The sequence below is a fragment of the Sus scrofa genome, chromosome 13, assembly GCF_000003025.6.
Source record: "Sus scrofa isolate TJ Tabasco breed Duroc chromosome 13, Sscrofa11.1, whole genome shotgun sequence".
Lineage (NCBI taxonomy): Eukaryota > Metazoa > Chordata > Mammalia > Artiodactyla > Suidae > Sus > Sus scrofa.
In genome coordinates this window covers 146938226-147010314 of record NC_010455.5, presented here as the reverse complement: position 1 = coordinate 147010314, position 72089 = coordinate 146938226, and the positions used below count along the sequence as shown (strand labels likewise).

At 36.5% G+C, this 72089-nt stretch overlaps 1 protein-coding gene across 1 annotated transcript; it reads right to left on the bottom strand.

The window, feature by feature from the left end:
- On the bottom strand, positions 15990–57180 carry CD200R1 (CD200 receptor 1). The gene is given in 8 exon segments (NM_001243546.1): positions 15990–17018; positions 18043–18088; positions 18634–18742; positions 27328–27579; positions 27701–28018; positions 30980–31039; positions 32059–32142; positions 56880–57180. Coding segments are annotated over 8 exon segments (1089 nt in total). The 5' UTR covers positions 56947–57180; the 3' UTR covers positions 15990–16865.

Genomic DNA, 72089 nt, shown 5'->3' with positions numbered 1-72089 from the left:
TTTCTAAAGTATGTTTTTAACACTGAAATAGTTACTCACATGAATTTCCTGTTCAGGTTGATCTTTATCATAGACATTACCACCACTAATAACAACATTTTATCAATAGCATTGAACTCATGCATGCAAATATATCATTACACACAAACCAAGGATTAGGTTTTCACAGTGTGGTCAGTTGTGGTCATCACAAACATTGTGGCTTAAAAGAAGCTGTTCTTTGCTTATTTCTCATCTGAACCACAGTCAAGGTGGTTGGTTATATTGAATGCTACAGCTTCTGCTCTATTTTAGCAATGTATTATTTAATCGGTAGTCTCCAAATGGTTGAGATAATGAATAAGACTTTACTTTGTTTTACTTTGTTCCTGAGAGGGTTTTTTTCTACCTTCTTCCCCCACTCAAGATGAAAACTAGCCCTGCTAATAACTCCATGACTACACTGTCAGATAATAGGTCCTACCACACATTCAATGAGTGGCATGACATAGAGTGAGTTACAATGGGCTTTATTTCATCTTACCTGCAAATCTGAACCAAAGAGGACAGGGTGAATTTGAAAACAGATACAAGCCCTCATTCTTTTAATCTCTCCTCTTCCTCTTAGACTTCCCTAGTTATAAAACACACAACAGGAGCGCTAGTGCTATCTCACCAAACAAGATAGAAATGGAAATTTTAAGTCATGAGTGGTGAGAAAAAGTAAATTCATTTCAATGTATAATTAGGACTAAATACTTGAGAACACTATGTATAAAGAATGTAAATATTTTAATTTGTGCATTTCATGTATGTAATATGTATGTATACATTTGTACCTGTAATTTGTACATTTTAAAATGTAACAATAATATATAACCAACAAGTCAGAAAGTGGAAGGAAAGGCAATTAGAATAACTGCAAAGCTGTTCTTTAGCTTTAATGGCAGGGATTCAACAGACACTGTGTGACAATGAAAACATAGTTTTAAAAATGTACAGTTATATTATCCTCTCAATGTTGTTCACAATCTTTTATTAACTTAGAGAACTCCTTCAGAAATTGTACCTCATCTGGTAAAGACTTTTTTTCAATACATAGGGGGCAATAGTCCAAACTCATTGGAATAGTCATGTAAGCAGATCTTCATTCTCTACTTGGCATGCTGCGCTTTTGTTTGTTTTTCAGTTTATTGATTGCTTTTTACATCACTATGATACACTAAAATTACTGCCTCTAAAAAGCACTCACTTTTTTTAATATACAAACTTTATTTTTAAGAGCACTTTGAGATCCACAGCAAAATTGAAAAGTACAGAGTTCCTATAAATTCCTTGTCCTCACATATGCACAGGCTCCCCCATTATCAGCAAGATGTACCACCAGAGTATAATCAGTGATGCTCCATTATCACTCAAAGTCTTTAGTTTACATTAATGTTCACTTTTGCATGTGGTAGAGATATTTTCATCTCACATTTAATAATTGCTTCTGTTTCTCTAGCTTAAAATAAAGTAACAATAAGTATAATATTTATTATTTAAAGTAACATGTTTATATAAAACATTTTTGTGAAATAATTTCTATTTTTTCCTTTGTTTTACTTATATTCATAGAAAAGCATTCAGTTAGTGTTAACAGTGGTTATTTTGAGTGGTGGAATTTGAAGCAATTACACTTTTCTATATTGCCTCAATGTCTTATAATAAGCATGTTTCATTTTCATCAAAATAAAGTCCTATTGTTTGAAAAAAAAAAGGAAAGAGAAAAATACATACTCAAGGGACCATTCATAAATATTCACACAGTAAATGTTAACAATAATTTATAACATATTCAGCAAAATTGTCTAAGAATAGTATCTTGAAAAACCAGAGGAGACTCAGAAAAAATCCAGAGAATAGAGTAGTAAACATTTCAATTTGGGAACATAAGAACAATAAGTGGGATAGGTGGAATAGTTCAAATATTTATTTAGTCTAAAAATGGAGTGTATGTGCATCAAACATGACTCATACTTAAGGCAGGTTAGACCAAATCCCCTGTCGTACTAGTCTGCAAGAGCGGCTATAATAAAATACCGCAGACTGACTAGCTAACTTAACCACACAGTGTTTGACCAAAAGGCAGGTTTTTAAGGTTGAAGGGTATACATGCTATAATCAAGAAAAACCAAAGTCCTACTTGTGTTAATTTTAAATAAAATGGCCAGCAAAATATAAATATTTATTTATAAAACAAGACAAAAACAGAGAAAGAGAGAGGAAACTTAGCAACTAAGAAAAAATTCTGAGTCTTAACCTCCAGGAATCACATAAACCTTGTTATAACTCAAAAAAATAAAAAGACCCACAGCCAGGGACTCAGTAATTTACAACTGATACAGGTAAGCCAAATGATATAATTTATGAATTTTCACTATTTTTTCACATTTGGCAATATTTTATCACTTTATATAGTTTTTAAAGTGGTATCTCCCAAACTTAAAACTAATTCAATCTTAAGTAGTCCTAATGTATATTTATGATCAGCTAAAACAGCAATTTTCAGACTTTTTTTTGGTCTCAGGAACCCATTATACCCTTAAAAATCATTGAGGATTCCAAAAACTTTCCTTGGAAATACTTAGACACAAATACACAAATACTCCATAAGGCATCAAAATAATAGTATCAACATATGCCATGTAGCATATAGAAAGCTGGTGTGCACTCATGAGAGAATTTAAGTGCAAAAAGCAAATAAACTATTAGTATTATTATGAAAATAGAAACAAACTTGAGGTCCTTCTGCAAGTGTTCCTTGGACCGCATTTCTACTAAAGCTAAGTTAATACAAGCTTGAAAGCTCAAATATTCTTCTTTTATCCTCTGTGGGTCAAAAATAGTAGGGAGAGAAAATATAGAAAAAAGAAAAATGCAATCTAATTTAGTACTTGTTATTCTTCATTTAACAATTCTAGTTAGCAAAGAAATTATGAATAAAAATCTATTTACATTTTTAAAAAGAAATTTGTTTTTATTATGTCTTGATATATCTAGAAATATATGGATTTGAGACATAAAAGTTTTTCACATAAATCATCAGTTACCCCCAACATTTATTTATTGCTTATTAATAAGAAAAAAAATAGTTTAAGTGATATGTGAGCCATATGGTATAGTGCCTGACAGAGTAGTAAACTTTCAAAAAATAACAGCTTTTTCTATTTGTTGTTTGTTGATGCTATTGTTACTGTTTTAAGTAGTAGTTGTTTCTATCAATCTTCTGTAAGAATTGAATATTAAGACATTAGAGAGAGCCAGCAGGATCATAAATTTTGTTACCTATGAATTTTCCATTTCTTTGAATATACTTTGAATGCACAGTCCATTTTAATTAACTGATCTTTAACTGCATCCAGTGAACTTCCAAAAAGCAACGGATCCCACAACAGTCAGAATGCCCAGAAGGAAAGAGAGACACACACAGAATCCAAGGGGTGAAATAAACTGGAGGCTTAAGATCTTTAAGCACAACCACAAGTAATGCCTTTATACATTCCTTATGACGAGTCAGGTTAATCTACTGATGTTAATAATACTTTCTGCTCAAAGTAGCAAAGAGATCTGAAGAAAGTCAGGTGTTTTTCTTTTCTCAAAAAAGTTAGAAATTTCAAAAAATGTTTGAACAATGTGCTACTTAGAATTTAATTTAGAGGGTTTTATTCTTAGAAAGTGAATATAATAATATTATACAAAAAAGAACCTCCAGAAGGTATTTTGGGATATTTTCTGATATGATTCATAATAATTTTTAAAGAAATAATCAAAAGCTATCTGAAGAGGTAGCCCTCCCTATTCCTACCTGTTGCCTCTCCTCTGTCCATCACCCCCTGAAATTGCTTTTAAGGCACTTATCAATGATCCACTGATTGTTGATTCAAAGGATTTTAACTTCTACCTGACGTCTTTAAGGAACTTGAAACTGTTGCTTCTTTCTCCCTCAAACTCTTCTGTTGGTTTCCATTGATTTTCTTTCACCATTGACTGCATTCCGTCTCTTTTATTAGGTTCTCTCCTTTGGCCCACTCCTAAAAATGTGTTCCTCAGACTCCATCTGGGTTCTTGCTTCTCTATCCAACTCATCATCCTTCCTTGAAAAATTTGATTCACTCCTATTGATTTATCCATTGCTTACGGGAAGATAACTCCCAAATATGAATCCTATTCTAACTTTCTATGTTTTAAATCTGTATTTCCGGGGGACAAAAAATGGTGGTGGAGGAGTAAGACATGAGGCTCACCTACTCCTACAAATACATTGAAAATACATCTATATGTGGAACTATTTGCACAGAAAATTTGCTGAAAGCTGACAAAAGACCCCAGAACTCTGATAGAGCAAGAAAAACCACAAAACTGGGTAGGACAAAAAAAGGAAGGAAAAACAAGGATAGAAAAGGAGAAATGAAGTGGGTCAGGACCTGCCTGCCTAGGAGGGAGCTGGAAAGAGGAAAAACTCCCACACACTGGGGAGTTCCCCCAGTGAGACCAGCCAGGACAGATGAAGACTTTTGGAATATTGGAGGCTACATGGGAGAAACTAGAATTGGTAGCACATAGACAGCCTGGAGGGACTAGAATCTGGAGTGACCACATTTGAGGCTGTAAGCTGAGGAAAACCTTGTTGGGCTTGGAGGATAGGAACCATTGTTAGGGGGTGCTGGGGGAAATGGGTGGGATCCATCACTATTATCTCCTGTTAGCGCTCTCAGGCTGCAAGACATCAATGGCTCCAACTCCAGGATCAACCCTCAAGTAGAGACTATTTAGCATGCTGGGGAGCAGCCCACCACCCTTAAGGCTACAGAGAAAGTGGAGCAAGTGAAGGGAACCCTTGGAAGAGGCAGAGGGAATTCAGGAATAGCACAGGCCCCATGACCCCAGTCAACAGCCAGGTTGGGGGATATGCTAAAGCTATTGCTGAAACAGTATAAATGATCCTGGGAGTTGCAAGGTGTCTTCTGGGTAGGCAGAGAGCTGTGAAAAGCCCATTTAGTTGGCAAAATTATTTCTGAAACAGCATAAAAAGTGCCAGGAGTTGCAAAAGGCCTGGTGGGTGGGCGGAGAGCTGTAATCTGCCTAGGGGGTGGAAAGTGAATTTGGAAATAGCACAAAGGACCCTGGGAGTTGCAAAAGGCCTGGTGGGCAGGTGGAAAGCCGCAAAAGGCCCAGTAAAGGGGAACGATGAATTTGGAAACAGCATACACTGCCTGGGTGCCACAAAAAGCACAGAGGGTCAGTGGAGTGATCTCAGGAACAGCACAAACTCAGGATCCCTGCCAACCACCAAGCAACAGAGTCTGTGTACACTGCACAGCTAGCCAAAGAAGCTGAGAGGGGTCCACTGATGCACGTGGTACTTCACAGCAACTACAGGGAGCACTCTGCAATCAGCATGGAAGGGGGAGGGACCACAAGAATGGTGCAGAGAGAAACTTTCAGCAACAGATAGGGAGCAGCACCCCAACCCTTGGGGCTACAGGGAACATTCCCTAGACTAGCCAAACAAAGGGAGTGACTACAGAAAGGCACCTGCCCCTGCAGCTACAGAGAGCAGTCCTGAGAGCTTCTCTGACAAAGGGAGGGATGCAGGAACACCTGCTGACACTGCCAACAATGGAAAATTATCCTGAGAGCTACCTAGAAGCAGGAGGGGTCGCAGGAGCCATTGCTGCCTCCCTGCCACAAAAGCAATCCCAGGAACCATGAACCACTGTCAACTCTCTCACGGACCCCATTCCTAGCAACCACCCTGCTCCAGGGAAGGTAGCATAATATCACTGCTCCCATCACATGCTCTGAGTACATGCGAGGCACTACCACCCCTGAGAACTCCAAGACTAGGCACCAGCTGCTGCACCTACATACCTGCTGTCAAGGGTGCAATAAACATAAAAAGTTAGACATCATGAGATGACAAAGAAATAGTTTTCAGGCAAAGGAACAAGACAGTAACACATGAAAACAACTAAATGAGATATGTGATCTACCTGAAAAAGAATTCAGAGTGATGATAGTAAAGATGATCCAAGATCTTGGAGGCACAGACAGAGAAGTTACAAGAAATGTTTTACAAAGAGCTAGAAGACCTAAATAACAAGCAAACTCAGATGTGTAATTTAATATCTGAAATGAAAAACACACTAGAAGGAATCAACAAGATAACAGAGGCAGAAAAATGAATAAGTGAGGTGGAAGACAGAGTGGTGGAAATCACAGACACAAGAAAAAAAAATAAAGGAAAAAAGAATGAAAAGAACTGAGGAGAGTCTAAGAGATCTCTGGGACAACATTAAACATACCAACGTTCAAATCATAGGGGTTCCAGAAGGATAAAAGAGAGAGAAAGGGCCAGAGAAAATGATTGGAAAGATTATAGCTGAAACTTCCCTAATATGGAAAAGGAAACAGTCTCCTAGGACCCAGAGAATGGCAGAAAAGATTGCAGAATTGATCTGGAGGAGCAAATGGAGGATATTCCAACTCAAGATGCATCTTACAACAGAGAACATATCATGAGTAACTGGCAGAACTTCTTGTTTCTTACTGTTACATAATTAATATGTTACAAATTTGTATCATTCTTTTGTTTGATACAGCACAGGAACCTGTTCAAGGTTACACAATTATGAAACAGCTGTGGCAGAATTTGGACCCAGATAATCTGATTCTAGAGCCCCTGCCTTTAACCAACAAATTCTATAAACAGATCCTTAATAAATATTCACAGATGAAACTTTTTTTAAAAAAATGTTAAACTTGAACTGATTTTTCTGTTCTCATTTACAGCATCCCCAGGGTTGACACTTCTGGGGAAGAATAGAACTTCAGTGGGCAAAACTGTTGCAGGGAAGCCAGCTGCACAGATTTTTTGAGCTCCAAAAGGAGATTGCATCATTGAGAATGAATCTCAGGTTAACAGGACAGTGACTGTCCAAAGCACGTGCCACTGGATGGGCAACAATATATCATATGTGGCCTGCTTTGCCTTATATTTGTAGGGGACCAGCAGTCTAACCATAAGTAGGCAGACTTGCAGTAACTGATCTGATTATCAAAATTTCTTCCCAAACAAGAGCCATCATCTATTTATATACTCAGTTATCTCCTCAGGAAATTCTGATTGACTCAAGTTCCTCCGTGTGCTGTTTGTTTATTGCTGGGGCTCTGACTGATGTACATACACCATTTTGGAGATGATTAAATGTGAAAAATTATCTGCAGCTGAGAAATAGTGAAACATGTCACTTAGCCTCTCTGTGGCTCAGTTTCATTTCTTGTAAATATGAATAATATTCCTCTTAGAATTATTATGATTAAATAATTGAATGCATGGTGAATACTTAGAAAAGCATCTCAGATGTAGTAAGTGCTCAGTAAATATCCTCATTAGTATATTTGAAGCATTGTGATAGGTGCCATGAATAGCACAAAGGTGGATAAAAGACAAAGCACACTTCCAGGCATCTTGGTAATCTTAGTCACAGCTTTAAGTCTAAAGTCAGATATTTTAACCTAAAGCCCAGTATTCTTCTATCAAAACTTCCTTGATAATCCAAAATATCTGAAAAGAAGACCACTGTACCTTACTGCAAAAGCACTCTTAAAACACTTTTTGAAAATAAATGAAATATTATTAGTTTTAATTTTTACAGTAATGCAAACTAATAATTAAAATGCATTGTCAAAATGTACTAAGAATTAATAAAAGATAAAAATTAAAGTTGTCTTCAATGTAAAAATGGTAGTTATTCAGAAACAGATCATGGGCATGGAGGGAAGACTTGAGTTTGCCAGGGGGAGGGGGGAGAGAGGGGGGATGACAGGGAGTTGGGGGTTGGTAGGTACAGACCATTGTATTTAGAATGGATGATTGATGGGATCCTGCTGTACAGCCCAGGGAACTGTGTCTGGTCTCTTGGGTTAGGAAAAAAAAAAAAGAATGGGCGTGTATGGGTGGCTGGGTAACCTTGCTATACAGCAGAAATTGAAGGAACATTGTAAATCAACTATAATTTTAAAAAAGTTTTAAAATGGTAGTTATTTATAAATAAATAGATTCTTCAAAATATAAGATAGGGAAGAGATTAGAGAACTAATATTTATTGAACATCCACTTGGTGAGATGCTAGATCGAGTACTCACAAACTCTTATCAGGGAGAAATGACTACACTCACTGTACAGATGAGGAATCTACCTCTGAAGGGACAGAGCAGAGATTTAAACCCAAAGATGCTATAGTTAACAGAGGGAGCACAGAGAACTATGCCTTTTCTATATCATGCTGCCTCCAGAATACTTTTTTTTAAAATCCCCTAACATGGCTTAAATAGCACATACCCACTTATCAGGAAATTTACATTTATGTGTGAATTTGTTCTTAGACTCTTTTTTTTTTTTTTCTTTTGCAAATGGTGCAAGAATGCAGTCTAAAAATTATCACAGGTGTCGTTTTCAAAAAACAAGACTTCTTTAAAGACTTGCTACTCAAAGCATGATCACAGACGAGCAGCAACAGTATCACCTGGAAGCTTGATAGAGATACGTAACATGAAAGGACTATTCTAAAATTGTTAGCTAAGGAAACTAGAAAAAAAATAATAAAATTGAGCACTTTAAAAGACACAGAAAATTATGGTGGAAAGCAATCTAAAATACCCTTCTCATCATGGTTTCCTCTACTTTAGCCCAGTAGTTTTCATGCTTCCCTCCACCACTCCCAACAGACTTGCCAGCTATGAAAGGGAGAAAAATTGTGAACAGTATTCCACCAGCTGAAGACATATTCTGAAGGGAATCCTCTTTTGTTTTTTTTTTTTTTTTCCTGTCCTTACCTCTGTGTTTTTCTTCTACCATACCATATACCTAGCTCTGGTCTTTCCTTCCACTCTCTCCCATAAGCACTGTTGAGAAATCCCCTGCTTCTGTACTCTACTGTTTTTCTCATGCATGAGGAATTAAAGAAAGATTTCCTGTTTGGAGAGTTGAGGTGATAATGACTGATAATGACTTCCTGGTTTGTGCTTTTATACATTTATTCCTCTCCTGAGAAGCATATACATTTGGCCCACTATTCAGATCAGGTCTATTGAGAGTTATATTCCGAATAAGGTTAAAAATGATTCTTCTAAGGCACATAGCATTGTATTCATTTTTATAAATAAGGAAGTAGAGAGTCAGAGAAGTTAAGTAACTTATTCTAACTTGGTTAATGACAGAGCTGTAGGACTAGGATAGAAATCAAGATCTTTTCATGGGTAGTTTTCCTTCCCCCCGCCCCCATAAATTTTTTTAAAACTTTTATTGTGTTTGTATTTTGTTTTTTGGCTGCCCTATAGCATATGGAGCTCCCAGGCCAGGAATTGGATCTGAGCCACAGCCTCGAACTAAGTCACAACTGTGGTAATGCCAGATATTTAACCCATTGTGCCAGGCCAGGGATCAAGCACATGTCCCAGTGCTCCCAAGATGATGCCAATCCCTTTGGGCCACAGCAGGAGCTAGTGTAAATTTTTAAAAATGTTTTTATTATAGTTGATTTACAATGTTCTATCAATTTCTGCTTTACAGCAAACTCGTTATATATATATATTACATATATACACACTCACATTCAGTTTTATACATATACATACATATGCATACATATACATACATATGCACATACATTCTTTTTTTCACATTATCCTCCATCATGTTCCATCACAAGTGATCAGATATAGTTCCTTGGGCTATACAGCAGGACCTCATTTTTTAACCACTCCAAGTACAATAGTTTGCATCTGCTAACTCCAGGCTCCCAGTCTATCCTACTCCCTCCCCTTCCTCCTTGGCAACCACAAGTATGTTCTCTATGTCCATGAGTTTGCTTCTGTTCTGTAGATAGATTAATCCGTGCCATATTTTAGATTCCACATATAAGTGATATCATATGGTATTTGTGTTTCTCTTTCTGGCTTACTTCATTTAGTATGAGAGTCTCTAGTTTGATCCACGTTGCTTCAAGTGGTACCAGTTTGTTCTTTTTATGGCTGAGTAGTATTCTGTTGTATATACGTACCACATCTTCTTAACCCATTCATCTTAGATTGTTTCCATGTCTTAGCTATTATGAGTAGTGCTGCAATGAACACAGGGGTGTATGTAACTTTTTCAATGAAAGTTTTGTCTGGATATATGCCCAGGAATGGGATTGCTGAATCATATGTTAGTTCAATATGTAGTTTTCTGAGGTATTCCCATACTGTTTTCCATAGTGGTTTTATCAATTTACATTCCCACCAACAGTGTAAGAGGGTTCCCTTTTCTCCACACTGTCCAGCATTTATTATTGGTAGACTTATTAATGATAACCATTCTGACCAGTGTGAAGTGGTACCTCATTATAGTTTTCATTTGAATTTCTCTAATAATTAGTGATACTGAGCATTTTTTTCATGTGCCTGTTGGCCAACTATATGTCTTCTTTGGTGAAACGTCTATTAAGATATTTTGACCATTTTTCAATTGGGTTTTTTGGGGGTTTTTGCTGTTGTATGAGTTTTTTGTATATTTTAGAGATTAAGCCCTCATCAGTTCCATCATTTGCAACTATTTCCTCCCATTCCATAGGTTGTCTTTTTTTTTAATGGTTTCTTTTGCTGCAAAAAATCTTGTAAATTTGATGAAGTCCTTCCTCTCTCTCTCTCCCCTTCCCTTGCATTGTATTGTGTGTGTGTGCATGTGTGTATCTATTTGGTTACTTGTGTGGCTTATGAGAGAAATCAAACATTATCTCTACCTCTAGAAGTGTGCACATTAATTCAGAAAATACTGAGACAGAAAGTAATTAAAAGTAAACTATTGCCTTTGGAATGGATAAGCAATGAGATCTTGCTATGTAGCACTAGGAACTGTATCTAGTCCCTTATGATGGAGCATGATAATGTGAGAAAAAAGAATCTATACATGTATGTGTAACTGGGTCACCATGTTGTACAGTAGAAAATTGACAGAACACTGTAAACCAGCTATGATAAAAATAAAAATCATTATTAAAAAAAGCGAAACATCCAAAAAGACTATAATACAAAATGGTTCTACTCATACAATTCCCTTCCAAGTATGAGGTTTGTACTGGGGCTAGAGGTCAGTCTGCAACCAGGAATTAAAGCCCAGTTGGGGGGATTTTACTTTGATCTCTGGTGCACACCCAACGTACAAGCCCTGTACCTCTGTCTTCCTCCATAGATGGAAGGGGACCGGGGACCAGTTACCAAGATAATGCTGGCTGTTTCTTATCTAAATTTCACCTGACATTTCTCAGGCACCTTCAACCAGCTCCAGCACCACTGCCCCCTTGGTCTTTCTGAATATGGCCCTAGTGGAATATCATCCCTGCCACAGTCTAACAGTGGATGCTACTGCCCATTGCACAAGCCCAGATATTTTCTGGGTCATGCCAGGTCCTCCCTGCTTCCATCACATATGCTTACACACTCACTCTAACACTTTTATACCCTGATGATGATGTTACTCTCTTCTACTTCATAATGTGTACTTAATTTCTTTTTCCTCTTTATTGTTTGTTTCTGGCTAAGGCATTTTAGGATATGCTGTTTCTGCCACAAAATAGAGGGTAAAGGAGGGAGTAAGCAATCTGCATATTTGATACAGAGTTAACATGTATATTCTGTGTGGATGAGGACAGTGAAGGCTGATGAAGTGGATTGGTGGGCAGAAGATTCTGCTTATAAATTCTCCTTACATCTTCTTGGGCAGACAATAATTCTTCCCTTTGAGTTTGTTCTATTAACAAGTGATTAACATTAATTTCAATTTGGTTATGCAAAAGGATGATTAATGAAAATTTCTTATGAAGAAAACATCAGGATCAGATTCTTGTCACCAGACGGGTTATTTCTCAACACATTTGAAGGTGAAAGTTAGATTTTTTTAATTGGTGAATTTTATTACCATCATATCCTGGTTGTGATATTATACTAATTTAGCATAATGTTATCATAGGGGTAAACTGGGAATTGTGCATAAGGATCTCTGTGTTATTTTGTACACTTGTATGTGAATCTATAATTATTTAAATAAAAGTTTCAATTAAAAAATTGAAAGTCAGGTCTATATCCTGAATCTTGAAGATGATAAATTTAGGATGATGAAAAGAAAGTTGGTTGCCAACTTACAAAACTTACTAGACTGATTTCAGAAGCTTAAACACATGGATAGAATAAAATAATCTGAGATATTATTATATACATGATCTGTCTATTAGAAATACCTCTAAATAATTAGGATATTATGTATTTCATCACTACAACTAAATTTTAGGGGAATTCACACCCTTTCAAAAATGTTCTTTAGTGCCTCTTACAGAGATTTAACATTGTATTGGGAAATTAGTGATTGTCATTTCTGATATCAGTCACTGGAAAAAATTTTTAACAAATCCATCACCTCACATGGTAACTGGTTTAAATTAGTGAACTTCAAGTATACAATACAGTATTAATTAACTATAATCATCGTGCTGTACATTAGATCATTAGATCCTCAGAACCCCAGAACCTACTCATAACTGAAGGCATGTGCCCTTTGACTAGAATCTCCCCGTTTTCCCCACATTTAAATCCCTGATAATCACCGTTCTATTCTCTGTTTCTATAATTTTGACTTTTTTTCCCTTATATTCCACATATAACTGATACTGTGCAACATTCGCTTTTCTCTCTCTGTTCTATTTCATGTAGCATAATACCTTCCAGGTTCATCCCTATTGTCACAAGTGACAGTTATGTCCCCTCTTTTTAAGGCTGATTAATGTTACATTGCATGTATATATCATGTTTTCTTGATCCATTCATCCATTGACACACTCTTAGTTTTTTTCCATAGCTTGGCTATTGTGAATAATGCTTGTGAACATGAAAATACAGGTATCTCTTCAAGATAATAGTTTCATTTCCTTTGGATATATACTTAGAAGTAGGATTACTGATTCATGTGGTAGTTCTAGTTTTAATTTCTTGAGGAATCTTCATACTGTTTTCCATAATGGTTTTACTAGTTTACATTCCCACCAACAGTGTACAAAGCTTTCCTTTTCCCCATATCCTTGCCAGCATTCATTACCTCCTTTCTTTGATAATAGCCATCCTAATAGGTATGAGGTAATATTGTATCATGATTTTGACTTGCATATCCTTGATGATTACTAATGTTGAGCACTTTTTACTTTTTATGTACTTGTTGGCCGTTTGGACTTCTTTGGAAAGTTATCTATCATGTCCTTTGCCTATTTTTAAACTGGAGCATTTGGTTTGGGGTTTGGGGGTATTTTTATTTGTTTGTTTGTGTGTGTGTGTGTGTGTGTGTGTGTATATATATATATATATATTTGCTCTTGGGTTGTATGAGTTCCTTATATATTTTGAGTATTGAACTCTCTTAGATATGGTTTGGAAATATTTCCTTCCATTTCATAGGTTGCTTTTTCATCTTTTCATTGAGGTATAATTAACACATATAACATTTATTAGTTTCATGTTACGACATAATGATATGTTATTTGTCTATATTATAAAATGATCATCACAACAAATTTAGTTAACACTCATCACCACACATGGTTACAAAATATTTTTCTTGTGATGAGAACTTTTAAGATTTACTCACTTAGTCACATTCAAATGTGCAATACTAGATTACTAACTATAGTCACTGTGCTCTACATTATATCCCCATGACTTATTTATTTTATAATTGTTAGTTTGTACCTTTGGACTCCCATCACCCATTTTATCCACCTCTTACCCTCTGACCACCTCTGGCAACCACTGATGTATTCTCTGTATCTGTGAGGTTGGTTTGGGTTTTGTTTTTGTTTTGTTTAGATTCTACATAAGTCAGTTCATATGGTATTTGTCTTTCTTTTGCTTTCCACTCAGCATAATGCCCCCAAAGCCCATTCATGGTGGTGTCACACATGGAAAGATTTCATGCTTTTCATGGCTAAATTATGTTCCATAGTATGTATTTACACTTTCTTTATCCATGCACCCATCAATGGGCACTTAGATGGTTTCCATGTTTTGGCTACTGTAAATAACCAATCCAGTAAAGCAGAGTAAAGAAAAAATAAAACAGAGTTGAGGGAGAGAACATAGTAAATGAAACACATAAAGTAAAATTGTAGAAATATGACCAAATACGTAAGTAATCACAACAAATGTGAATGGTTTAAATTCTCTTATTAAAAGTTAGAATTCTCAAATGAGCTAATAAAAACCAGCTGTATCTTCTTTCTTAAAAATCTATGTTTTTGTTTTCATAAAAGGTATGCCTAAAGTAAGGTGTCACAGAAAAGTTAAAAATAGAAGACAATGACACACCAGGCAAATACTAACCAGGGAAGGATGGACTAGACAGCTGAGGAGGGAGCTGTTTGGATTTCCCATCAAAAGACAACTGCCATTCAGCTCCAAGGAGTGCAACTAGCTGATGGGCTCCAGTTGTAACACCCTCAGGCTTCATTTCAGCTTTCTAGCTGAGGCCAGACTCTTCCCAGCCTGAAGCATGAAGGTGTATCAGGCTTTGACCATCCTTGCTCTTTAAAAAACTCTTTTTAGAAGTAATCCTTCCTCCAGGGCTTCTCGTTGGTTTGGCCATAACTTTGACAGTCTATGTCATGATGTGGGGATCCCCCCCTTCTGTGCTACTTCCTCCCCTCTTTCCTTTCACAAATTTCATTCATCTCAGCATCATGTTCTAAAGACTTGCCCTCTATCCTGTTTCCAACCGCTTTAATCTTTCAAAGGTGTAATCTTTCTCCCTCAATTAACCTTTATCTTGACTAACTCCATCTCACCCTCTGCTTCCTAGAGTACCTAATGCATCTGGTCCAATCTCTAGATTTTTCAATTCAGCAGTTCTAAAGTGGATTTGAATAACCTTGGATAATTTTTTTTTCATTTCTCAATTCTAATATTCAACTATGTCTTAGAAGTGGAATATTTTAATAATTTTAATACACTAATTCACTGTATATGTCAATTTACAGTGTAATTTAACATTTAAAAATATCTTGAAGTCTTTACTATGGTGTCATTTGGCATGGTTTTTTTGACATTATCAAGTTAAGATGTAAAATACTTAAACAGGTATTCTGGAATCTAACTAAGAGTGAGCCTCATCCCAATGAGGGGACAGATGAAGAATTTAGAAAATGTCAAGGTCAGGTTTATGATACCTTGTGCACATTGCTTTGTAAAATTTATATGCAAAAATTTAATGGACTGTTTCCTTGGCCAAGTCAAAATGCTTTGATCAAAATATCATGTGCCAAGTGTCATTATATTAGTTTTATATACAAAATATACTGAAAATTCTTTTAAGGACAAAGGCTAGAGTAAGTAAATGTCTTCAGGGAGACAAACATTAATAAAATATCTGTCTTACATGTTTCAAACAGAACAATTAAAGAATGAATGGATTTTGTTTTAATTTCTACCACGTTGAAAATTTTTAATTTGCAGTATCATTTTTCCTACTGGAGTAAACAGACTTATTTTTCATAATTTTTCATAATTAAAAGTATTTTTCATAATATTAAAAATGATTAACATATACATTCCCAATATTTTATTCCATAGAAAAATAGAGGAAAGGACATGTCATCCCATGGCTATTCTCTTAGCACATAAACCATATTTTGTAGATATCCCAAGTCCTCAATAATGCATATTTAGCTGGCTACATAGCCAATAAACACTTGTTATTTGATAAATACATCACAATAAAATATACAGCATAAAAATACACACCTCCAGTTTATCATATCTGTAAAACTATTAGGCACCAGACATCAATACTTCTATAGAGATACAACAAGTTCAGAACAAGTTTATGTCCTCACATTTGTGTCCTCCCTCTCTCTCTCACACACACACATATACACATACACATATAAACATGAAAGAAAAATATAAATTCAGTTTTATTAAATAGTTAAATTCTTATTATAATCTTATATTAGCTAACATGAGGTTGGCATCCTACAGATATTAAAATAAAAGGAAAAGCACTTCAAAGAGGGTTGGAGGGAACATAAATGATACAATTTGATATATAAATCAATAATAAAAATGCACAAACCCTTTGACCTGGCAATTTCTCTCAAGGAAATTATCTTACAAATATATCCAAGCACATACGAAGAGATATATCCACAAGAAACATTCTATGTAGTATTGTTTATAACAGCAAAATAAACGAAACTTAAACCAAATGTCCACCACTAGGGTTTTGGTTAATTAAGTTAAATTCCATTACACACAATGGAATTTTATGTAACCATTAAGAAAAATGAGGTAGCTCTGCTTGTATTCATATAAAAGATCTCCAAGATATATTAGCTTTCTGTAAGTACAGAATTACAGTATGTTCCTATTTGTGTCTTGACAAGGATATGTGTATGAATGTATACATATACTATGCACATACAGATATGACATAGGCACATAAGAATTTTCTAGAAAATTATAAAAAAAAGTGTTGGTAATTGTTCCTTCTGCAGAGTTATTTGAAGTAACTCCGTTTTCATCATCTACTGTACTGAACAATTTGAATATTTCATCATGAGTATGTGCTATCTTTGTAATAATATCCATTTTTCACAGGACTGGGTAGTAACAGCTAAAATTCTAAAATTTCAATCGTATAAGGAAATGAATGAAAATCCTCTAGAATGTCTCTGTCTTCTAAGAATCTTTGAAAAACTTGTTTCCAAATAGACCTTCCATTCTAGAACTCTAAGAAAATCAAAACAGGATCCATACTGTATCTTGATTCATTTGTCCTCGTGAGAGATGCCAAAAACATATATAGTATGGAGATTTATCCCATCAACTTCATTTAACACCTGAGATGTCTTCACTCTGTTTGTGGTATCGTAAAGTGGATTATTCTTCTCCGTGTAGCTGGCATAGGGCTGCATTTCATCCTAAGAAAGACCCCAAAGTTAAAATCCATTTTAAAAAGCCAGAAGTCATTAGTTACCTATGTTTTTCTAACAAGTGCCCACAGTTCAGTGTTTACCAATAGCGGTCTCTGGGCTTACGTGAACATAAGAGCAAAACTCTCTAATATTTTGTCAAAAGTTATTGATTATTTAAGTTCAGTGTAAGATAATGTAGGTTTTCTGAAAGTAGGGGTGGAGAAGAATGAAGCAACATGAAGTGTTTCAGAGGAGAGAGTCAAAGATTCAGTAAACTACTGTTTATAAGAAATTATAGCGCTGGGTTACTTAAGAGGTAAGAGGGAAATGATAATGGTATTGAAAAAGGGGAGTCAAGACTTAGAGATGGTTTAATGGGAGAGGAAATACTAATTCAATTTCTCTAAAGATTACAGTCCAGGAATTCCCATTGTGGCTCAGCGGTAACAAACCCCACTAGCTGGTATCCATGAGGACATGAGTTCCATCCCTGGCCTCTCTCAGTGGGTTAAGGATCCGGCATTGCCATGAGCTATGATGTAGGTCTCAGATACAGCTCCGATCTGGTGTTGCTGTGGCTCTGGTGTAGGCTGTCAGCTACAGCTCCAATTTAATCACTAGCCTGGGAACCTCTATATGCCGTGAGTGCAGCCCTAAAAAGATAGATAGATAGATAGATAGATAGATAGATAGATAGATAGATAGAATTGATGATTAACAAGAAGCTACTATTTCTGTTTTTTAAATAAGTTCATTTGTATCATTTTTTAGATTCCACATATAACTGATATCATATGATATGTCTTTCTCTGCCTGACTTAGTAACACAACATTGTAAGTCAACTACACTCAATATAAAATAAAATTAATAAAATAAAATATGTAATATAAATAAAATACAAAATAAATTTTAGATTTTAAATTAAAAATAAAAAATATTAATATTGATGCAAATTACAAATTACATGATTAGATTTTTCAGACTACATAGCTTAGAAGTTTGCAAATATTCTTTTTAATCTTATCTCACCTCCTCGACAACTGGAGTAGGTTCTGTTTTTTTCAATTTACATTTTCTGCAAAAATAAAAATAAAGTGAAGTGAATGTCAAAATGTTATTATTTAGATTGAAAATGGAAAAACAAAACAGTATACTATTGATAATTGTGGTTCATTATGACAGAAGTTATAATAAATCAGAAATGAACTGCCAGAAATGAGTGAAGAATGCTGCTTGTTGTTAATACATCCAAATAAGATAATTCTGGATTCTAGAAAGGGAAGTGAAATTATTCAAAGAAGTTTGATGTAATAGAGTACATGTGACACCTCATCTTTGGTACATGAAATGAATTACCGTAATTCTTTTCCCAAATAGAAAATATCAGACATTGTCTCTCCCAAGATCCTGACCTAACTAGCTTAACTCACATGCTTGCATGTCTAAATAACCTAGAAAAATCCCCCTCATCATCAGAGTGGTCCAAGTCTATTAATTTCAGGACATGCTTGTGATTATAGGAGAATTGATGTTAATATCTTAATTTTGTGTAGCCAATTCCATATTTCTAACTCCTTTCTAACCCAATAAAGCTGGAGAACAGAAAATATCAGTCAGTACCTGCAGCCAAGGATTTTCAAAAGCCAAATGGATCCCACGATGACCAAGATAATAAAAATAGGAGGGATGATATATAGAATTCTTAAGTACATTCTTTTGTAATTATCAACTGTAAATATAGACACAAAAATATATGATTTAATATAATTCATTACTAAAAAGAAATGAGCTATCAAGCCATGAAATTATGGGGGAAACTTAAAAGTATATTACTATGTGAAAAAAAAGCCAATTTTAAAAGGCTAAATATTGTATGATTCCAAATATATGATATTCCAGAAAAAAAATAAGCCTATGGAGTAAAAAATTCAGGGGTTCTTATAGGTTAGGGTGGGAGAAGGGATGAATAGGTGGCCTGTAGAGAATTTTTACAGCAGTGAATCTACTCTATATGACACAATAATGGTTAAGTACATGTCACTTATATATTTGTCAAAACTCAAAAAATGTGCACATGATATAAACTCTAATGTAAACTATGGACTTTGAGTGATAATGATGTGTTTAAGTAGGGTCATTGATTATAATGTACCACTGTGGTGTGGAGGATGTAAATAGGCCGTGCAAGTGTAGGGCAAGAGTTATATGGTCTGTACTTTCCACTCAGTATTGCTGTCATCCTAAACTAAGCTAAAAATAAAGTCTATTTTAAAATTATATGTTCATATGTATTTATATGGCTCAAGAATGTCTCAAACTATATAAATTCATTTCTGTGATTTTATTTAAAAATTTTTTGACCCGTTAATAGTTCAAATAGGGAGCTTCTGTCATGGCTCAGAGGTAACAAACCCAAGTAGTATCCACACGGACGCGAGTTCAATCCCTGGCCTCGCTCAGTGGGTTAAGGATACAGCATCGCTGTGAGCTATGGTGTAGGTCGAAGATACTGTTTGGATCCCATGTTGCTGTGGCTGTAGCGTAGGCTGGAAGCCACAGCTCTGATGCCAGCAGCTGCAGCTCCAATTCAACCCTCAGCCTGGGAACTTCCATATGCCACAGCCCAAAAAAGACCAAAACAAAATGAAAAAAAGTGCAAATAATTGATCTAATAAAATTGCTTTTTCGTTTCAGACTCTTAGGTTTTCAACTAGACATGATCTTGTATCAGCATTTTGTTGCTTTAAAGATTCGTGTGGTGAATTCTTATAGGATGGAGGTGAAATTTTAGATCTCTCTGTTACAGTAATAGAGTGTTTTTCATCTCCAATATTCAGAAATAAACAGGGAGTTGTAGGGAAGGTAGTTGGAAAAATCGCCCTAATTCTAAAGTCATTTTTTTCAGGGCATTGAAACTGAAATGAATGCGTGGCAGTAACTTTAAATTACTTATTAACTGCTGGCAGCAATATAAAGCTCAATCTGACAAGAGGACAAGTCAACAACAGATTTGCCAACTCTGAGAGGTTTTCAGACTGTGCTCCTGGTGTTTCATGAATGTGGCTGGGGCAGCAGAGGGAGGCTGCCTCCAGTCCCCCACCTTCTTTTAATACTTTGTTTTTTAACACTGAATGTTTATTTGAAAAAGAAAAGTTTGGTTTTACAGTTAAAAACTACAACAGTGTTTTGAAACCCTCTCTTGCATTTGAAGTGCACTAACAGAGGTGAAGATCCACCCTGTGAGAAAGACATACCTACACTGGCTGGGAGAGGACTAGACAGTGCCTTCAATTCTGAGATTCTATAAATATGATGTCATACTTAATACTGGGTGGTCGGATTTCGTACATAGCCAGCAGAAATACTCTTAGTAAATACTGCTACTATTTGCTATTTACTTTAGGAATGGATCTTAGAAAATGGTAGTTTAAACATATGGGGTTTTCTCTTCTCCTTTCTTAACCCTTACTAAGAACCAGTAGAGAAATTTTGTAAAGACTTGCAAAGACAAAGAGAACATGGATGAAGACAAGGAGCAGAAATATTTCAACTTGTTTTTAGGTGAAAAATGAACAGAAGAATGGTAAATAATTCATAATGAAATAAATATAAACTTCAGTGAACTCCAGGAAAATTCTCGAGTAGGAAGGACCAAATATAGAGAAAGGGGGATGTGGGGAGTGAAATGTGGGGCTTAAAGTTGGAAGCTTCCTTGAAAGTCTGTATTAAGAACAAATAGGCTCCCACCCTGTGAAGCCAGGTCACCACATCTCTGACCAGCAGAAAACAGGAAGTGTGGCCCGAAGGAAATGAACTGGACAAACTCCAGAGTCAAGGATACAGATATAATGGAGGTTGGAGACAAAGTGTCAGACCAAAAAGAAGTGTTAAAGGAAAGTCTGACTTGTGGTTACCAAGGGGTGGGAGTCGGGTAGTGGGATGGACTGGGATTTTAGGGTGAGTCGATGAAAACCATTACATTTAGGATATAACAAGGTCCAACTGTATAGCAAAGGGATCTATATGCAATCTCTTGGACAGACCATAATGGAAAAGAATATAAAAAAGAACATTTATGTATATACACATATATATACATATGTAATATATATAAGTGAATGACTGTGCTATACAGCAGGAACTGGCACAACAATGTAAATCAACTATACTTTAGCAAAAAAAATAGTAAATTTTAAAAAGGAAAGTCTGAGTTCTGAATATTCTTTCTCACACATAGCCCCATCCCCTTTCCTCCCTGATCCCAGAACACTGACAGTCAGGATTATCTCGCCAAGACAAGAAACTGGAGAGTTATTTTCTGCAGAACCTAAAAAACCTCAGAGTCAATTCCTTCAAATACATAGAGAAATAAGAAATTTCCAATTAAAAAAAATTCATCCAGGAGTTCCTGCAGTGGCACAGTGGTTAACGAATCCAACTAGGAACCATGAGGTTGAGGGTTTGGTCCCTGCCCTTCCTCGGTGGGTTAACGATCCGGCATTGCGGTGAGCTGTGGTGTAGGTTGCAGATGCGGCTCGGATCCCGCGTTGCTGTGGCTCTGGCGTAGGCCAGTGGCTACAGCTCCGATTCTACCCCTAGCCTGGGAACCTCCATATGCTGCGGGAGCGGCCCAAAGAAATAACAAAAAGACAAAAAAAAAAAAAAAAAAAATCATCTGTTTTCACCCTAAGGAACCCAACTAGCTGTCAAGCCCAGTCACAGATAACATAGCTTGGAATCAGCTCCTTAGTGCTCGCTTTTAAGTGAATGAAGAGCCAAAGAGTTAAGGAAAGCCTTGTATGTGGAAGAAAGATTAAAACAAACAAATGTTGGGAAGGCGGAAGGAACTCAGATTAGACAAACATGGCATCAAGCAGAGGATGGAGGGAAAGAAGACATCCGGGACAATAGCTGTACACAGTAGATCTCATGATCAACCAACCAGGCCAGATTAGAACAAGAGCATGAAGAAACTCAAGGAAGACTGTCTTCAAGAAAAAAATGGAACTGACAGATTACTTAACACATTTGACCATGTGGAAGTCAGTATTAAGAGACATTTTCTTTTTTTTTTTTTTGGTGTGTTCGAGACAATTAAAAATAAGTACACATATTATTAAGGAAACAGAAAAGGAAAGCAATTAAAGCCAATAAAAACAAAATTTATTCAAAAATGAAAGTATGAGTTTATTTCTTGATTCGGCACTTAAAACATACATGTTCAAAATCAGGTAAATAGTGGCCATTTAATTTAACCAAAATTTGCTATCTTATTGCATGTGAAGGATAAGGAAAGGTAAGAAGGTAAAGTAAAATCTTCATCTACTGTAAGAAGTGGTTACACTATGTCTACATTTTCTATATTAAGAAATGGCAGCATAACCATGTTGTTTATAAAAATTGAGTCAATTCCCAGAGGAAACACTTGAAGATTTGAAAGCACTTACCTCTGAAGGGTTGTGTGAGAATGGAGAGGTGGGGGTGGAGAGACAGAGAAAGGGCTGATGTTTTCATTATAAAACATGTGGCTCAGCGGTTAGCAAACCTGATTAGCATCCATGAGGACTCGGGTTTGATCCCTGACCTTGCTCAGTGGGTTAAGGATCCGGCATTGTGGTGAGCTGTGGTGTAGGTCGCAGATGCAGCTTGGATCCAGCGTTGCTGTGGCTCTGGTGTAGGCCAGCAGCTACAGTTCCGATTGGACCCCTAGCCTGGGAACCTCCATATGCTGTGGGTGTGGCCCTAAAAGACAAAAAAAAGACCAAAATAATAATAAGAAGAAGAACATTATAAAACAACATAGAGGTTGGCCAACATATGGAGACTGGGGGAGGGTGAACACTTGAGCCACTTGAATTTCCCCATTCCTCTCCCTACACATCTCTTCTGTCTGGCAGTTCCTGAGTTATATCCTTTTGTAATAAACCAGTGATCTAGAAAGTAGAAAATTAACTGAACTGGAAGAAGGGGGTCATGGGAATCTACCATCTATAGCAGGTGGATCAGAGGCACAGGTAATGACCTGGGTTTGCAACTGGTATATGAAGGGGAGGGGACACTTATAGGACTGAGTCCTCAACCTGTGGAATTTGATGCCATTTCCAGATAGATAGTGTCAGAATGAAGTTGAATCATAGGGCAAACAGCTGGTGTCTGAGAATTGTTTGGTGTAGGGAAGCATTGCCCACCCCCATGTTGCTATTGGTCTAGGAACTTAATTTACCTATAAAAATGATGAGGTTAGGTCTTTACCACAGAAATAACTTCTTTTGCTTATGAGTTATATAGATTCCTTTTACATATTCTGAAAGGCCAATTTTAATTATTGATTAAATTGTAATATTTTATTAATTATATAGGCCAAGGTAGTTAAGGCATCAAGATAAAAAGTTGGCTAAAATAACCACTGGTATTATGTAGATATACTATCTGCTGCCTGATTGTAAACTTGTGGATAGCAGTAGGATCCTGTTGATTCAAGTTCATCAAAGCTGACAGGCACATGTGGGAGCACAGTAAGTATGTATGCTGGAAAACGATAAAATCTAGGACAAAAAAAAGTCAAATGGCTGGAAACCCTTTAGGGGCTGAGGTAGCAGAGTCTGAGCCATAGTCAGAGGCCAAGGCCAGAATTTTCCTCCACAAGTTTTTCTTTTTTTTAATTTTTTAATTTTATTTTACTTTATTGTTTGTCTTTTTAAGGCCACACCTTTGTCAAATGGAAGTTCCCAGGCTAGGGGTCTAATCAGAGCTGTAGCTGCTGGGCTATACTACAGTCACAGCAATGCAGGATCCAAGCCACATCTACAACCTACACCACAGCTCATGGCAATGCCAGATTCTTAACCCACTGAGTGAGGCCAGGAATCAAACATGCATCCTCATGGATATTACTTGGGTTCATTACCACTGAGCCAGGATGGGGACTCCCCTCCACAAGGTTTTATTGGAAATAAATCTGTACAATGTACTAATCAACCAGCACAAAAGAGGCTATTAATCTTGAAAGGCATTGCCCTATCCTAGAGTTGATTTTCCAGAAATTGAGAAATTATGCCTTAAAGAAGATGGAGTTTTCTGCTGACCATCTCATAGAAATGAAATGTATTTGAAAAAAAATCCCTTATATATGGTAAATAATATTTTATGTTCTGTTTTAAAATTTAAATGAGCTATCTCATGCAATTCCTCAACCAAAGGATCTAAAACAAATTAAACTCATTTCTAATGTTGTCATTACGTCAGTGATCCTCAAGAGAAAACAACATCTATATCTGCTTGTTAGAATAATTAAAATCACCTAAAAAGATAATGCCTATCAAAAAAAATTCTGATAAATTAACAGGAAATTGTCCTTTTAAAAATGATGAATATGGAGTTCCTGTTGTGACCCAGCGGTAATGAGCTCGACTAGTATCCATGAGGATGTGGTTTCAATCCCTAGCCTTGCTCAGTGGGTTAAGGAACCAGCGTTGCCATGAACTGCCGTAGAAGTCACAGACATGGCTTGGATATGGCATTGCTGTGGCTGTGATGTAGGCTGGCAGCTACAGCTCTGATTTGACTCCTAGCCTGGGAACTTCCATATGCCAAAGGTGTAGCCCTAAAAAAAGTAAAATACAATGATAAATATATATTATTTCCAGCCAGTAAATTTTATAATAATGAATAACATATATTAAACTCATAAATGAAAAATAATAATAAAATCTATTATTTCCCATGGGTCTAAGATACTTCTTGCATAGAACATAAGATGATAAATAGGGTATATTTTCCATTTCTCGGCTTAATGAAAATATTTTATATAGTAAAAGCATTATAAATAATGTTTAATATGTCTTACCCAATATAGTTCAGCCTAGGAAAAATAATATTATTATTATCAATAATGCACATATTTTTAGAACCTAAAATTTGTCTGATATAGATATTCAGTTTTTATACTAATTCATTTAACCAGAACCTTTTTAAAAATGTTGCTGGATTGATCCAAAAATGTATTAAGGTCTAATCTGGTTGGCTCCCTGATATACAATTGAAAATTCCTCAGGCTATAACAATTTTATTTCTTCCTTCTTTTATTATTTTAACTTCAAATAAATGGTTAAAAATATAAGGTTTAGGAGTTCCCGTCGTGGCACAGTGGTTAACGAATCAATGCGGGTTCGATCCCTGCCCTTGCTCAGTGGGTTAATGATCCGGCATTGCCACGAGCTGTGGTGTAGGTCACAGACGCTGCTCGGATCCCGCGTTGCTGTGGTTCTGGTGTAGGCGGGCAGCTACAGCTCTGATTAGACCCCTAGCCTGGGAACCTCCCATATGCCGTGGGAGCGGCCCAAGAAATGGCAAAAAGACAAATATTTGTATGTATATATATGGTTTATTTCTAGAAGAGATCATAGGCAAAACATTCTCTGACATCAACTGTGCAAACGTTTTCTTAGGTCATTCTCCCAAGGCAACAGAAATAAAAGCAAAAATAAACCAATGGGACCTAATCAAACTGACAAGCTTTTGCACAGCAAAGGAAACCATTAAAAAAAAAAAAAAAAGACAACCTAGAGAATGGGAGAAAGTAGTTTCAAACAATGCAACTGATAAGGGCTTAATCTCTAAGATATGCAAACAACTTATACAACTCAACAGCAAAAAAAACCAACAACCCAATTGAAAAATCGGCAAAAAACCTGAATACACATTTTTCCAAAGAATATATACAGATGGCCAACAAGCACATGAAAAAAATGCTCAACATCACTAATTATTAGAGAAATGCAAATCAAAACTGCTATGAGGTAACACCTCACACCTTTCAGAATGGTCATCATTAACAAGTCAACAAATAACAAATGCTGGACAAGGTGTGGAGAAAAGGGTACCCTCCTTCACTGTTGGTGGGAATGTAAATTGATAAAACCGCTATGGAAAACAGTGTGGAGGTACCTCAGAAAACTAAATATAAAACTACCATATGACCCAACAATCCCACTCGTAGGCATATATCTGGACAAAACTTTCATTGAAAAAGATACATGCACCTGAATGTTCATCGCAGCACTATTCACAATAGCCAAAACGCGGAAACAACCTAAATGTCCATCGACAGGTGAATGGATTAAGAAGATGTAGTATGTATACACAGTGTAATACTACTGAGCCATTAATAAGAACAAAATAATGCCATTTGCAGCAACATGTATGGTAGAGACTCTCATACTAAGTGAAGTAAGTCAGAAAGAGAAAGACAAATACCATATGATATCGCCTATGTCTAGAATCTAGTATATGGCACAAATGACCCTTTCCACAGAAAAGAAACTTGTGGACTTGAAGAAAAGACCTGTGGTTGCCAAGGAGGAGGGTGAGGAATGGGATAGACTGAGAGTCTAGGGTTAATAGATGCAAACTTATTGCATTTGGAGTGGGTAAGCAACGAGATCCTGCTGTACAGCACAGGGAACTATATCCAGTCATTTGTGATGGAACATGATGGAAGATAATGTGAGAAAAAGAATATAAATATGTATGTATGTATGACTGGGTCACTTTACTATACAGTGGAAATTGACAGAACACTGAAAATCAACCACAATGGAAAAAATAAAAATCATCTATTAAAAAATAAGAGGTTTATCAACCACAACCGAGAAGAATATGAGAAAGTATGCATATATGTGTATAACTGAGTCACTTCTGCTGAAATTAACACAACATTGTACATCAAGTATATTTCAATACAAAATAAATTAAGTAAAACAACATAGATTTCAAACTGTATGACTCATGTTGATTAAAATAATATTTTTAATAATAGGAAGTAAGAGTAGAATGGCAGCAGAGAGTAGAGAAAACAAGTCATAATGAATTGAATCATAGATGTTATGAATAGGCATTTAAGAAATGTCACTGGAAGAGCCTGGAAGAGAAAATTCTACCACCCTAAAAATTCATAAAGGTAATTAGGAGTGACTTAATTCTTCTAATAAAAATCATAATTATTTGTTTAAAATTATACTTTATCCTCAATTAAAACCATAGTATTTATTTAAAAGTATACTACATAAGCCAATTTAGTAATTTAGAAGAAAACATAAAAAGTAGAATAAGCTGCATTCCATAATATGGATTTTTACAACAAATTTCTGTCTTCTTCTTCTAGACAAATCTCTATTTTGAGAAGGAAAAGGAGATAAAGTATAGGGTAGAAAGGACACCTTTGAATGAAAGTTCTCTGCACACTCTTTTTTCCTTTTTAAAGTAACTCCTCTGAAAGAATGAAAATTCAAACACAAAACTAGAAAAATTACTAACCTTGATTCAGCTCTAAGAAGAGACTCTTGTTGCCAGTCACGTGGGAGACAGTGCAGGACACATTAGGTACATGACGGGCCTTCCAGTAGCACATACTCCAGACAGTCACTGTGCCATTGCCCCCGTGAGGGTTTTGCTCAGTGACACAGTCCCCCTCAGGGGTCCAGGAAATCTGAGCAGCCGGCTTCCCTGCGACCGCCTTGCACACCACAGTTCCATTCTCGCTTTGAACCAGGGTCACCTCAGGGGGTACTGCAGAAATGTAGGCATAATGCTTCAGTCTTAACACATACATGGGACAAGGAATTAGAGAGAGATTTGTTTCACTGCTAAATCTGGTTATCTGCAGTGCCACAGACATGATGTTCCTTACCTAATACTTGGAGGTGATAGCCACGATGGAAATTCCCATTTGGTGCTACCTTTTGACACCTGTAATACCCATCATGAGTGATGGCCACTGGACCAATCTGAAGGGCAGGATTCTGGTCAAGTCTGGAGGACCAGATTATTCTCTCATCAGTACAGTTTCCTGATGTGGTCTCATTTGTATCAGCCCTGTAGGCTCTGAAGCAGGGGGCCTTGTCTCTGAGGACTATTTCCCATGTTGCTACCACCACAGTTGTCCACAGCACAGGAGGGCAATAGAGCTCAGCCGTTGTATCCACCAGTACAGGTAGTGAAATATTAACTGGACACACACACACACACACACACACAGAAGATAACCAAAGAAAAGCTTGGTAAGGGATTTCATATGTTAAATTTTATCCACAGTATATTACATGAAGTTGTGCTAAAACATTAACTTTGCTGGTGATCTTATTCCAGAAACATAAGTCTTACATAAGAAATTAACATTCATGAAATACATGTAATAAATTAAATCCATCCAAATGTTAACCAATTTTCCCCTGTATTATGTATCATTAGGAAAAGGCATGCATTGTATGTATGACAAACTTTTTAAAGTATTTTAAAATTAACTCAGGAGATTTAATATGAATAAAAAATAAATGAGTTCCTATCGTGGCTCAGCAGGTTAAGGACCCGATGTTGTCTTGTGAGGATGCAGGTTCAATTCCTGGCCTCACTCAGTGGGTTAAAGATCTGGTATTGCCACAAGCTATGGAGTATGTGGCAGATGCAGCTCTGACCCCATGTTGCTGTGGCTGTGGACATAGGCCACAGCTGCAGCTCCAATTTGACCCCTGACCCAGGAACTTCCATGTGCCACAACTGCAAACTTAAAAAGTAAAAAAAAAAAAAATTTAAAATAAAAAAAGACAAAAACAGTGTTCTAAATCTAATCTTTTGGTTATAGAAAATATGAGGGTTATAAAATTCATGCTCCTCAGGAAAGAATATGGACTTATTAGCAATGTAGTTTTCTCCTAAGTTTTAATGAAAGTCAAAAAATCAGTGACATGAGAAGTAAATGTTTATCCCTAAGGATGGCACTTCAGACAAATATAAATTGGAAAGTATAAGTACTTTTATTTAAAATAACTAAGATATCTCTCAGGTTAAACAAGTTGGAAATTCTGAGTTTAATTTTTATGCAGAGAATTACAGATCAGGGAAAACAATAGATACTTTTAAAAAGCTATGATATCTTTAGTTGAATCATCCCACAAAAATTGAAAATGGTAATGACAAGAATTGAAAATGGGGACACATATACTGACATGTGTCCCCGATTAACAGGGGTTTGCTGAGAGGTGATTAGGTTTATCTATTATAGTTCACCTTTAACAGAGGAGAGTGTGAGTGATTTCATCACTTTAACATGAACAGAACCAGTGGTGGGGGCGGAATTTTTATGTGGCTGAAGCTTATTTTTTCTAAACGCTGCATTTAATATCTCTCCTCTCCTCTTGATGTCACATGCCTCTTCCATGATGTCCTCAAGCCTTTGCATTTCATGGCCAAATATTTTTGTTCGCATAACTAGATAAAGAGGGAGGATTTTAAAAGCAAATCAGAGAGAACAGTTGAATTCATGCTCTTGCCACCATGCCAGGTGGCATCTTACAAAGGGAATCTCCAACTTGGACAAGGCTTAGAGACAAGCAAGAATGTGGCATGTTAGAGAATTACTAGAGGTTGGGTGTGAGAAGCATATATGTGCACAAGGGAAAGATGCTCAAGATAAATCCAGGAAGATAAGAGACTGGTGAGGGAGCAAGTTGTGAATGTTCTGCTGTTCTTGGGAATTTGAACTTTAGCTTGTTAGCAGTGAAGACTTAAAGATTTTGCCTAATATCTATTCTTAAGATCTGACTATCTTTTAAAAGAAAGTAGCAGCTATTCAAATAAATATGCAATTGAACAGGGGCAGAGTATCCAAAGAAATCCAATGATGAGGATTCCAAGCACTGTTCTATGTCACCCTCCTCTATTCTATGACCTTCAGTCAATCACCCATCACCTAGAATGATAGTTCTTATGTTACTGCTATTATTTCACCCTTCCTTCATCCTCTTCTTTCTTTTTTTCATATCTGTTGTGATAATCTACCAATGGCCAGTATCTCCTTACTGCTCAGTGGGTTTGGCACTTGTCTACAGAATATTCTCTATACACGTCTGTGATTAGCAAGGGGATTTCAACTCCTATTTCACTGAGGAAATAGAGGGTAGATTCTCATCTTTTCTCCCAAACCAGCAATGATATCCCATCTTTTCTGCATCTTTGGCTATAAATCCCTTTTGGTGCCATCCAACCTTAGGCGCACAGACAAATTTGAATTGGCTTTGGGGAATTTCCTTTTTTTTTTTTTTTCCTCATACCCTAGTTTAAGTTCTCATCATCATGTACCTAGATTGCTGCAAAATCCTCCTAACTTCTAGCTCTACCTCAAAACTCTTCTCCCTTCAGTTCATACCTTATAATTTTGCAGTGAGTACTTCATTCTATAACACGAATGTGATTCCCTCAACTCCAGAACCCTTCAGACATCTCTCATTGCCTGAAGAATAAATTTAAATGTCTTTGCATTGGCTTTGAAAGTCTTTTTCATATTGGCTCACTTTGCAATTGGGGAGAGAGGCTTTATTTCTTTTTTAAAATTTTATTGAAGTTTAGTTGATTTACAATGTTTTGTTCACTTTTGCAGCTTTACCACCCACTATATTGCCCCCACACTCCAGAAGAAAAAAAATCAAGCACAAATCCATTTTCTTGTCTTTTCTCACATTGTTTTCATGATCTGAGGTGCTCTATACAACATCTTTTTCTATTAAAATACACTTTTTTTAAGACCCAGTTCACATGCTGCATCCTCTGTGAAGCATATTCTAAGCCTTGGTGCTTAACTACTTCCTCTCTACACTCTTGGTTCTCTTGATGTGAGTGCTTATCTCCTCTGTTATGTGATAGCTGTGATCCTGTCTGGATCCCCCCACAAAACTGAGCTCCCTGGGCCTCTCTGACAATCTTGCTCATCTTTATGTTCCCCACAAGGCCTAGGACAGTGCTTCATGGAGAAAGCTCCATAATCTTTCAGTGGAATTAAACTGCTTGGGTTCCTTCAGGTCCCCGATCCTATAGCATTCAGATCACCATATTCTTCACCTGGGCACAAGGCTGGCACTTGGTCCAAACCATTAACTATGTTTCTTCAGTACTAGCTTCAAAAAAAGCATATTACCTTCCGCAAGAGGTGTTACAGTGCTCTGTTTTCTGTATGTAGATGAAGTAATTGTTGAAGCTAGAAAATATTCAAAGAAAAGTAAATGAAACCAATTTAGGTAATTAAATAAAATGGAAGCTGTTATTTCCCTACAAAAAGTTACATACAACATGATAATCAATTAATCATAATTAAAATTACACAAAATTCCTTGCAAAACATAAATTGGAAGTTGTTCCATCATGACATAGGAAAACATGCTCACATTTGAAAATACATTTATCAGTTATTAATGAATGATTTTCCATTTGTGAAACATGCTATCTTGTACTTAATACTTATTTTGTACAAAGTAACCCCTGCCTTCATCAATTCCCTGGCCACAATGGATTTGTCCATCACGGGCACCTCACATGAGCTGGTCTGATTATAGAGTCCTCTTTCCATACACCACCCCTGATTAAAAAATTTTGGACCAGTGGTAAGCACCTCACCCAAATGGACAAATAAGAGTATTTCTCAAGAATTTTGGAACTGCAGCTGAGAGGGATAGCTCATCACTTTTTCTTCCTTATTTTTCCTACTGTGATGGTGAATTTTATGTGACAACTTGTTGAGGCTGCGGTACCCAGATAGTTGGTCAAACATTATTCTAGATTTTTTTGTGAAGGTATTTTTTATCAGTAGACTTTGAGTAGAGTAAGTTATCCTCTGTAATGTAGGTAGGTCTCATCCCATCAGTTGAAGGCTTTAATAGAAAAAGGCTGGCCTTTCAGGAAAGGGAATTCTGCCAGAAGACTGACTTCAAACTCAAACTGCAACTCTTCCCTGAGTCTCTTGCCTGCTGACCTACCCTGCAGGTTTTGGACTTGCCAAGCTTCTACGACCATGTGAACCAATTCCTTAAAGTAAATCAATTTATCTATCTACCTAATCTATCGTTATCTCTCTCTACAGGATGTATGCCAAATACACACATACATCTTTATTCTATTTCTCTGAGGAACCCTAATACACTTACCTTGGAGAAAAAATGTAAAACTGTACATGCATCAAGTACTTTTCTACTAAAATTATCACTAAAAGATGAGCATTACCCAAACTGTATTTGTCCTGGTGAATCTGTGGCATTATTGAGTTGTTTGATGTAAAAGGACCTTCCGTTCCTGCACTTGAACGTCCTGAAAAGACATATGGAGTAAAAAGAGGAATATGCATTAGTATTTCTGACTCCTAACTAAAATCACATTTTTTCACTTTTTTTTCAGGCTGTTTTGGGGGTGCAGTTGCCAATGAAAACGTAAATCATGCCAGCAAGCAAAAGTCTCAGAAAATGTGTCCCACTATAAACTTTGATTGATCTTCCTACCTGTTTGCCATGTCCTTACTTCAGGCCCAGAGTCCCTCACTACCCTCCTATATTTATATTCAAGTCAGAGTATCACTTCTCCCAGGCTTATATACATTGAGTCTATCTCCAAATGTGAAAAAGGTACCAGTGAAGAGGTAGAAGTTTAGTATTGATGTGTTGATTGCATGATGGTATAGAATAAAAGAAGTTTCCTAAACATGTTGAAATCACATTACATAGACAACTATCTTTTTTTTTTTTTTTTTTTTTCTGGTCTTTTTGCCATTTCTTGGGCCACTCTCGCAGCATATGGAGGTTCCCAGGCTAGGGGTAGAATCGGAGCTGTAGCCACTGGCCTACGCCAGAGCCACAGCAACGCGGGATCCGAGCCGCATCTGCAACCTACACCACAGCTCACGGCAATGCCGGATCCTTAACCCACTGAGCAAGGGCAGGGATCGAACCCGCAACCTCATGGTTCCTAGTCGGATTCATTAACCACTGCGCCATGATGGGAACTCCGACAACTATCTTATTAGGTTCAAATTTTATAAGGCTGGAATCCCCACTGTGATGCAGTGGGTTAAGAATCTGACTCTAGCAGCTCAGGTTACTGTGGAAGTGTAGGTTGGCTTCCTGGCCTGGTGCAATAGATTAAAGGATCCAGCATTATTGTAGCTGCAGTGTGGGATGCACTTGTGGCTCAGCTTCATTCCCTGACCCAGGAACTTCCATATGCTGTGGGTGCAGCCATTTAAAAAAATATATATATAAGGCAAGCTCTGAGATTAAGCAGTTTTTGAGTATCAACTCCTAACAAAGGAGTAGGGAGGCATAGAGACATAATAAACCATACACTCTTCTCTTTACAAGCCTAAGATCCAGGTGAGAAATTAGCTATGTAAAGAGATTACAATGTAAAGTTTTTAGTGTAATGATAGAAGTATACATAATGTCTAGAAGTTAAAAACAAACAAAAAAAAAAGACATGTTTAATTCTAAGAGAGCAGTAGTAAGAGATTAGGAAAGGCTCCCTGCAATAGATGATATTTGAGCTGGATCACAGAAGATAAGGAGTCTTCCAGGAAGATAGAAGGAAAAAGAAAATCGTACAACAAATGGCATTTAGAAGAAGGCATGACACCATATGGGATTTTCACAGAAATACACGTGGTCATTATGTGAGAAAAATGATCTGCGATTAGAATTGAGGCTGGATATTGGCAGGCTTTAACTGTGGAAAGCACAAAACTCCTAAAATCGTTCACAAGGAAATGATATACTTCTTTTGCATCTACATTGGGTGTATCTAGCCAGCAGGGAGAAACATTTTAGTTTATTTTTGTGCATGGTGTAAGAGAATGCTGTAGTTTCATTCTTCTATATGTAGCTGTCCAGTTTTCACAGCAGCACTTATTGAAGAGGCTGTCTTTTCTCCATTGTATATTCTTGCACTCTTTGACATAAATTGCAGCAATATTTTTTTTTTGATCTGCCTCCTAGAGTAATAAAAATAAAACCAAAAATAAACGTGTTGTGGCTCAGCAGGTTAAAAACTGGGCATAGGGTCTGTGAGACTGCAGGTTCAATCCTTGGCCTCGTTCAGTGGGATAAGTATCTGGAATTACTGCCAACTGTGGAGTAGGTTGCAGATGCAGCTCAGATCCAGTGTTGCTATGGCTGTGGCATGGGCCAGCAGCTGCAGTTCTGATTCAACCCCTAGCCCAGGAACTTCCATGTGCTGCAGGTACAACTGTGAAAAGAAGAGGGGGGAAAAGGGACCCAATTAAACTTTAAAGCTTTTTCACAGCAAAGGAAGTCATTGAAAAATGAAATGACAACCCACAGAATAGGAGAAAATTTTTGCAGATGAAGATACTGACAAGGCATTAATCGCCAAAATATACAAAATACACAAAAATCTCATACAACTTTATATCAAAAAACCAAACAATTCACAATCAAAAATCTGCAGAAGATCTAAATAGACATGTCTCCAAATAAAACAGATCAGATGGCCAAAAGCACATGAAAAAATGCTCAACATCACTAATTATTAGAGAATGCAAAACTACAATGGGATATCACCTCTGGCAATCAGAATAGCCATCATTAAAAAGTCTACACCACAGTCTAAAAAGGCTGTGGTGTAGACCGGCAGCTGTAGCTCCAATTTGAGCCCTAGTGTGAGAACTTCCACATGCTACATTGCAGCCTTAAAAAGCAAAAAAAAAAAAAAAAAAAAAAAAGTCTACAAATGGGAGTTCCTGTTGTAGCTCAGTGGTAACAAACCCAGCTAGTATCCATGAGGACATGGGTTCGATCCCTGGCCTTGCTCAGTGGGTTTAAGTATCTGGCATTGCCACAGGCAGCAATGTGGGTTGCAGACACAGCTTGGATCCTGTGTTAATGTGGCTATAGCATAGGCTGGCAACTGTAACTCTGATATGACCCCTAGCCTGGGAGCTTCCATATGCTGCACATGAGGCCCTAAATGCAAAAAAAAAAAAAAGGAAAAAAAGAGTCTACAAACAATAAATGCTGGAGAAGGTGTAGAGAAAAGGAACCCTCCTATACGGTTGGTGAGAATGTAAGCTGGTACAACCACTGTGAAAAACAATGTAGAGCTTCCTTAAGACTAAATATAGAATTACCATGTGATCCGGCAATCCCACTCTTGGGCATATACCCAAAGAAAACCATAATTCGACAAGGTATGTCCACCCCAATGTTTGTTGCAGCACTATTTACAATAGCCAAGACAAAGAAGCAGTATAAATGCCCATTGACAGAGGACTGGGTAAAGAAGATGTAATATATATTGAATATACATTGAAATAATATGGAGCATTACTTGGCCATAAAAAGAACAAAATAATGCCATTTTCAGCAACATTTCTGGACCTAGAGATTGTCATAGGCAGTGAAGTAAGTCAGACAAGACAAATATCATATGTGATCACTAGTATGTGGAATTTAATAAAAATGATACAAAAGAGCATATTCACAATGCAGAAAAAGATTCAAAGATTTCAAAACTAAACGTATGGTTACCAAAGGGGAAATGTTGAAGGGAGGGATAAATTGGGAGGTTGGGATTGACATATACACACCACCATATACAAAATCAATATGTAACAAAGGCCTGCTGTAAACACAGGGAAATCTACTCAATATTCTACAATGGTATATATGGGAAAAGAATCTGAAAGAGAATAGACATGTATATGTATAACTTATTCACTTTGCTGTACACTTGAAGCTACCACAACATTGTAAGTCAACTATACTCCAATAATTCTTTTTAAAAAAAGAGAAACATTTTAGGATAAAATTCAATGCAAAGTTTTTCTGGAGAAATTTTGGATACACTACCCCTCTTATCTACCATTTTCTTTAATAAAATATTGTTTTAAAATAATTTTTGAACACTTACACTAGGAACAGATTTTTGGTAGTTTGCATGCTATTCATTTCAGTGTCTCCATATTGACAGGTATTATCATCCTCATTTTATAGTTAAAAAAATTTAGACTCAGTAATAAAGCAGTTTGGCCAAGCCCACCCAGCTTGTAAGTTTCTCCTATTGCCCAATTTTTCTTGTGCAAGTAGTCCTCACTGCAGTGAGTAAAAACCAAGGGTTGGAGCCTAAGAAATATACTAGGATAAATACATTACCCAAATTAACCCAAGTCAAGAGACTTGGGGAAGCAAGTCTAAGCCATGTTTCTGTAGAAACACTAAGAGACAAAAGTCTGAAAGAGCATATCAAAAGGCAAGTCCAAAGAATCATGATTATAATGGCGTATGGACACAAGCATTATGAATTCTGAAGCTGAATGGGAATAGCTGAGCTAAAGATGAAGATTTGAAACAATTGCCAAAATTCATGTGCCAAACCCATTACTTCCTTACTAGACTGTAAGCTCCAGGGGGGGCAGAGATTTTTAACTACAGTGTTCATTCTGCATCCTTAGAATGCAGAAGAGTGGCTGCACAGCTTTCTGGCTTATGGCTGGCTCAAGCTAGGTTAGAAGTACATAGCTCTCTTAGTCATTTAGAAAGAAGCTTAACATCATTCATGGTAAAAGAAATACAAATCAAAACTATGTAGAAATGCTGTTGCTCACTTATAGCATTGTCAAAATCCAAAAATTTGACAACATATTCTCTTTACAAAGCTGTGAAAAGACAGGAATGCCAATATATGGCCGGCATGTTAAATGTTATAGCTTCAATAATGGAAAATTTGGAGTTCCCATCGTGGCTCAACAGAAACGAATCTAACTAGTATCCATGAGGTGTGTATTCGATCCCTGGCCTCACTCAGCAGGTTAAGGATCCAGAGTTGCTGTGTCTGCGGTGTAGGCTGGCAGCTGTAGCTCTGATTAGACCCCTAGCCTGGGAACTTGTATATGCCATGGGTGTGGCCCTAAATAGCACACACAAAAAAAAAAAAAAAAAAAAGGAAGATTTGACAGTAAATAGCAAAGTTACATATGCATTTTCCTTTTGATCCAACAATATCACTTCTCAGAATCTATCCCAAAGATATGCAGGCAATAAGGCAATAGTGAGAAATATATATACACTAGGCTGATCATTATAATATTGTAATAGTAAGATTTTTAGAAATAACCCAAATAGCCACCCATAGGGAGCTAGTTTTCTAAATTATGGTACATCCACAAAGTGAAGTACAATGAAACTCTTGAAAAGGATGAAGTATTATGGAATGATCTCCAGGACATATTGTTAAGTGAAAGAAGTAAGATAGATAAAAGTGTATATAATATCAAGTTTTGTGACATGCAGCTATAGCAATGCTTACAGAAAAAAATATAGTTTTAAATACTAATTACAAAACAAAACAAAAAAATTAAGATCCACCTAAACAGCTAAAAACAAAAGGAAGAAAATAATAAAAGAGCAGAAATCAACAAAATAGAAAATGAGCAAGATAAAAATTAGCAAAATCAAAAGCTGGTTCTTGGAAAAGTTGTTCGATATTTATAAACCAATAGCCCAGATTTATCAAGAAAAAAGCAGAACATAGGAGTTCCCGTCGTGGCCCAGTGATTAACGAATCTGACTAGGAACCATGAGGTTGCAGGTTCAGTTCCTGGCCTTGCTCAGTGGGTTAAGGATCCGGTGTTGCCTTGAGCTGTGGTGTAGGTTGCAGACGTGGCTCGGATCCCGTGTTGCTGTGTCTCTGGCATAGGCCGGTGGCTACAGCTCCAATTCGCCCCCTAGCCTGGGAACCTCCATATGCCAAGGGAGCGGCCCTAGAAAAGGCAAAAAGACAAAAAAGAAAAAAACATAAACATCTAATATCAGGAAAGAAGGAACATTAACATAGATACTATATTTATGAAAATAGTAAGCAAGTATTAACTACTTTATGCTAACCAAAATTAAATAACAGATAAAATGGAGAAATTCACTGGAGGTAAAGATTTCAAACTTTGTTTGGAATTAAACTGATAATCTGAAAAACCTAATGTTTATTAAAGAAATTAAATTTGTTGATAAAAATCTTCCCACTGGAGTTTCTATCGTGGCTCAGTGGTAACGAACCTGACTAGTATCCATGAGGATGCAGGTTCAATCCCTGGCCTCACTCAGTGGGTTAAGGATCCAGCGTTGCCATGAGCTGTGGCGTAGTTTACAGACATAGCTTGGATCCTGTGTTGTTGCTGTGGTTGTGACCTAGACTGATAACTGCAGCTCCAATTCAACTCTAGCCTGGGAACTTCCATATGCTGTGGGTGTGGCCCTTAAAAAAAAAAAAAGAAAGAAAGAAAAATCTTCCCACCAAGTTGGCAACACTGTCAAATATTTCCCCCCTAGGGCTGCAGGCGTGGCATATGGAAGTTCCCAGGCTAGGGGTTGAATCAGAGCTACAGCTGCCAGCCTATGTCACACCCACAGCAATGCCAGATCTGAGCTGCATCTGTGTTGCATTTGTGACCTATACCACAGCTCGTGGCAATGCCACATCCTCAACCCACTGAATGAGGCCAGGGATCAAACCTGCATCCCCATGGGTACTAATCAGATTCATTTCTGCTGTGCCACAAGGCGAACTCCCTACAGTGTCAAATTTAATCAAGCATTTCATAAAGTAATATCAGATCTACACAAACATTCCTTCAGAAAATAGACAAGGAGGAAACATTTCTGTACTCATTTTACAAGGGTAGAATTAACTATACCCAAACCAGGTGAGCGCATTACAAATAAGAACAAGACCAGCAGACTTATTTAACATAAAAATTTTCAAAAAATATTAGCAAATCAAATCTAGCGTTTTTAATACAACATGATCATGTAGGGTTTTTCTCAGGAATGCAGTTTGAATACTCAAAAATCAATGAAATTGACCACATTAATAGAATAAGGGGGAAAACATGATTATTTTAGCAGATTTAGAAAAAGCATTTGACAAAACTCAGCACTCATTCATTATTTTTAAAACTCTAGGAATAGAAGTTAATCTCTTCAAACCCTTAAAGAGCATTGAAGAAAATATGACAGCTAACATCATACTTAATGAAATATTTCCCCTCTAAAATTAAGAACGGAGCAAGAATTTCTGCTCTTAGTACTTCTTTTCAATTTGTAATCCAGGTTCTAGTGATTGCAGTAAGGCAAGGGGAAAAGAGACGTACAGATCAGAAACAAAAACATAAAACTGTCTTTAATTGCAGAAGGCATGATGGTTAGAGATCTACAAAACCACTCCTAGAATTAATTGAATTTAGCAAGGTCATGGTATAAAAACACTAATTATATTTTTAAATAATTGTATTTTATATATAGCAGTGCATAATTAAAAAATAAAAATTTTTAATTAATTCTATTTATAATAATGCAAAAAACTATTGAATAAATTTAACAAAAGATGCACAAGTCTTGTACACTGAAAACCACAAGATATCACTGAGATAAATTAAAGAATACCTGTATAGATGAAGATAAGTATCTTGTTCTTGGATGGAAATATTCAATTGTTAAGAGGTCAGTTCTCCTCAAATTGGTCCACAGTTTCTACATGGTCTTAATTAAAAGCTTGTAGTATTTTCTGTGAAAACTGAGAAGCTAGTTCTGAAATTTATATAGAAATAAAGAACCTAGACTAGTCAAAGCAATGTTTAATAATGAGTAAGACTGGAAGATTTATACCATCTAATTTTAAACTTCATTCTGAAGCTACAGTAATCAAGGCAGTCTGGCATTGGCTAAAGAATAGGCACACCTTTGTTGATTATCAATAAACTATAAATGTGTGAGTCCATTTCTAGACCCTATTCTGCTCTATTGAAGTATGTCCCTAATGATGAAATAAAATTTGATAAAGTGGACATTATCAAAATTTTAAAATTTTGCTCTTTGAAAAATATCACTAATAAAATGAAAGGTAAACCACAGATTAGAATAAAATATTTGCAATATGTGTATTTAACAAAAAATTGCTATGTAGACTATGTGAAGAACTTTTACAATTCAGTAATTTTAAAAATCAATTTTAAAAACAGGCACATGACTAGAACAGACACTTCACCAAAAAAAGAAAATTCAAACTTCTAATAAATACACAAAAATTTGTTCCACATTAGTAATCATAGAGGAACTACTGATTTAAATCACTGAAAGATAATGATTACACACCTATAAGTATGGCCAAAGTTAAAAAGATTGATAATGTGTAATTGGCAAGAGTGTGAAGCCATTGGAACTCTCATACATTACCAATGGGAATGTAAAAGAGCATAACTACACTAGAAAATTCCTGCATTTTTTTTTCAAAAGTCAAACACATGCCCACATATAACCTCACCATTCCAATCCTAGGTATTGACCCAAGAGAAATAAAAACCTATGTCCACACAAAGATTTGAGCATGAATGTTCGTAGCAGGTTTATTCACAATGATCAAAGACTAGAAACAACCCAAATGCCAATCAACAGATAGACAAGTTATCCCTATGATGGAAAAGTATTCATCAATGAAAAGGAACACACACAACATGGATGAATCTCAAAATCATTCCCTTGAGTGAAATAAGGCAGACAAAAAAGAGTACATAGTACACACTACACAAAGTACTACTACTAATATAAAATGCTGACTCATCTATGGTAACAAATAGCAGACCAGTGGTTGCTTACAGATGATGGGAATGAAGGCAAGAATAGACTACAAATATACATGGAGGAATATTTGAAGAATAGTGGAAATGTTTTGTATCTTGTTTGTGACGATAATCACAGGTACATAATACAACTGTCAAACCTCATCAAATTGTACCTTTTAAATGGACACAGTTAACTGTACATAAATTATTCCTCGATTTAATTAAAAATACCAGAAACATCAGGTTTCAGCATACATAATATTAAAACATGCATCTACACAAATAAACACAAGATAAAACACAAATGAAAAGCCCTTGACGCTGAAGATAATTTTTTAAAAAACCTTTTCCATGTAAGTCAAAATCATCAGTAGGAGTAAGATTGTCTTGTGATTTGACTACAAATGAAACCTCTTAGTCACTTTGAACACTCGCTTTGAGTTTCCCTTCCCAAGTTGTCATTGTCATATGCCTGAGCAAGTATATACCACCCACACAGTGGACACTGTACAGACATGACTGTGCAAACCTATACTCAAAGGCTTCCTCCAGTGAGTGAAAAAAGGCTCTCAGAAACAGCACATGGTTTTCTGCTGCTGTTAAAACAGTTTTTATGTATTGTAAAATCCTGAGCTCTACTGACTAAAAATGTTAGAGGTAAGCATTTCTGATATTTAACCATTCCCAGGATAAAAAAAGAAAAAACCCGATTCAGTAACTATTATTAACCAAAATAGAACATGGATTACACCATTACTTAAATAGTTAATGTAGTTGCTTAGATAATTATTTCTAATGTATGAAGATGGGAAACAAAAAGTTAAAGATTTCCCGCTCTTTCATTTATCTACATGGTTTTGGGAGAATACAAACAAAGCAGTAAGGTATTTCATAAAATGAATTTTAAGCTAAAAGAATCCTAAAATTGAAGCAAAACCGTAGACTAAAATATTTGGCTATGTTCCAAAAAGATGACTATACAGTTGTAAAAGAGAACAATGCAGAATAGTTTTATTTTTACATTTCTTTTGATATTTTTCTCTAGGACTTGAGGCTTCTATGCTAGTATTGAACTAATTAGAAGTTATTCTTATTGCTTATTATGGACTTTACATCTTTACTTTTCATCTTCATAGTTTTTAACATTTAATGAACTTCCTACTTTAACATAAACACAACACAGTATACATTGAAATACATTGAATATGTTTTAACACATTGAAATCTGCGAGAATATTCTGATATTTTACATAAAGAAAACCAAATAATATAATTATTTCATTCTTCATTTGGTGTTTCAAGCTTTCAAACGTCAAAACCCTGCAAGTTATTATGAGTACGGATCTAAACCATTTTGGATTAGGCAATGAAGCAATAAAATAACTCTGTGCCATTGTGTTTATTTTAAATGGAAACTTTAATCTTTAAGAGAGATATGCTGCTTCATTTTTACTGGGTTTAAAACCTCAGCGTGTAATGTTCTTAGGATACCATTCACGAGTTATCCCTTACTTATTAAATGAATCTTTCCACAGAAAAGAAAATCATGGACTTGGAGAATAGACTTGTGGTTGCCAAGGGGTCGGGGGGTAGAGTGGGATGGCTGGGGTGCTTGGGGTTAATAGATGTAGGCTATTGCCTTTGGAATGAGTTAGCAATGAGATCCTGCTGTGTAGCTCTGGGAACTATGTCTGGTCACTTATGATGGAGCATGATAATGTGTGAAGAAAGAATGTACACATGTATGTGTAACTGGGTCACCATGCAGTACAGTAGAAAATCAACAGAACACTATAAACCAGCTATAATGGAGAAAAAAATCATTATGTAAAAAAATTTAAAAAAAATAAATGCAACTCTGAGACTGACATCTTAATCACACAAAGACCCAGAAATTCAAATTAAATTGCCAAGAACAAACTTATTTAGCTACACTAAGTATAAAATTTTTTCTAAACACCAGTATGGCAAAGTCCATACAGTATAGAAATCTTTACTATAACTTTCTGGCTCTGGAAAATTTAAAATATCAACCTTAACATTTTAGTTAGTATGTGTGTTTTATAAAAATGCACATTGTGGATATAAATTAGACATAAAACTATTATTTCCCAACAGTCTTTAGATTATGAATGAATTCAAGCAAGAACAGACATTAAATTGCCTCCTTCTATAGAGGTCCTAAAAATAAGATGAACTGTCATCCAAAGAGTCTAATTACATTTCAACCTCTAAGGCAGTGATTTTCACATTGGGAACTAATGAAAGTCCACGATAGCCAGAAAATCCATAAACTTTGTAACTTTGTGGGAAGGAAGCCTGATTTACAATTTTATTTCTGATATATAATTTAAAAGTACTACCATCCTGTAGAAATAATTGAAAGCATTACCCATTTTCTCACAAATTTTGTTATTTTCTGAATAGCAAACAGGATGTTTGGAATAAGAGACTCCTGAAATATTTTTCTCTACTAAAGCTACTTTAAAAACAATGTAGTAATTTTATGAGAAATTTAGGAAGTAAAGGAAAGGGGATTTTTTTCTGTCTTCTAAGATAATGACCAGTCTTTCACTAGTTGTTTTCATTGAGATAGTATCTGAGTGATCACCTATCACACTTATTAGAGCTTATGGACTGGTGGAGGGAAGATGGAAGCCACATTAATAATATTTATTTATCCAATTATATTAGCTAGACACTCAATGCCTATTTATAATGGAGTTTTCACTCTAATGAGGACAATATGCATTAACCAAATAATCAAATAATTATGTGGAATTGCAATAGCAATAAATAAAAAGTATATAAAATGTATCTTAAGTAACTTTTCCTGGTGTTGAGGTAGTAGGCAGCCTCTAAGATGATTCCTACTGTTCCTCCTTCCTGATATTCATGTCTTTGTAAAATCCCCTCCTCTTGAGAGTGGGCTGGATTTACTAACAAATAGAATACAGCAGAAGTGATGGAATGTCACCATCAAGATCAAGTTATAAAAAGACTATGCCTTCTGTCCTGGCGTGCTCTCTCACTCAATCTTGTGTCGCTGTGAGAAAATAAATATTTGTTTGGGGGAGATTTATTATGCAGCAATAAGTAATTAACACAGGACCCAATGAACAAGAAGCTGATAATAGAGTGAAAGCGAGAACATTCCAAATAAAAGTACTTTTATATATAGAGAACATGTGTCTGGAGGGACTATAGGGAAAATACTAGGATCTGAAGAAAGACCAAGGGTAAAAAAAGATAGTTTCAGCTTTTGCTATTAATCTAGTCTCCCATAAGGATTTCAGAATTTTTTCCCCTGAGACAAATATATTTTCCTATGGAAGAACAGAAAAGAAAAATAAATGTTTGCCATTTGGGGAATATAAAATATTAACACGTTTTTAAATAGTAAAACTATCTTATTCTTATGTCTCAGCTTAATATTTCAGTTATCATGATCCCTACTTCCAAAAAAGAAAGAAACTGAAGTGAAAAATAAAAGATTTCTTATTTTAAATTATGTTTGTTAATTCTGCACCAGAATTTTTCCAGGGCGAACAAAACCATTTTGCAAACATCTGAAATTTAGGGTAAAAATAATTTATATTAAGGAACTACAATTACAGATGTAAATACAGATTCACCTCAACCATAATATTGAATAAATAAAGGCAGTTATAAAATAATATGCATAGTATGATTCCATTTATGCGCAATACCAAAAAAAAGACAAAATAAATTTTGTTGTTAGGAACTGCAGACACACATGGTAAAATATAAAGAAAAGCAAAGAATGATTATCCCGCAAAGAGTCCGATTATCCAAAAAGATAATGGCTACCTTTAAAGCAATGCTCAGGGGCTATAACTGGGAAAGGAAGAACTAGCAATAGTCTAGGTATTAACTTACATAGATATTCACTCTATAAATGTTCTTTAAAATGTACAACAAGCACATGAAAAAATGCTCAACATCACTGATTATTAGAGAAATGCAAATCGAAACTACCACGAGATACCATCTCACACCAGTGAGAATGGCCATCATTAGTAAGTCCACAAATAACAAATGCTGGAGGGGGTGTGGAGAAAAGGGAACCCTTCTGCACTCTTGGGAATGTAAGCTGGTACAACCACTATGGAGAACGGTATGGAGGTACCTTAGAGATCTATACATAGAATTGCCATATGACCCCGCAATCCCACTCTTGGGCATATAAAAAAGACACATGCACCTGCATGTTCATTGCAGCACTATTCACAATAGCCAAGACATGGAAACAACCCAAATGTCCACTGACAGATGATTGGATTAGGAAGGTGTGGTGTATATATACACAATGTAATACTACTCAGCCATAAAAAAAGAATGAAATAATGCCATTTGCAGCAACATGGATGCAACTAGAGACTCTCATCCTGAGTGAAGTAAGTCAGAAAGAGAAAGACAAATACCATATGATGTCACTTATATCTGGAATCTAATATAGGGCACAAATGAACCTTTCCACAGAAAAGAAAATCATGGACTTGGAGAATAGACTTGTGGTTGCCAAGAGGGAGGAGGAGGGAGCGGGATGGATTGGGAACTTGGGGTTAATAGATGCAGATTATTGCCTTTGGAATGAATTAGCAATGAAATCCTGCTGTGTAGCACTGGGAACTACGTCTAGTCACTTATGGTGGAGCATGATAATGTGTGAAAAAAGAATGTGTGTGAAAAAATATATGTGTGTGTAACTGGGTCACCATGCTGTACAGTAGAAAAAAAATGGATTGGGGAAATAACAATTTTAAAAATTTTTAATAAAAAAATTAAAAAATTAAAATGTACACATATCAGACAACCTGCAATATATATTATATGTCACTATACAAGAAAATTAAAATAAGTACAAAGAAACACAAGAATGCTTACTTTAAAAAATAATTATATTAACTATTGATCCTGGTATCACAACATATATTTTGTGTATTTATACTTTACATTTTTAAACACATTAATTTAGTAGCAGACAACAAAACACCTAATCATGCATTCTATAAACAAAATATTGGGTGGAAACCCAAAGTTTTAGCAGAGAGAAAAATAGAATAAAACACAAAGAGTAAGAAAAATCAACTAACAATTAGGGTCTTTCATTTAGTGCCTCTGTAATCTTGCACAGATTACCCTCTGAACCTCAGCTGCTTTATCTACACCTATGGGAGTTTAGGATCTGATAACAGTGGACATTGAAATCTGTTAAGGGGAAGGATGATTATTTATATCATTGATAAATGATACTAAGAGAACTAATTAGCAACTTGGGGGAAAATAACAGATTTCTATCTCAATTCTAACACAAAAAATGAAAGTCTAAATATTAATTAATTAAAGTACTGGAAGAAAATAGTACTGATTTTTTTTTCCCATAAACAGAAGATAGGGTAACTAACATCTCAGTTTGTCAGGAACTGAGGAGTTTCTTGGTACACAGGCCAAATAAAACCAGAAAAGTCCCAGGTAAACTGGGACAGTCGTTAGCTTCAGTGAAGAAATCTTTCTAATTCTAATACAAAACATAGAACCCATAAGGAAAAATTTGAGAAATTGAACTGTAGAAAGAATGGCAAAAAAATTGCATAAAATAATATTGACAAGCACAAACTGCGATATATTCACCATAGTTATGATTAAACAAAGGCCAATTTCCTCCAAAAAATATATAGAAAACATACAAACCTATTTAAAAAAAAGAAATGAAAAACTGAATTTTTTAAAATGGGCAAAAGATATGCATAGGCTAACAAAAGATTAAATTAAGCAATATGTTGAAGGGTGACTTAGCTTGTAATTATAATTATACTTTTCAAATACAACATTGTCATAAAAAACCAAACACCCAGATGGTTTATAAAAAGGAAAAATAATAAATGTTTAAGAAAAATAAAAAGCTCCAAAATACAAGTTCAATAATGAATTCAGTGAATCAATCAAATGTAGAAAGCAAAATTATGGTAAATAACAGACTTGATCCTAATTTCCAAAGTAATATAATCACAAAGTCTATATCAGTTTATTAAGACAGCACCAATAAAAGCCATATTGTTGGGCTAATTTTTTTTTTTTGAGTCAGTTACCGTCAAGTAGTCCAAAACTAATTAATGAAGATAGATTTGTCCCCTAGCTTATGGCAGATGTTGTACAGATGTGTATCAGTGATCACAAAGGTCAGTATGTTCAGTGGATGATAGTGAATATAAATGCATATCAAATGTAGAAAGATACAGGCATATGTCCTTTTATTAAGGTTCATTTTACTGAGTTTTTTTTTTTTTAATAAATTGATGGTTTGTGGCAACCCTGTGTTTTCAGATAATGGTTAGCATTTTTTTAGTAATAAAGTATTTTGAATTAAGGTATGTACATTTTTTAGACATAATGCCACTTAATAGACTACAGTATAGTGCATAACTTTTTTTTTTTTCCTTTTTAGGGTCACACCTGCAGTATATGGAAGTTCCCAGGCTAGAGGTTGAATCAGAGCTACAGCTGCCATCTACACCACAGTCACAGCAATGCCAGATCCAAGCCACATCTGTGATCTATACCACAGTTCACAGCAACGCTAGATCCTTAACCGTTACACTGAGGGAGACCAGGGATCAAACCCAAATCCTCATGGATGCTAGTCAAATTCATAATCCTCTGAGCCACAGTAGGAACTCAGTGATAACTTTTACATGCACTGGGAAACAAAAAAGTTTGTATGACTCATTTTATTGTGTTATTTACTCTATTGTGACGGTCTGGAACTGAACACACAGTATCTCCAAGGTATGCCTTATGTACTGCTATATTAATTCCAGCATTGTTTTTAATTCCAAGAAGAAAAAAAAACTAGAAACAACTGAAAAGTTGATCTATAGGGGCTAATTAAGTTATGAAATAATATCTATGAAAGAGTTTTGGGAACTGAGTGAAGATAATTGATACCATTTTTTGAATTTAAAATTCAGACACAATTTTAAATGGTTTATATACATATCATTTAACTTAATCCTCAGAGCAACCCTAGATACTACGTCAAGGGTTTTGGGTAGAAGCTCCAATTTAAAAATATTGGCAACTAATTCAAATTTTTTAAAATATTACATAAGCCAATTAGAAGTGTCTGCAAGCCAGATCCAGCCCATAGGCTGCCAAATTGCTGTCTCTGATGTGGAAATTAGAGACAAGGCCAAAACCAAAGTCTTGAAAACATTTAAAATTAGGAATCTGTTAGAGGAAGTGGAGTTAGCAAAAATGATGAAGAAAATTTTAAAGTAAATGCAGTGTCTTGAAGTCAGAAAGATTTCAAGACAGAAATAATCAAGATCAAATTATGTGTGAAAAGTGAAAAGTCTAAAAGTAAGGACTAAGAGGCTCTATAATTTGCTAACAAAAAGGTCGTCAGAGACCTTTAGGAGCTGTAAGAGAGTAGTGTTAGTACAGAGAGGAGCAGATTGGATTGCAAGGGCCAAGCAGAAGCAATTGTCAACAAATGTAGACATTCTCTTTCAGGAATTTTGACCCCGAAAGTATGGGATAATGAGACAGGCTTTGTCCTTTCATGTCAAACCTGAAAGAGATGGGGCAACATCTGTAATTAAGGACCGAGGGAGTATTTACAAAGAGAGGAGAGTACAGATAGAAAGAGGGACCCCTGGAAGTTACAAGAATGAAGGAGGCTAACTGGTAAAGGAGGATCCTGGAGGTGGTGGGAGGAGATGAGTCAAAAGCAAAGTGGAGGTTTGCTTCTGAAAAGACTGACACTTGGTTTCTGAGAGAGAAATAGAAAGGGCAAGAGTGGTGACAGATGCAAAAGACATTTTGAAGAAGTTTATGTTGAGGAACATTTTATGAGGATATCTATTCTGCATCAGGTAGCTGTGCAGAACTCTGGGGATGGTAGCATGAATAAGGCAAGGTCTTGGGCCTCAGAAACCTTACCATTTGGGGAAATTGAGGTTCACACTGGAAGAGGGGGTAAATCAAGATGAGCAGCCGACTGCTGGTCTACAGCAGCCTCTACAGGCTGGGTAAACAGGCAATGCAGAAAGACCTAGGACAGTGTTCTTTATCCTGGCTATCCATATCACTTGCAAAGATATGTAACAGTCCAGATGCCCAAACTCTGTGCCCTGAAAGGTCTGATTAAGCAGGCTTGAGATAGTGCCACTGTATCTTTAATATTTTAGACACTTAGGGTTACTCTATCTGGCATCTAGCTTAAAATTACCAGCTTAGAACAACCTCTGGGGGAACATCTAGGAGATATTCAATGAAGAGCAGATGGAATGACTTTTAGGGGAACAAAAACAACTAGATTTAAGTATTTTGAAGTTACCACTATTTACTATTTACTACGTGAACATTTTTTTCTAAAACTGTCAATACCACAAAAATAAATCATCTAATCAGATATTCCCATGTTATATAATAGATAAACCTTGGGAAAAGATGACATAGTATTTTGTGGTAAAGTGAAAAAAATGGTTAGGACAAAGAAAAGAAATCACTAAATAATTTATTTTTTATTTATTTATTTTTTTGCCATTTCTTGAGCCACTTTCCCGCAGCATATGGGGGTTCCCAGGCTAGGGGTTGAATCGGAGCTGTAGCCACCGGCCTACGCCATAGCCACAGCAACGTGGGATCCGAGCCGTGTCTGCAACCTACACCACAGCTCACGGCAACGCCGGATCCTTAACCCACTGAGCAAGGCCAGGGATCGAACCTGCAACCTCATGGTTCCTAGTCAGATTCCCACGATGGGAACTCCCGAAATCACTAAATAATTTAAACTACATATGTAGACACCCTGTTTGGAAAAATATCTTTACTGACTCACTGAACATTCTCAAATGGCATCCTTTGAACACACTCAGGCTTCCCTTATGTTGATAGAAAAACAATTAGATGCTGCTTTCTCCTATCTATGATCCTTTCTCCTGTCTTTGCTACCATACTTCTCCAATGAGTGGTCTGAACCCACAGCCCACTCCCTCCCAGCCCACTCTCTCTCCTTGATGTGAGCAATCTTGCGACTCCTACAACCTCCCATTCAAACCACAATTTTGCAGATCACCAACCCCTTTAAAGTCAAACTTTTGGCTTTTTTTCAATGCTTATACTCCTGGTTGCTTGACACATTTTGATGCTTTGACCACTCTCCTCTCCATCTAAAATCTCTTCCTTCGCCTCTACCATCGTCCCACACTTCTCCCTGTCTGTCTCCTCTGCCTTCTGCACAAGCCTGCCCATCTCCTCAGGCACCTTAATGAAAGTATCCCTCAAAGACCTGCCTGTTCCTCTTTCTCTTTACACTTTCTCTCACCATTTTCTCCCACCCCTAGAACTTCAACTGGGCCTCAGCACAATTGGTTTCTCCTTGTTTTACCACTCAGTCCCAGTTTAGCTACCTCTGTCCCTCATACATGTTGTTTGACTCTCTGGAGTGTTTGTTCATCCCCTCGACTCTCTTTGCCTAGCTGTTTTCTGCACATCTTCAGCTTAATCATCACTTCCACAGGACAGTCTTTCCTGACCCTCAGACCAGATGACACTTACCAGTTACACATTTCCAGGTCACCCTACATTTCTCTTTACACATTTCATGTTATTTAGCTGTTTGTGATTATTTATTTAATATCTACTTTCCTACCAGATTCTAAGTTCCATGAGAGCAGGATCTACATCTGTCTTGTTCAAGTATCTGCAGCATGAAGCACAGTGTTTGACACATGGCAGACACCCCCTTTACTTATCAACTGACATAAAAAACTAGCTTTGACTTATTTTTCTTAAATGAGAATCTCAGTCCTTAAGCTGCTATTTCTCTCCACTGGAATGCTTGCTGTTATTTCAAATATGTCACATCTAAAATTTTCCCATATATACTTGCCACACCCATTTTCCCCTCTATTTTTGGTGGTATGGAGGTGTTCCAAGCTCAGCTCATCTACTAGAAAGTTGGGTGATATCTTCAGTAATTCCTTAAACAATTCTGGGCTTTATTTACCCATGTATAAAATAAAAGAATTTAATTTGAAAGTTTCTAAAATACTTCCTGTCTGAAAGCTCTATACTTCTCAATAGTGTCATGCACTTCTTTAGTTCACAAATGAGGAAATTATGGTTTAAAGGCAACAAGTAATTTCATAAAGATGACATAGCTAGCAGTTAAAATTATGTCTCATGACAGACCTTTAAATTTGTTACAGAAATATATAAGAACCTAACAATGAGTGAAAGAGGAATGAGATTTTATTGAGGAAAATAAAGAGCAATGAAACATTTGATGCATGAATGTAATTTAGAAAGCCAAAAGGCATTAAATAGGAGTTCCTGCCTTGGAACAGTAGGTTAAGAATCTGACTACAGTGGCTCTGGTCACAGCTTTGGCTTGGATTCAGTCCCTAGTCCAGGAACTTCCATATGGCATGGGTATAGCCATTTAAAAAAAATACTTTTAATAATATATTCAATTTCAATATTCAGGACAATACAACCAACCAAATCAATATCAGTTGGTAAAAATGCAATGATATTAAAAAGACATAGACTAGAAGAAAGTTCCACTTCATTTATGGTCAAGTAAGCTTCTGCACATAACAACAACAAATTCTCAACAAAATATAAAAACAACTATCTGAGACTATTAGAGAGTGGGAAAAGCAAGAAGGTTCTTGAGGCGTATCAAACTCTGAAAGAAGGAAATGGCTTAGGTTGGGGGGTGTAGGTTTCCATATTTATCACTTCTGATCTCAGGGAAGGCTGTAGCTAGCATGACACTGGACAGCTAAAACTCTAGTAGTTTTCTGAAAAACATGGAGATAGATTTCAGGGCTACCTTGGTCTCTTGAAACTGAGAGAGGCAGAGGGCTCTAAATTCTGCATATAAATTGTATCCCCCTCTCTGGCTGACCCCAAGCCCCACATGGCAGGGCACATGTGACGCCAACTAGCTAAAGGTAAAAGCACTGAGATTTAAAATACTGTCCAAGAGAGTTTTGAGTTTGAGTTTAACCAAGTTAAATGTTTTCTGGAGGGAAAAAATCAACAAGGTAGTAAAACAAAATACAGTCTCTGAGATGCAATATTAGCAATCTAAATAAAGCTTAGATTGAGAACCAGAGAACCAGGAAAATGTAGCTTACTCTTAGGAGAAAAAAAAAAAACAAAGGAAGATCAACCTCAAACTGACCTACATACTACAGTTATCAGGCAAGGACCATAAAGTAGGTATTAAACTATGCTCAGTGTTTAATAGAGCCTATAAAAGAAAATGGGCTCACAATGAATGAGAAGACAGAAAAATCTCAACATAAAAAAACAAGTTACAAAATAAATGAAAGTTCTAAAATTAAAAATATAGTATCCGAAATAAAATATTCACTGGATGGCCTTAACAGAAGAGTGGAAATGAGAGAGGACGTTGTTTATAAACTTAAAATGATTTCAATAGAAATTATCCAATCTGAAGAGCAGAAAGAAAAAAAAAGAAAAAGACTGAAGAAGAAGAAAAAAAAACGTAACGGCCGCAGGGACCTACAGTAAAGTAGCAGAACTTCTAACATGGAAAATTGGGAGATAAAATATTTGAAGAAATAGTGATTAAAATTTCTCTAGGAGTTTCTGTTGTGGCACAGCAGAAATGAATCTGACTAGTAGCCATGAGGATTTGGGTTCAATCCCTTCTTGCTCAGTGGGTCAGGGATCCAGCATTGCTATGAGCTGTGGTGTAGGCCGGCAGCTGTAGCTCCAATTAGACCCCTAGCCAGGGAACTTCCATATGCTGTGGGTGTGGCCCTAAAAAAAAAATTCTCCAAATTTGCTGAAAAGCGTAAATTTACAGATTCAAGAATCTCAGTAATCCTCAAGCAGGATAAATGTGAAAATAACCATCCATAGACATATTATATGTGGTGAAAACCAACAATAAAGAGAAAATCTTTAAAGCACCTGAAAGTAATAACACTTTAGAGTCAGAGAAACAATGTTTTGAGTGTCTGCCAACTTCTCATCAGAGATGGTGAAACAACATTTTTAAAGTGCTTAAAGAAAAATAAAGTCAACGAGAATTCTATATCCAACAAAAATATGCAAGAATAGATATACAAGAAAGAAGCATATTCACATAAAAGGTAACTAAGAGAATTCCTCACCAGTAGACCTACACTGCTAAGATTATAATAGAAATTATTTAGGTTGACGGGAAATAACACTAGACAGAAACTCAGAAACTCAGGAAGGAGTGAAGAGCATTGGAAATGGCAGCTATGGTAGATATAGTCTGTGCACCCAGAATTCTATTCAAGGAATGGCTTTTGTTCCTGCTGCTAGAAGCACTATCAGTAGACAGCCTTCAGTTCTTAGCATCTTCAGAGATCACCTGTTATTTCACCCAGAGTCAGACCTTTCCCAGGGAGCCCACATCCACTGACAGATTTGGAGGTGTAAAGGCCAAGCCAGTTGGTGTCAATGCAGAGCCTCTCTGGAACCACTCTAACCCCAGAGCCCCCCATGGGGTCAAATGAGTGTGTCATGGTTGAGGCTGAAGGTGGACTTCTTCCTCTGCTCCCTTGTCCTTCTTTCCATGTGTTTCTTCCAAGAGTCCTCCCTAACAAATATTCTCTGCTTAAAACTCATTGTTTATGATTTATAACTATAAAAAAGTAATGGTTTGATTCTTAGGTACAATTAGCATCACACAGCCCTAATTTATCTCATAAACACAGATTGGCTCCCTAATCCACCTAGGAATTATCAAATGTGTATTGATGACAAGGGGGAAGAGACAAAGGTATACAGATGGTTACTGCATTTTAAACACTGTGCAGATTGATTTTTCAGATACAACATAAAACCAAGTGACAGCTGAGTTATTTTATTAACTAGCACCATTAACCAAAATACTCATGATCTTTTTGAGAATTTATCTACTGTGGAACTCTCTCATTTGTCCCCATTTCCTTATTTCTTTCCTCAAGCTTTTAGTATTCCTATATCCAACTTACATCTTATCCCTCAATTTCAGAGGAGTTTCTGTCCTTTTATTTAAAGTGAAGCACTCCATCTACACTGCAGGTTTTCTCCCTGCCCATCTCTTCTCAGATCTTGCTCCCTGTTGTACACAGGCAGAGATAATTATAACTCCTAGGACCCAAATCCAAAAATCTTCAGAGCTAATACTATTATTTTTGTCTCTATGTGTACTCTCTTTGTGCACTCCTCCACTCCATGAATAATTCACAAACTCTGACTTATGCTATACTGCCAAATACTCATAGGAATTTTTGTTATGTTTTTGCCCACTCTATACCAAAGTTACCATCTTCCTCTGAAAAGAAATATCCCTTCTCAACCACCAATGTCTCTCAGTGGTATCATGGGCCTTTCTAAAAATGGAAACTCAAGGGTAGGAGCACTTGACTTTGTTTCAAAATAAATCTTTACCAAGTGCCATTTCCATTAAATGAGATACTGCTGCCACAGTATTCTCGAAAATGTTTTATTATATTATTTTCCTGCCTAGTGTAAGTACTCAAGTTCCTTTGTTTAGTGATCAAGGACCCTTGAAATTCAGTCTTATTTCCGGTGATCATGTAACACACAATCTTTGTTTCATCAAGCTATGATATTATCAGAATGTTGCCTTTTCTTTCTCTCTCTTTCTCTCCCTCTCTCTCTCTCTTTTTAGCCACTCCCTTGGCATGCAGAAGTTCCCAGGCCAGGGATCAAACCTGTGTCACAGCAGCTACCTGAGCCACCAGTGACAGTGCAGGATCCCTAACATACTGCACCACAAGGGAACTCCGAACCACCTTGCTTCTGATCATGCTGCAATCTGCTCCACCCAATCTGTACCTCTGCCATTCCCCATTTATCCAAACTTATCATTTAAGCCCCAGCTCAAGACCCATCTCCTCCATAAAGCCTTCAGTCCCTCCAACCCACCATAATTTCTCCCATCTTTGGATTTTTACTAGGTTCATAGGCAATTTCAAGGCTGACTGATTTAAAGTTTTAGGTCTTTCAGCTCATTTAGGATTGCTAGTAATGATTAGGCCCTACTCACACACAAACACACACATTCACACACTCCATACACACTCAGTACTCTCGAGACTTTGGATTCATTTATTAACTGCTTAAGCACATATGTTTAGAGGGAAACACACCTAAAATTATCATATTGTGTAAATTCACAACTTTCACAAATTAGGAAAGGAAGGGCAGACTGAAATTACTGAGGACAAACCCCTTCTTTTTCGCAATTGCTTTTAATCTCTTTTTCCATCTTTTGCAAACCTGATAAAGCTACCCATCAACCCCGCCTTATATCTCCTCTTCTTGTTTCTGCCTGCCCCCTACTGGAAGATCATTATAAATGGCCAAAATTAGCCCAAAGAAGAAAAAAAAAGTGGAATATTCCTATCAGTGACTTTTATACAAGATAGAATCATTTTGATCGGGACATAAAAATGTAATTTGAACACAAGAAAAATATTGACAAGAAAACAGGATAAAGGAAGAAAGAAGCAGCAGCCGTGAAGGGAATATGAGGGAAGGGGACTGGAAAGCCTTACTCTAGAGTGGATGATTAGAGCTGTTTTTTCTCTTTCAGGTATTTTCTTAATATATCTTGTCTATCAGTTATCACATTGACTGAATTTATAAGCAAATAAGTTATCAAAAAAGTAAATATATGTATTTTCTAATGACATGTTTTGCCCTGAAGTCATTAGTTTTGCTCCTTTGTGATTATGTCTTATATAAAAAGTGAATTATTTCTGTTTGGTGGTATTAACAACAAAGCAGTATTAGTAATAAGGACATAAACTCATGTCCCAAGTGCTTGGCATATCATTATTCTGAATTATTTCATAGTGAACTTATCATGCCATATCACCGTATTTTATTTGCTTTTCTATATCTTTATTCTAAACATTCTGATAACATTGTAATTATACAAGCACAGACTTCACAGATTTAACGTTTATAGTACCTCCTAGTTGTGGTTCGAAATAGTTTTAAAATTCAAACCTCTAAACCATGTTTTAGTCTTGATTTTTTTTCCTTTATGCAAAAATCATAGTGCAACTTGAGATAAATAGCTCCTTGCCTAGCTGACACTCCCTGCCAAGTTGGGTTTTACACAGGTTTCTGTAAAAACTTTCTACAACAAGATCTCAACTGTTGAAAAATTCAGATCACTTGATTTTTTTTTAAGTGAGTAGATACTCCATTCAGTTTGTAACTAAACATTGGCTTTAGTGGTGCTTGTTAGTGAAAAGCATAATAGCTAAATAAAGAGGAAAACTTCCTATTCAAATGTTTAGTGATGCTTAGAGATGTATATTATTACTGAGTGTGACTCTGTCATATACTAATAGTGTAGCCTTGGACAAGTCATTTCACCTTGATGCCTCAGTTTCTACCTTTGTAAAATGGAGACATGTCTTCTATGCCTACTTTACTCCTGTGTAGATCAAAGGAGAGAAAGTATGTGAAAATTCTCCATAGAAAAGAACGCTCATACAGTAATACAGTTACTGTATTGAAGGGTGGAAAAGATTGAAGGGTGGAAAAGCAAATATTTAGCTAGAAGACACAATATTTTAAAGTCATTTGTATGAGAAAAAAATAACTTTTCTTCTTTCAATTAACAAACTCTAAAATTTAAAACCAAATGTTTCCTTGCAGCTGCTCCCATTTACTAAAAATGAAACCTGAAAACTACCTCCCACATCAACTCCTCCCAACCCTCTACAGTGAAACCAGGACACCCCCACAATAGCCCCAAGTTCTCCACAACTTCTGCAGGAAACTAGATGTTGAAGAATGTGTCTTTTAACCCAGAAAGTGTCTCTGGCAGCCCCCACATGTTAAAGATAAATACAGATCTGCATTACAAACGTATTTCAAACTTCTGAATATATTATATTTTAAAAAGCACCTGGTCATCAAAAGTGATAAGAAAGCAATAAATTTTCCTAATTTATACTGTTCACAATATGAACATAAATGGGTTGGGATGATTATTCAAGTTTTTTAAGAAAAGGAAATGAAAATAACTTCATTTTCATCAGATGACTTGGATAGTTACTAGAAATTAACTGAGTCTGTCTCCTTTCAAAAAAGGGGGAGGGGGAATAAGGAAGTGGGCAGGGGGGCAAATTATAGAGATATGCACAGTGTAGTAGGAAACTAAGTAAAATAGTTAAACAAAGAGGAAAATAAGAATAACAATAAAGCAAAATAAATCTAGGAGGAAACCGCTCCCCCATATTTCTGATTGCAGTTATCGTGCGTTGCTCCCCAAGAAAACAAAGAAAGCTCAGGAAAAGCTGAGACCAGCTTTCTCACCAGTCATTCTCCTCTCACCATCCCAAAGAGAATTCACACTTACCAGCAACTAAGAAGAGAGTCAAACTCAGTAGTAGCTGAAGATCAGAAGTTACCCAAGTGCAGGGCATTTCTGTTTTCTTATTTTCTGACCTTCACTCAACACTGTTCCTCCACACAGGTGTAAAAAGAGCTATGGACATGGTGAGGCTTTCTTTGGTCGACTTCTCCAGGAAGTGCTGGATCCTCTTAGCCCATTAGCAACATGATACTCTTTTCCTCCTACCCCCTTCCTTCAATTCTATGTGTTTCAGCCTGATTAGTAACTTGGAACAGAAGAAACTCTTCTCTGGAACTTGACACAGCAATAGATTTCCTGTATGAAGCACTGAACCAAAGACGGAGGAAGCAGATTGACTGAGTTATCTTTCAGCTCATTGGTCTTCCTCTCACTTCTGCTGTACATAGATAAACTTTACAGTGAGGCATTGAACATGCCCAAGATAAACCGATTTGCCTAAACTTAATTTAAATAGCAAAACAGGATATTTATCTATATTTGGCCCATCCCTATAAATTTCCCCTATAAATAACTTTTAGAAGCTTTCTCCAGTTGAAGAGATATCTAGCCTCAGTAATCAAGTTAGTAATAAAAAGATTTTCCCTTAAAATTCTCATGTGATTACTCTCTATAAGGGAGTAGCATATAACTCAAGAAGCAACCTAAATGTATTACTTTCCTATTACTGCTATAAATTACTACAAACTAAATGGCTTTAAACAACACATAATATTTATTCATAGTTCTAAAGGTGTGAAGTTCAAAACAGATCTTACAGAGCTAATATCAAGTGTTGGTAGGGCTGTGTTTTTCTAGATACATGGGGAGAATCTGTTCTTTGTCAATTCCAACTTCTAGGAGTCACCTGAGTTCTGTGTCTAATGGCTGCATAATTCCCACCCCTGTTCCTTTGCCACATCTTCTCTGATGGTAACCCTCCTACCTCCCCCTTATAGAGATCTTTGTGATTGTATTGGACCACCCGGATAATCCAGAATAATCTCCCCATCTCAAAATCATTAACTTAATCACATCTGCAAAGTCCTTTTTCCCATGTGAGGCTACAAATTTGCAGGTTTCAGAGGTCAGGGCATGGACATTGTGTCAGGGGAGCATTATTCTGGCTTTCACAGTTCAGTACTTACTTCCATTCACTTTCTTGTTTGAAGAGCTAGCTTGATCATTTGAACTAAATTACAAATAAACACTCATCTTTAGTTGCCACACATCTGAAACTTAACACTTTCAAAAAAAAAAAGTCCATGATTTTCTTTTCTGCAGAAAGTTTCCTTTGTGTCGTATATTATATTTCAGATATAAGTGATATCATATGGTATTTGTCTTTCTCTTTCTGACTTACTTCACTCAGGATGAGAATCTCTAGTTCTATCCATGTTGCTGCAAATGGCATTATTTTGTTCTTTTTTATGGCTGAGTAGTATTCTGTTGTATATATACCACATCTTCCTAATCCAATCATGGACTTGGAGAATAAACTTGTGGTTGCCAAGGGGGAAGGGGAGGGACTGGGAGGGACTGGGAGCTTGGGATAAATAAATGCAGAATGTTGCCTTCGGGATGGATTAGCAATGGAATCCTGCTGTGTAGCACTGGGGAACTCTGTCTAGTCACTTATGATGGAACATGTAACATGAGAAAAAAGAATGTATACATGTAAGTGTAACTGGGTCACCATGCTGTACAGTAGAAAAAAGATACATATAAATAAATGATAAAAAAAAAAACTGCCTTAATGTGACTATTCATATGCATTTAGATTATGTTTGGGAGGAAAAAACTCCTCTGTGCACTAAGAATTTTCTACCCTAAGGCAAAACAAACAAACAAACAAAAAACCTCTCCAGGAAGAGGACAAGGGCATTGCACACAGGAAAAAAAGTTAAACAACATGCATTTTTTTTTCTTTAAGTTAGCAGTTGCCTCTTGCCAAACAGTAAACTATATATATTTTCTTTCTTCCCCTTCTCAAGCTTTCCTTCCAGTGAATCAATTTAAGTGAAATCCGGTGTTTATGGGTATGGACTACGAAGAGACTGTGGGTTGAGTCTCTGCTGGGCAATAGTCAAAAGATACTAGGCAATTCTCTTAAGTCTATAACCTATTTTTTCCATTTAATTTTATACTGACATGAGCATGTTCTCATGTCATCAAAAATTCTTGATGATTATTTACTTTAATGCTTGTTTCATGATACAGCCAAAACTAAAGCACAGAAGGATTACATGATCTGCCTGAGGTCCCAAAGTGACTTGGTGACACAGCTGAGAGTTAAATTCATGTTTCATGTTTGCCAGCCCAGTGTTCGTTTCACTCAACTCCTCTGGTTTGAAATATCAGGCAACAACTTTCATAGACATCTTCCATGCACTCATCTCAGGTTAGACCACAGTGCACAATCAGCAGTTTAAGAGGCAAATGAGTAGTGTCAAAAACCAGAGAATTCTCAAAGTAGATTTGACAGGATGAGACTTTATCTTCTCACTGCTTTTTACCTTCCATCTCCAAACTCACTCCCTCAACCTCCCAACTCCCACCTTTATCTCTTATGCAGAGCAAGTATTTGGAAGAACAATAAAGAGACCAGGAGTTTGTTAGCATAACCATCCACCAAAGATATGCCATAAACTTTAACAGAATAAGAGAAAAAATGTGCTTCTCTAGTAAATGCATATGTCTGAAAAATCTAAAGGACCCACATACTCTTTAAGTGTACCCCTAGGGCACAAGGATCCAAAAGGCAGAGCAATAGACATAAACAAAATCAAGAGAGAGGTGCTGCTCAAACCAGAAACTCAAATCTTTTATTCCACCAGTTTTCCAACTCCTCTTCAGTACTACCAATTACAGATCAGTGTACGCAAGAGACAACATTATGCTGGTTAATGTTGCAGTAGCCAAAACAAAAAGGCCTAGTAAGCTTTAGAAGTTAGAACTGCTTTAAGACATAATGACTCCAAATTTGCACGGATGATTTACTCAGAAAATGATTTATCTGCCTGTAACTGCTTCTGAAGTAAACTTCTTTGTCAGGTGTATTTCTTTGCCTTCAATGTCAGATTCATGCTTAGCCCTAACTGAAGCCAAGTAAGAAGAGGGTGTCTTGCCCTTGAACCTCCTCCCCATTGTATAAAAGCTTTGCATGGATCCTGAATATTTACTGCACAGACTTGAATGGCTTTTTATTTCTGCCCTTTGTTCTTCACTGCTTGCCCTTTCACCTCCTAGATTTGAGTCTTGACTGCCTGCTGCTCCTTCCTTAGCTGAATTTATATCTTTGCAGAAATGAGCCAATACCTACTTGCTTTGTCATTTTTACCCTCTGTGAGATTTCTGGCTTAGATATGTGGCCTGACTTACCTTTCCATATACATGTGCAAGTCTTAATTACATGTGCTCACACAAACTCATTGGCACACTACTAAGCACTTAGTTCCAAATTCTTCAACTTACCCTGTCCCACTGCTACCCAAGTACTAATGCAGCAATTTCCATGGAGGTGAAAGAACAATGTCCAATAGTATGAAGAATTTCTTTTTTTTAATTACTCAATGAATTTATTACATTTATAGTTGTACAATGATCAATGACTGCTCAGCATTTGGTTGTAAATTTTGTTGTTTTTACAAGAGAAGTTGAGCTCCAGTCCTTCTATTCCACCATCTTAATCCCATCCATATGAAGAATTTCAAAGAGCTCAAACTCCACCACACTCCGCTCTCTGTTTTACTTTCTCCCTGCCCTCATGGTATAGTGGTTAGAGATCTGCAGCTAATGAATTACCATAGACACACTATAATTCAATGTATGGTTGCATAAAATGGTTGTTCTCCTGGCTGTATCCTATCTCCCTGTTCCCTAATTCACCTCTCACCAATGTTCCCTGACCCAAGCTCTGACCCATCTGAAGTTCTGGATCTTCTTCCATGCACAATCATTAAATATACTAATGAGTAATTTAAGAGAGCCTCACAAAATCTATATTTCTATTTTTTACATTTTACTATGTCATTGATATTTACTTTGAATATTTTCACTTCCCATACACAGTTGGTGCTATACCTCCATAACTCTGTTTTAGAAGTTAGACAAACCTGGAGTTCCCATCATGGCTGAGCAATTGGCGAATCCACCTTGTATCCATGAGGACACGGGTTCGATCCCTGGCCTCGCTCAGTGGGTTAAGGATCCAGCGTTGCCCTGAGCTGTGGTGTATGTCACTGAAGTGGCTTGGATCTGGCGTTGCTGTGGCTCTGGCGTAGGCCAGCAGCAACGGCTCCAATTAAACCCCCTAGGCTAAGAACCTCCATATGCTGCAGGTGCAGCCCTAAAAGGTCAAAAGACAAAAAAAGGAAAGAAAGAAAGAAAGAAAGGGAAGGAAAGAAAGAGAGAGAGAGAGGAAGGAAGGAAGGAAGGAAGGAAGGAAGGAAGGAAGAAAGGAAGGAAGAAAACGAACAAACGAAAGAAAGAAAGAATCTCACTCTTAGTTATGAGGCAACTTACTGCCTATTTTTTTAACTCTGTTTTGATTCTATTCAAAATCTATTCTATTTGATTCCTAAATCTATTCATCTATTCACCTACTCTTTTTTTCCATTTGGGCGCTCTTACAATCTCATAGTTTGTCTATTTTGAAGAAGGAGGCAGAGAGAAAGAAAGGGATAAGGAAACTGTGTCCTGTCTCCAAACATTATTTGCAGTAAGGTCTCTCTCTGCTGCCCCCTGGAGAGAATTTGGTAAAACCAAAGCTAATGCTTTTACAAAGAGCAAATTCAGCAGCAGCTACACGTTGAGATTTTGATCACAAAGTATAACATCCTAAACATCGTACATTTATTTATATCTTCCAGTTGATATAACAAACTCATTAAACATAACAAATGACTACTCACTGAATAATGTAGATGTTATAACCTAAAGAAATACCACTAAAAAAATAATGAATCTCCTGAGATGCCAGGATGGCTTAAGACACAGTGAAGAGATAGATGGGTTGATGAATGAATAGATGGATGGATGATGGATAACAGATAGATTCCAGGGAAATTTGAAATAGATTGTCACAGGTTGGGTACCCTGAAGAGTAAACCCTGAAATGGAATTTAAGGTGAAGGATGGTTTTTAAGGAGTAACCCTGGATCATCCATCCCTTGTGGAAATGAAGGGATAGAAACTGGTGTGGGCAGTAGGAGAAGTCAGATTTTAAGGTTGGCTCACAACAGGCTCAGCTAAGTCCATGGAGCTTGAACTGCTCTTTGGACTTGTCATCTTTGGGGCTAAAAAGTCCGTCTTTATACACTCTTGCATCTATCAGTCTCATTGGCTCAGGGAAGGGGCATGACCTTGGGTGAGGGAATCCATAGAAGGGGCCAACTTCTGAGCTAAGGATGACACTATCAACACTGGAGCAATGAAGTTCCGCATTGACGGGAATCAAGTAGTGCCTCACAGTGTCTGCTGGATTGATAAACTCTGGGAAGTAAACTATTCTAACTCTGGTTTCAAGTACAGTGGTATCCCAGTCAATCAATTATGTTTCATTCCCAAACAACCAAATTAATGAATAGAAATCTTTTTGAAAATTTAACCTTGGAGAAGCTCTGCATTAAGATGCCTGTGAAATGAGGGCCCACCCACACCACGCTTTCTTCCCCCTTCCACCTCCCACCACTCGACTTCCCAAGGAGACACAGGACATGGGAGAGGGGGAGGAGTATGGGCCTGAGGAAAATTCCTTTCCCGTGGCATTAGAAAGAGGCACAGCTGGGGGTCCCCCCACCCATTTCCCCCTCCTTTCAAACTCCTGCCGGGCCCCTCAATCAGTGTTTGTGCCTCCTCCTTCCCCTTAGGCACCCCTCGGTGAATCTTTGGTGACGATTTTGGCAACGTCCAGTATAACTAACAAGTCTCACAGAAGAAGAAAAAAATTTAGAGGAAGTTATGTTATTTTCGTCTATGAGTGACAACTGGGAAGGGGAAGTCTGGAAGAATACAGAAATGAACTGAAAAAAATGAAAATCCAAGTCATATACCTTGGCTGAAAACCAAAATTCAGGCAAACTATTCTGAAAAGAGACACATATTATCTGAGCTCTAGAATGCTCTAATTACTAGAGTCAAGAAGGGACCAGAACTTTAAAAAATAAATATTCCAGACTAAGCTAGATGGGATCATCTTAAATGTTTTAGACAGGATTCAATTAATAAATTATTTCTGTGTAAATTTTCAGTAAAATAATATGAAACGTGAAAATTATATCAATCATAGAAGCTGCTCTCTTCAATTTTCAAAGGAACTTTTTCAAGGGAATGACAAATGTCCTGTTGGTCATGGTTTTTATTATCTCAGTGGCTTAAAATTTGTGTTCCCAAACTATGTATTTGACTCTATGTCTTTTATAAGATGATAAATGTTTCAATGTTTTCAATGATTAGCTGGAAAGTAGTTTAAGTAGTTGGAAGTTTTAAAATGTTAAAAAAAAAAATAGAAATAAAAATGTTAAGAGTTTCCTGATGGTCTAGTAGTTAGGATTCACTGTTCCCATTGCTATGGACTAGGGTTCAATCCCTGGTCTGGGACTGAGGTCCCCACATCAAGCTATATGCTATGACCAAAAAGAAAGAGAACACAAATATTGACAGATTTTCCTAGTTTTGAGAGTAGCTGTTAAGACTATGTCCCCTAAAGTCAAACTTTCTGGGTTCAAACTTCAGTTCTGCTGCTCAGTTTTTGGTTACTGCATTGTTTTTTGTTTTGTTTTTGTTTTTTTGTTTGATCTAGAATGTCTATTCTGATTTTCTTCTGCTACCATTTTTATAATTTCTAGTTTTCCACCAAAACTTTTGATTTTGTCTTTTGTCCCCTTGAGCATAAAAAGAGTATTTTAGAGTCTCTGTCTGAGAATTCCAACATTTAGGTGGATATGAGTAAATATCTATTATCTATTAGTGCTACTGGTTCTTTCTGTGGCGTTGGGTTTCCTCATGTGCCAAGCACTGTGTTTGATTTTCCGAATTGTAAAAATAATTTGAGGCCCTGTGTGATTTTACCTTTCTCCAGAGAGGATTTTCCTTTACCTCTGCCAGGGTTCATGAATATTAGCAATCTGGTATCGTCTTAATAGAAATGTGAAGGATAGATTTTCTAGGCAACCAGGTTGCCACCTATGTGAGAAGTGGTTTTATTTTCTCCTCCCCCCCCCACCCTAAGAAACTGTCAAAGCACTACTTAACTTTTTAGCCAGCTCTTCTAGATCAACAAATATCCCCAATGTAAAAAGTACCAGCCTCTTTCTTTTTGTTTCTTTTTCTGGATCTTGTGATCTAATTCTTCATCACTTTGTGAGTTCTCTGATACTTTCCAAAAGATTTATCATCATGATCATCACTACTACTTATACTGTTACTATTTCTAGCTTTTCTACATGTCTTCATTTCTAAATTTCTATCTACCAATACCTGATATGGAAGTCCCATCTTTTGATTCTTTCTTTTCCTTATCTCTCACAATCCATCAGCAAGTCTTTTGGTTTCTTCTGTAAGATACTTCCTAACTTGACCATTCTAAAAAAAGAGAACAAAGTTATTAATTCAAAAGCATGTTGTTGTTGTTTTAACTTAACTCATGGCAGCAACAAAAAGATAAACACATACCAAAAGCTGAAAAGCCCTTACATTTGGTGGGTGCTCTATTTTATCACAACATTCTGCAATCCACTCTATTAAAATCTTTGTTTATTTTGGTCAATCGTAGCATTGATTATGTTATGAAACATAAAAGCTCAGATATTCTATATATCAAATTTAAGAATGTTAGGAGTTCCCTTGTGGCTCAGCAGGTTAAGGATATGGTATTGCCTCTGCATTGGCTCAGGTCACTGCTATGGCACTGGTTTGATCCCTTTCACATGCCACAGCTGCAGCCAAACCAAAAAAAAAAAAAAATTTAAGTCGGAAGTCCTACTTTAAGATATTTTTCCTGGAATTTTTTTTATGATGTATTAACATCTGTCTAAATTACGTTTCTGTGACTATTTTCCTATTAGTAATCTTTCTTTCTTTTATGTTTTAATTAGTCTTATTTAATATGCTGCCAATAATTTGGGAATGGTTTAATATGATTTGAAAATGTGTCTAGAGGAATTTTCTAAAGAATACTGTTATGATCATCTCAACTTTAGGGGGAAAAAAGCGTTGTGAGACTGTTGAAAATGTTTAGATGTTGAATGCTTTGTATTGAAAAGAGGAAGTAGATAAGATCTTTTTGGTTTAGTCTTTCTATATTTTACTTGGCTGAACATGATAAAGCAATCAAACCTATAAGAAGAGGTGCCCTGGTTCTAAAAACTTTGTCCTAAACCAGTTATGGCTGAGCTCCTGCTGGTGAAAGGGAGAATAAACCAGGGATGAGCTTGCAACACAAGTCAATCTATAAACCCTAGTTCTTCAAAATGAGACCCCCCAGAACCAATGGTAATGGGAACACAGCAGCCATGCTTCCATATTCAAAAGGAAACCATCACCACAGTATCCACTGTGAGAAACCTCCATCCAGAGGGAGGAAACCCTGACCATTAGAATGTCTTGGGAGATACTTTTGGGTGAAGGGATATGGGCAGTGATATCTTTGTTAATTGTACATGTATTAAATAACTTTCTTTTAAGATAATGCATTTTATGACTGCTTAAATTTGGTTTGCTGATATGAGAGGATCAGGAAAAAAGAGAATATAAAACATTACTACTACTAAAAGAGTTAAGCTTTCCCAGGAATGTATCATCAGGTATTTAACTTGGGTCTATTTGGAAGCAAATAACACCTTGACCCCTGGGATATCAGTATTATTGAGAATAAGACTCAATATATAGATTGGAACTTGTTTGGGGGAAGTGATATGTGGTAAAATGCATCTTTTTAAACATCTTATTTATAGTCTTTTATTCCACAGTTATTCTTCTTTCAAAAGATTATCCCTTTATTCAAGTGCAAATATTAGTAAGTCAGTTATGCTCTTCTATATACCAATTTGTATCTCTGTCAAATGGAATTAAACACAACGACTTTAAGAGGCCATTCGAAAGAATGATTCTGTGAGGCAAAACAATGTGTGAGATAAAGTATACTTTCTATAAAAGGAAAGACAAAGTGGGAAAGGGATAGAAACGTATTTTGAATGGTTATTAACATAAAAGTAATATCTTCTTGGCAAAAACAATGGAAACAATGTAAACAGTAGCACAAAATTATATAAAGTAAAACATAAAACTATTATTTTGAGTGCTACTATTTCTGTGTGCCTTCCCATTCCCACTCTTCATGGTAGAAAGAGCAACGTTTCTCCCAAATACATTCACATCCTAGTCCCTGGAAACTGTAAATAAGTTTCCTTAAAAAGCAATAAGGAATTTGCAAATGTAAATAAGTTAAGGAGCTTAAAATGGGAAAAGTATTTTGGATTGCATGGTTGGGTCCCATATAATCACAGGGATCCTTATAAAACAAAGAAAGAAGGAGGCAAGTCAGAATCAGAGAGTTGAAAGATGCTGCACTGTGGCTTTGAAGATGGAGAAAGGAGACATGAGCCAAGGAATGCAGGCTGCCTCTAGAAGCTGGAAAAGGCAAAGAAGCAGATTCTCCTCTAGAGCTTTTAGAAGGAACACAGCTTTGCTCAGACCTTGTTAAAGCCATATCAGACTTCTGACCTCTAGAACTATAAGACAATAAATATGTAAAACAAATTTGCTTTAAGCCATTAAGTTTGTGGTACTTTGTTAAGCAACAATAGGAAATTAATACACAAATTTAACCAGTGCCATGCTTGTATAGTCTTCTACAATAGGTACAAAGGCCTGCTGTGATTTTCTTTTATTAGTCTCCCTCCTTTATCAGGCCCAGGTAAGAATACAGATGAAGGCCCATAAATCATATGTCTAATATTTTAAAGTTATAAATCAAAGCAATAAATTACTAAGCAAAATGTGTTTTATCCTCTACCTTAACAAGTGGAACTTCGAAACCAAAAAAAAAAAAAAAAATTGGCGGGGTGCGGTGCACATCTGCCACATATGGAAGTTATACGACTAGGAATCAAATTCAAACTGCAACTGAGACCAACACCTAGCTGCAGCAATACTGGACCCTTAACCCACTATGCCAGGTCAGGGATCTAATCCCAGCCTCAGTAGCAACCTGAGCTGCCACAGAGACAATGCCAGATCCTTAACCTGCTTCACCACAGAAGGAACTCCAAAACAAAAACTATACAGCAGGACGTCATTGCTTATCCACTCCAAATGCAATAGTTTACATCTACTAACCCCAAACTCCCAGTCCATCCCACTCCCTCCCCCTCTCCCACAGCATAAGTCTGTTCTCCAAGTCCATGAGTTTGTTTCTTTTCTGTAGATAGGTTCATTTGTGCCACATAATTGTATTCTGGAGATAAGCGATATCCTATGGTATTTGTCTTTTTCTGACTACTTCATTTAGTATGAGAGTCTCTAGTTTCATCCATGTTGCTGCAAATGGCATTATTTTGTTCCTTTTTATGGCTGAGTGGTATTCCATTGTGTGTATATATACCACATCCTCTTAATCCATTCATCTGTCCATGTGTATTTAGGTTGTTTCCATGTCTTGGCTATTGTGAATAGCACAGCAATGAACATAGGGGTGTATGTATCTTTTTCAGTGAAAGTTTTGTCTGGATATATGGAATAGGAGTAGGAGTAGGATTGCTGGGTCATATGGTAGCTCTATATTTAGTTTTCTGAGATATCTCCATGCTGTTTTCGGTAGTGGTTGTACCAATTTACGTTCCCATAAACAGTGTAGAATGTGTAGAAAAGTTCCCTTTTCTCCACACCCTCTCCAGCATTTGTTATTCATTGACTTGTTGATGATGGCCATTCTGACCAGTGTGAAGTGGTACTTTGTAGTAGTTTTGATTTGCAATTCTCTAGTAATCAGTGATGTTGAGCATTTTTTCATGTGCCTGTTGGCCATCTGTATATCTTTTTTGGAGAAATGTCTATTCAGGTCTTCTGCCCATTTTTCAATTTGGTTGTTGGTTTTTTGTTGTTATTGAATTGTATATGTTGTTTGTATATTTTAGAGATTAAGCCCTTGTCCATTGCATCATTTGAAACTATTTTCTTCCATTCTGTAGGTTGTCTTTTTGTTTTAAAACAATTTTTTTTTAAAATGTAAACCTACAATTTGTATAAGGCCAAATGTTAAAATATCAAAGACAGTCAAATTCAACTACCACTCTGTAAGTCTGGGTCTTCTTTTGATGGTCTATGTTTGAAAGAGTCATAAAACATTTATAATTCATAAGCGTTATGTTTATGTCATAAATCCTTTTCCTGTTTCTACATAATTCAATTTTCCCCCTCAGTAAACTGACCATTCATTTGTTTTCCCTAGCCTTTTCTTTTTGTACTTAGGTTAACTATGTTTTTCATGATATATTTAAGTTCCTTATGTTCAAGATATTAATCATGTCATCTGCCTCCTGACTTGGCCCCACCCCATCTGTCTGCTTCCAATTGTTTAAAAGAAGCATATATTTTGTTTTTAACTTTGTCTCAAAGAGAACATATAGAATCATCTAATGGATTTGAACCTTGCATTTTCATTGTATTTGTTTTTGTTGTTTAACATTATAAAAATTTTATCACTTTATGGGTTAGCTGAAATTTTTTACATTTATTATATTACTGTGATATTAGATTCTTTAAGCCATCATATTTAAGGTTATCTATTAAGCATGCTTTTACATTTATCTTTTTGTAATAGTCCCATTAGAAGAATTTAATTTTCTTATTCTAAGAGGTATACATCCGATTTTTATTATTATTATTTTTTTTCATTTTCTGTCTTTTCTAGGGGCACACCCACGGCATGTGGAGGTTCCCAGGCTAGGATGTAATCGGAGCTGTAGCCACCAGCCTATGCCAGAGCCACAGCAAAGCCACATCCGAGCTGCGCCTATGACCTACAGCACAGCTCACGGCAACGCACAGATCCTTAATCCACTGAGCAAGGCCAGGGATTGAACCTACAACCTCCTTGTTCCTAGTCAGATTCATTAACCACTGAGCCATAATGGAAACTCCCCTATTTTTATTCTTACTACTCCCTTTCTTTTGGCTGTGGCATGCAGTGGCTTCATGTGGGATTTCAGTTCCCAGACCAGGGATTGTACCCTGCAGTGGTTGGGCTGAATCCTAACCACTAGACCACCAGGAAACTCCCCCAATTTTTATTCTGATGGTGGAGAGCCCAACTTAATAAGATTCATATTTATGCTTACTTTTTCTATAAAGTTTTAAAGTGTATTAATATCTAAAACTTCTCTCCACCACAAAGCCAAGACAAATACCCAAACTCAGGTTCATGTTCCTATGGTCTTGTGCACCTCCACCCCACCTCCTTCCCAAAATGATATCATCTGCTCGCAGGCTACTCAAAATATGGTCCATGAACCAGCACTAGTCTACAAATTGTTTGACATCAGTTTTGATATTTTTTAGGTAGGGAACTTTGTGCCAGTGTGTAAATCATCTGTATTACTAAGCAAACAGTTTATTCTAGCTGACATTTTTTTTCCCTAGCAAGATTTTCTCAAAAAAGAAGAAATGTATTCATTTACATTCCCATACATACTTCTTTTCTCTTCCAGATGGATAACAAACTATTCTTGGACTGGCACTTCAAGTAGCATATTGTTAGAATATGCTTTTGTGTGTCTAAATTGTTAAAATATGCTTTTGTGTGTCTGCTTATTTAGTCAACAAGAAAACATACACTAAGCTTGATGTTCACATTCCTTGATACTTTAAAAATGCTACTTTATACTTTTCTTGCATTAATGCTGGTACTCAGAATTTTTTATTTTTTTATTTTTTATTTTTTTGGCTTTTTAGGGCCACGCCTGCCACATATGGAAGTTCCCAGGCTAGGGGTAGAATCGGAGCTACAGCTACCAGCCTACAACACAGACACAGCAATACCAGATCCAAACCACGCCTGTAGCTCACAGCAACACGGGATCCTTAACCTACTGAGTGAGGCCAGGGATCGAAACTTCGTCCTCATGGATACTAGTTGGATTTGTTTCCACTGAGCCACCAAGAGAACTCCTATACAGTTATTATTTTAAATTGTTTGCCCACCAGATTTGTTCACTCTGATTACTTCTAGTATGCTTTTTTAAATTTTTATCTTTTTTTTGGCTTTTGTGTTTATAATGTAAATTTGTGAGGTCATATTATCATGGTAAAATCGATTAGTTACATTGGCAAATAACAGATACAGGAGGAGAAGAGTGAACTAAGCCCTAGCGTGTAGTTAGTCTGGGCAGGAGAGAGGTATCTTACAGCATGAAGACTATCTTGCATTACATTCTGGGCTCAGCCACTCCTTCTACGGCCTCTGCCCATGAAGCCTGTCTGTCAGGTAACTGCCCTGTACCTCTATTCCAAGCATCCTTTCTAAAAGTAATCACAAAAAAAATATTTTGTAATTTATTGTCCACCTCATGAAGGAGAATGAGTAGGAAGCTGGAGGAAATTTCCAGAACCTAACTGCACTCAACTTCAGCTAAATACCCCAGGATTCACTTAGTCACCCTAGAATCTGCTGTTCATACCAATTCAATCATTAACGTTCATTGTACTGCTCTTTAGAGGCCCCATACTTCATGACAGGTGGATGACACAGCAATGTTGATTATAACCTCCTTCAACATAAAGATTTCTGATTTTTCCACATTTCACTAAAACGATTGGAACACGTTTTTCCCATCTTCCTCAAAAATCTCCAGAAAAGTCATTTGTATTTAAAGTGGAACCTGGGAGTTCCCATTGTGGCGTAGTGGAAACGAATCCAACTAGGAACCATGAGGTTGCGGGTTCGATCCCTGGCCTTGCTCAGTGGGTTAAGGACACAGCGTTGCCATGAGCTGTGGTATGGGTTGCAGACACGGCTTGAATCTGGTGTTGCTGTGGCTCTGGCATAGGCTGGCAGCAACAGCTCCGATTCAGCCCCTAGCCTGGGAACCTCCATAAGCTTCAGCGCGGCTCTAAAAAAAAAGACCAAAAATAAATAAATAAATAAATAAAGCGGAACCTGGAATACACCTTCTCTACAAGTATACAATCTTACAATTAGGTGCAGATGAGAAACTCATTTAAAAAATTTTTTTAACCTTTTAATCTAGGTGCAGAAAAGAATTATAGCAGGCCTCTGACTGTTGTCCTTAAAAAAGGCTTGCTTACAAGATTTGCCATTGGCAGGCATGAGAACTCGATTAGAAAACGTTCCCTAAATGATAACAATGACTCATTATATGTAATTTGTTTGTACAAACAATGTGATTTATGTTGAGTACTTGCTTTCTTTCTGAGAGTCTGGAATTTGAGTGACCACGGTCAGTCACACAGGCACTACATACTTACACAAACAGCCAATGATAAAATGCTGGAGTCCTAGGCTCAGGTGAATGTTCCCGGTAGACATTTTATACGTGTTGCTAGAGCCCACTGCTGGCAGGATGAAGTACATTCTGGGAAACTCCCCTGGGAGAGAATTCCTAGAAGAAGCTTGTGACTGGTTTCCTCCAGACTTCACCTTGAGTACCTTTCCCTTTCCCAATTTTCCTTTGTATTCTTTCTCTAGGATAAATCATAGACACAAGCAGGAACAACTGCCGAGTCCTGTGAACCCACGTAGTAAATCACCAAACTTGGGGAGTAGTTTTGGGGATTCTTGACACAATGTGAATGAGTTAAACAATCTGAATCTATTCCCACACTTCTGCTTATGGAATGTCATTGCACCTCTTCAGGTGCCAGACAGCACACCATTCACTTCCAATAAGGCAATGACATTACAGACATGCTATAATGTAAACTTGCCCATCAAAATGATCTCGCCTAAAATAAGGACTAAAATGTTAATAAATTATCTATGAGAACAGCAAAAGGCTTTTTTTTCCAACAACAAGAGCAAACTAAATTATGTAAAAACACAAGTTGAAGAGTGTTCTAAGGTATTTTAATAACATTAGTATGGGAAAGAGATCAAATATGCGTAGACAAGTGAGAAAAAAATATCTAGATAAAACAATTGTTTTTCTTCTATTGAGAAAAACAGCCTTGAGGGAAGTGAAGCTCTATATACCTTCAAAC